A 57,139-nucleotide genomic window follows, 5' to 3' on the forward strand; every position below is an offset into this window, starting at 1 on the left:
GGTACATGAGAATGCCGCTGTTGCTGCCGCCTGAAAGTTGGGGAGAACACTGTTGATGCTGACTTTGCTGTGCCAGCAAAGGAGAACTGAGGGTGACTCGCTCTGATAGTGTGCAGGAGGCAGCAAGCTCTATAAATGTATTGCCACAAAGAGTTCTTCCAGTGAAGTCTGCAATGACAACCTGTCCGCAACTTTACTTACATGAGTCCACTAAGGTCTAAATGTTGCCCTTTATTTCAGCTGAGTCACCAGTAGACACACAAATATTTGGCAATAGTACATCCCTAATCTCCTAAAAATGTCCATGTCACCCATCTGGTCCTGTCCAAATGAGAAGACTCTATCATAGAGGTACACCTGGTACTGTCCCAACGATAAGAGTATGAGAGTATGAGAGAGGTCCACCTGGTATTGTCCAAAATAGAAAAAACTCTTTTAGAAGTACATCTGGTTCTGTCCATATGAGAAGACACTATGAGAGAGGTCCATCTGGTACTGTCCAAATGAGAAGACACTATGAGATAGGTCCATCTGGTACTGTCCATATGAGAAGACACTATGAGAGAGGTCCATCTGGTACTGTCCAAATGAGAAGACACTATGAGAGAGGTCCATCTGGTGCTGTCCAAATGAGAAGACACTATGAGAGAGGTCCATCTGGTGCTGTCCATATGAGAAGACTATGAGGGAGGTCCATCTGGTACTGTCCAAATGAGAAGACACTATGAGATAAGTCCATCTGGTACTGTCCATATGAGAAGACACTATGAGAGAGGTCCATCTGGTACTGTCCGAATGAGAAGACACTATGAGAGAGGTCCATCTGGTACTGTCCAAATGAGAAGACACTATGAGAGAGGTCCATCTGGTGCTGTCCAAATGAGAAGACACTATGAGAGAGGTCCATCTGGTGCTGTCCATATGAGAAGACTATGAGGGAGGTCCATCTGGTACTGTCCAAATGAGAAGACACTATGAGATAGGTCCATCTGGTACTGTCCATATGAGAAGACTATGAGAGAGGTCCATCTGGTTCTGTCTAAAGAAGAGGAATCTATGAGATAGGTCCATCTGGTACTGTCCATATGAGAAGACACTATGAGAGAGGTCCATCTGGTACTGTCCATATGAGAAGACCCTATATGATTAGTCCATCTAGCACAGTCCATATGAGATCCATCTGGTCCTGTCCAAGCTTTTTTATTTTATTTTTTCTATTTATGGTTACATTTCATTTTTTATTATATTTTTTATCTTTTTTATTGTTTTGTTTTTAATTTTTTTACAGTTATGGTTATTTTTTTTTTACTTTTTTATTTTATTTATTATTTTTGGTTATGGCTAATTTTTAAAATACATTTTAATTTTTTTTTTCTTTTTAACTTTTTGTCTTTTTATTATAATTTTTTTAATAAGTTTATTGCTATCACAAGGGGTTAACCCACTCCTATATGATATGCATTGGGCAGGTGACAGGTATTCTTTATGGAGACATGAATGTACGGTGCTGAATAACTGTGGTGGGAGGAAGGACGGTGTCTGAGAGGAGGTCAGTGTCTCGGGGTGTGCTCAGAATCGCCTCGGTGCAGCTCTTGTCTAGAGGTCCGTCCAGCACACAGCATGATATCGCCATCCTCCATCTATTCATGGAGGGTCTCCTCCATTGTTCTGGTAATCAATGTCTTCCATCCTCTCTGCACATCCCCCCTCCCCCTCTCTCTCCTGCATCCTGCATCCTATCACACTTCCTAATACTGCCTCATCCTATAGAATGAAGAGGACCAGTCCGAGGAATGATCTCAGCTACAGGACGAAGGTGAGATGTCCTCTGAGAACCATGGTGTTTTCTGGGAGATGACAGAGCAACGCCCTGACTACTGCACAGCAACACCGTCCAGAGGTAAGTCCTTCCCCATCTACTGACACTACCAGGGTCTGTACACCCCATCTGCTGACACTACCAGGGTCTGTACACCCCATCTACTGACACTACCAGGGTCTGTACACCCCATTTGCTGACACTACCAGGGTCTGTACACCCCATCTGCTGACACTACCAGGGTCTGTACACCCCATCTGCTGACACTACCAGGGTCTGTACACCCCATCTACTGACACTACCAGGGTCTGTACACCCCATCTACTGACACTACCAGGGTCTGTACACCCCATCTACTGACACTACCAGGGTCTGTACACCCCATCTACTGACACTACCAGGGTCTGTACACCCCATCTACTGACACTACCAGGGTCTGTACACCCCATCTACTGACACTACCAGGGTCTGTACAGTGTATCTGTATATATATATATCCTAATATACTGTATTTGGAAATTGTGTGGTGGTCAGCTAGAGATCAAGCTTGGGTGCTCTCCAGATCAAACCTTGCACCTTACCGAAATTTTCTCCATGATCCTTAATGGTAATGCTCTTTAGAATGTGGAGCTCATCTATCTATCTATCTATCTATCTATCTATCTATCTATCTATCTATCTATCTATCTATCTATCTATCTATCTATCTATCTATCTATCTATCTATCTATCTATCTATCTATCTATCTATCTATCTATCTATCTATCTATCTATCTATCTATCTATCTATCTATCTATCACAGGTATCATGGCTGGAGTTCCGGTAGTCCCCCCCGGTCTGGAATATCTGCTCCAGGTGAGATGCTTTAGGAATTTCTTAGGATGTATTGTTTGTCTCTGTCATAGTTATGTAGCGGGGTCTTCCATTATACAAGTTCTAAAAGACTGCTGCTTGACATTTGAGAGGAACTCGGCTCCATCTAGTGGCCAAAAGGACACATTGCAGCGGCTATGGAATGTCTTTTGATGTTATTTTCCTTTCAGGAAGTTGAGCAGTCTTCATCGCCCATAGTGCTTTGAGAATACCAGGGTGCACTGCTGCACCGCACAGCCTTCTGGGGGAAGCTTTATAAAGGAAGGGAGGAGCCAGGCTCACTCTCTTGGGAAAGACACAGTGAGACAAGCAGGATGCCAGTGCTGTGGGCTGATGCTGTATGCTAGGCCGAAACTCCTGGGCCTTAAGTGACTAAGTTGCAGTGTTTCATCTCCAGTAGAGGATCCCTCCTGGAGGTCCCATCGATGTTCTACAGAGACCAGACTCATCCACCCCAAATACCTAGCGCGGCTGGTGACAGAGGCCGGAGACTGAGACAGCAGCGGAGGCTTCCTGGGAGACAGTCCTGTTGGTGAGAGGGCACCTGCCCAAAAACTGACTATATCTATCAAAGAAGTAACTTTAGTCAGGATTAGCCTTAGAGTAGTAGAAGGCAATATACCAGGTGGCCCAGTACATCTCTCACAGAAGTTTTACCGGCAATCCTGCACAGACACCCCGCGGTGATTACTAACTGTTTGCTGCCATTCTCTCTATTGATCACCCATCCTCAATGTGGATTACAAATTGCGAGTGCACCAACGTTGCTAGCGAAGATATAGAGAAGAAACAGCGGACTCAGATAGGTCTGACATTCTGATACTGTGTCTAACTGAATGCTGAGCCTTATCTCCAAAAGTATAATAGTGATTAAGATGGCGGTCCTATAGGCTCTGAGACATTTCCTGAAACAATTAATGTGCCCTTGAGGAGTGATATCACAGTATTTATCTTATCTTTGATTAATTAATTAGTATATCCTTTTACAAAGTCATATTTTACTGTATCGAAACTGTTTATTTGATTCACAGTAAATAACTTTCCTGTTTAAAAGCAAGCTTGTGTGTGGTCACCTTGTATTACCCAGAAGGACTGCAGCTGGAGAGAGGTAACAGGTCATTATTATTTATTGAAGTGTTATATTCCAATCTGTGTAGCCATTTGGTATTCCAGTCCTATTCTGGGTCAGTTGTGCCTAGGGAGGGTTCGAGCCAATTCTGTGGGTTGTTAGGCAGGACGTAGACCCAATAATCTAATCAGCAGCTCCTGCGGGGGTGGTGCTACACGTGGGGGCTCGTCCGGGATGATCTACAGTCCTGCAACACAACCCTCTCAGCCACAGAATCCCCCTCAACGCAGAAATGGATCCTACCGCTGCAGCCGAGTGGTGCAGGGAAGAGAATGTCGTAGTGGAAAATGGCCTGGTGGTTGAAATCAAGGGAGAGGTCTGGACTGAGGAAAAACTCCTCCCAGTTTTAAGGGCACTGTCCACAGACAGGAAATTCTGGGTGACTGACATAAAGACAGACACCACCGTTCCACACACGTATGCATTGTGTGAGTGGAGGAAGGGGGTCCCTGATTACTTTAAGGGAACCAGTGTAAAGACTACTGACCAAACAGAACTTTTCTTAATACATCCAGAAGTCCTTACTGAAGGTCCCTCATCCACCACTCCTGGGGGATCCAGCAAAGAAAAAGGTGTCCAAGAAGGGAGTCCAGAGTCACCACCTTTGTCTACCTTTAGCTCAGAACTGTGTGCTGTTCTCGGGGAAATCGTAGCAAAATGTAGTAAGGACTCCCCAAACTATCTGATGACTGAATATAGGAAGCTCAGGACATTCTCTGGGAAACAGCCTGTGCCTTCGACAGAAGATGGGTTTGAAGAGTGGTTAGATACCGCCACTCAGGCTTTGGAAGAGTGGGAGGTACCAGAACAGCACAAGAAACAGAGAATCACAGAAAGTTTAAAGGGACCTGCACTAGAGGCCGTACGTAATCTCAAGCTAAGCAAAAAGAACTGTACTGCACAGGATTATCTAGACATTCTACAAGATGTATTTGGTCGGACGGAGAACGTGGCTGAACTTCTTTACCAGTTAGACCACTGTTACCAAGAAGAGGAAGAGAAGTTGTCCGAATTTATTAGACGCCTAGATAAGATCATCCACCAGATCTTGATAAAGAAAGGGATAGACCCCCGGAAGGTAGATGAGACTCGTGCACGGCAGGTGCTGAGAGGGGCTCAACCCTTAGATCCCATTGCCATACTGTTGCGAACTCGCCAAGATGGTGGCATTCTGGAATACCCTGACCTGATCCGAATGGTCAGAGAAGAAGAGGTCATGTTAGACAACAAAAGGAAGAGTCGGCAGTTTGACTCAACTGCTCGTGTCAGAGTGATAAGTGCAAAAGAAAGTGACTCGCAAGTTGAACTCCTAAAGACCCAGGTGTCCCAGTTGATAGAAATGGTGTCCATCCTGACTAGTCAGGCATCTACTCTACCTGATGGGAACGTGTCAGAGAAGCCGGATAAACCTTCTAACCTTAGAGTAGACCCGGAACCGAGACCTAGGAGATCGCTAACTTGTTTCAACTGTGGGGGAGTAGGACATGTTAGAGGAGTATGTCCCAGCCCAGGAAATGTCGCCTCAGAACCTCGCAAGCCAGCGGAGAAACTTCAGAGGGCACCCGTGAAGGAGTCGACCGGGTGCCCGCCAGTTTCAAGGGAATCCAAGAGACTCAATGATTCAGGGAATCTGAGTCAGGGAGTCAGATCCAGGTACAACGCCCCTAGTTCTATACTCCAGGCTACTGAGAGAAGGAAAATCAATGCACACCGGGCCCAGAGGGGACTGAAGTCCAGAAGAAAAAAAAAGAAAAGAGCCTGGGTGCAGAGAACTGAATCAGACAACAAGGCCACTTCAAGAGAATTCCCAACTAACTTGGTCGGGCCTTCCCCTGTAGTCTCTGTCCAGGTAGAAGGAATTTACACAAGAGCCCTCCTTGACACTGGGGCCCAAGTGACTCTTCTGTATAGAGACTTCTATGATAAACACCTTACCCATCTACCTCTGCAGAAGTTGGAAGATCTGGAGATATGGGGTATCGGGACTCAAAGTTTTCCCTATGACGGGTATCTGCCAATCAAGTTGACCTTTGACCCATCAGTGGCTGGTGAAGCTGAAACCTTCGACACCCTAGCGGTGGTCTGTCCTCGTCCGCCAGGGGCCAACAAAAGCTCTCTCATCGTAGGGACCAACACTGACCTAGTAAGGCGCCTCCTGACACAACTGGTCCAGGGACAGGATGCTCCAGCGCCAAGGATTCACCCCATGCTACGGCAGGCCTATCAACGATTAGTATTGGAGCAAGAGACTCCTGCAGAAGGAGTTGGAAGACTCTGGAAGTTGGACAGAACGGAAAAGGTCTTGCAGCCAGGAGAGGTGGCTTGTCTGAAAGCTTCCGTTAAACTCACATGGAAACAGCCGGGCCCTTTTATCATCTTTGAATCAGGTCCACAGGAAGAGGAGAGAGGGATAGAAGTAATCCCTGAAGTGATCCCTTTGAAGGTGTTACAGAAAAACCATGGAAGGGTTTTAGTGAGTGTCAGAAACACCTCTACTACACCGGTGAAGGTACCGGCCAGAGTGCTGTTGGGCCAAGTTAACCCGGCTACCCCAGTTGTCCCATCTGATCTTAAAGAGGAGGGAAGGGGTGAAGATGTTATAGAAGAGCTCTGCTCTGGAAACGCTGCCCTCCCACCAGAATGGGTGAAGAGGGCCAAGGCACAACTTGCTGGATGGCGAGGAATATTTTCTAGGAATGAGTTCGACGTGGGATGCGCCAGGAGTGCCACTCATAAGATCCGCCTGAGTGAGGACAAACCTTTCCGAGAAAGAGTCCGGCGAGTTCCCTTAGGTGACTTAGAAGATCTACGTCAGCAGCTGGCGGAACTCAAGAAGACTGGGGTTATTCGAGAATCCAGGAGCCCATATGCTTCTCCGATAGTGGTAGTCCGGAAGAAAAACGGATCTCTGAGGCTTTGTATCGACTACCGAACACTGAACAGAAGGACCATCCCAGACCAGTATACCACTCCTCGAATCGAAGACGCCCTACAGAGCCTGTCAGGGGCGAAGTGGTTCAGTGTGATGGACTTAAAGAGTGGGTATTATCAGATCCCCATGCACCCTGAAGATCGGGAGAAGACAGCCTTCATCACCCCTGTGGGGTTCTTTGAGTTCAATCGCATGCCTCAGGGATTGTCAGGGGCCCCTGCTACCTTCCAAAGGCTGATGGAAAGGACCGTTGGAGATATGAATTTGATAGAGGTACTGGTATACTTGGATGATGTTATCGTGTTTGGCAGAACTTTGGAAGAACACGAGGAGAGGTTGGAAAAGGTCCTGAAGAGGCTACATGAAGAAGGCCTGAAACTTTCTCCTGAGAAGTGCCAATTCTATCAGTCCTCGGTCCATTACCTGGGCCACATCGTGTCTGAAGAAGGGGTGGCCACCCGAAGAGGCCCATCTGAAGATCTGGAGGAGAAGTGGCAACTGTTCTTACCAGCTAAATACAGGGAGAGAGTTCTGGCTGCTCTTCATGATAATCATGGCCATCTGGGACCTGAAAGAACTTTTCAGCTTGTCAGAGACAGGTTCTACTGGCCCTGTATGAGGGCCGAAGTTGAAGGATACTGTCATTCTTGTGTCCGATGTATACAAAGGAAGACTCTGCCACGTCAAGCAGCCCCAATGGGCCATCTGCAAAGCCAGGGACCCATGGAACTGGTGTGCATTGATTTCCTTTGCCTAGAGCCTGATCTGAGTGGCCAAGGGAATGTCCTTGTGGTAACAGACCATTTTACCAGATACGCCCAAGCATTCCCAACAAGGGATCAGAAGGCCTCTACAGTAGCCAAAGTTCTTGTAGAAAAGTTCTTTGTACACTATGGGTTACCACAACGCCTCCATTCAGATCAGGGAAGAGACTTTGAAAGCAGACTGATCAAGAGACTGTTAGATCTGTTAGGCATCCAAAAGACTAGAACTACTCCCTACCATCCACAAGGGGATGCCCAGCCGGAACGATTTAACAGGACTCTTTTGGACATGTTGGGGACTTTAAGCTCAGAGAAGAAACAGCATTGGGGCAAACATGTAGCTGCCATTGTGCATGCCTACAACAGTACTGTCAGTGATGCTACTGGATATTCCCCTTATCGTCTAATGTTTGGACGAGAGGCTCGATTGCCAGTGGATTTGGCCTTTGGCATCTCGCCCGATCACACCTCTTCAGCATCGCACAAGGGATATGTGGACCGACTGCGGAAGAGTCTGAAATCGGCCTATGATAAAGCTCAGGCCACATCTGATCAACGTGGACTGAGGAATAAAAGGAATTTCGACTTAAAAGTTCGGATCCAAGACTTGCAACCAGGGGACAGGGTATTGTTGAGGAACTTGGGTGTCCCAGGAAAACACAAGTTGGCAGACCGCTGGAAGTCCCAACCTTATGTTATCTGCAAGCAACTACCAAACCTCCCTGTGTATCAAATTCGGCCTGAAGGAAGTGTGGGTCCATTGAAGACTTGGCATAGGAACCATTTACTGCCTCTCTCTGAAGCAGTTCGCATGCCTCCTGTCGTAGATTCGCCAGAGACCCCTTCGACCTCTCGCCTGTCCAGACCAGTCACCAGATCTCAGTCGACACTCCCAGATGTGAGGGAGGGAAATTCTCCATCTGAAGATCTGGAAGATGAAGAGGAGGTACCTGACTGGATGTGGTCGTCTCAGTTACCAGAACCCACACCTGCCTCCCTGTCTTCATCCGAATTGGCTGACAGAGGAACCCTTCGGGCGGAAGCCCCCGAATTCATACCTTTCCACATGCTTCCAGAAGAAGTAGTTGATGATGAAGATCCTGAGGAGGAGGTTGCACCTTCCTCTGAAGAAGAACTGACCGCTCTTGAAGCATCAGATTCCTGTGTGTTGGAACATGAGGAGGAGGACATTGAAGAATCCCCAGAAGTGGCTGGTCCTAGTACCTCTGAGATCGTGCATCCCAAAGAACAGAGGGAAAGAAGAGTCATTCACCCGCCCAAAAGACTGACCTATGACCAATTGGGTGAATGCTCAGAAGAGGCTATCTTTACTTCCAAACGAACTCTTGATCAGCCTAGTTCTTCCACCGCAGATTTGGTGGAGGACAACCCTAGCTCACCCCCAGGCACATCTGTACAAGCCACTCAAGTGTCAGGGGTCTGTGAACAGAATTACCTTCCCTCCCCTGACAATTGGTGGGAGGTTCCTATGTCGAACCTGTGTTGTAATATGCAGTTGTTAAGTTTGAACTCTGCTTCTGAAAAGGAAGATGATTCCCTGTTATGCATATGTTAATGTTTTTTTTGTGTACTGCCAACATATGCACTGGAGTACATGCTGTTGTCCTCTTTGGGGACCAAAGTTTCTCAAGTGGGGGGAGTGTGTAGCGGGGTCTTCCATTATACAAGTTCTAAAAGACTGCTGCTTGACATTTGAGAGGAACTCGGCTCCATCTAGTGGCCAAAAGGACACATTGCAGCGGCTATGGAATGTCTTTTGATGTTATTTTCCTTTCAGGAAGTTGAGCAGTCTTCATCGCCCATAGTGCTTTGAGAATACCAGGGTGCACTGCTGCACCGCACAGCCTTCTGGGGGAAGCTTTATAAAGGAAGGGAGGAGCCAGGCTCACTCTCTTGGGAAAGACACAGTGAGACAAGCAGGATGCCAGTGCTGTGGGCTGATGCTGTATGCTAGGCCGAAACTCCTGGGCCTTAAGTGACTAAGTTGCAGTGTTTCATCTCCAGTAGAGGATCCCTCCTGGAGGTCCCATCGATGTTCTACAGAGACCAGACTCATCCACCCCAAATACCTAGCGCGGCTGGTGACAGAGGCCGGAGACTGAGACAGCAGCGGAGGCTTCCTGGGAGACAGTCCTGTTGGTGAGAGGGCACCTGCCCAAAAACTGACTATATCTATCAAAGAAGTAACTTTAGTCAGGATTAGCCTTAGAGTAGTAGAAGGCAATATACCAGGTGGCCCAGTACATCTCTCACAGAAGTTTTACCGGCAATCCTGCACAGACACCCCGCGGTGATTACTAACTGTTTGCTGCCATTCTCTCTATTGATCACCCATCCTCAATGTGGATTACAAATTGCGAGTGCACCAACGTTGCTAGCGAAGATATAGAGAAGAAACAGCGGACTCAGATAGGTCTGACATTCTGATACTGTGTCTAACTGAATGCTGAGCCTTATCTCCAAAAGTATAATAGTGATTAAGATGGCGGTCCTATAGGCTCTGAGACATTTCCTGAAACAATTAATGTGCCCTTGAGGAGTGATATCACAGTATTTATCTTATCTTTGATTAATTAATTAGTATATCCTTTTACAAAGTCATATTTTACTGTATCGAAACTGTTTATTTGATTCACAGTAAATAACTTTCCTGTTTAAAAGCAAGCTTGTGTGTGGTCACCTTGTATTACCCAGAAGGACTGCAGCTGGAGAGAGGTAACAGGTCATTATTATTTATTGAAGTGTTATATTCCAATCTGTGTAGCCATTTGGTATTCCAGTCCTATTCTGGGTCAGTTGTGCCTAGGGAGGGTTCGAGCCAATTCTGTGGGTTGTTAGGCAGGACGTAGACCCAATAATCTAATCAGCAGCTCCTGCGGGGGTGGTGCTACAGTTATATATAACAAGTAATGGACCAAACCGGCTCTTAACTCATGGGGGGGGGGGGTACAAACTTATTCAACCATGAAAATTTGTATCCAACTTTTACTCTAAAAATCAACAACCTTCTTGTTAGCCATTCACTCTATGACCTTTCCACTGGCCATGCAAACCTCTGAGCTTCAGCACTTTCCAAACTAACTGCCAAACACTTTCCACACTCCCCACCCCACTTCCCGCACTTGCCACCCCACTTCCCGCACTTCCCATTCCACTTCCCGCACTTCCCAGCCTACTTCCTGCACTCCCCACCCTACTTCCGGCACTCTCCACCACACTTCCCACATTCCCCACCTCACTTCCCACATTCCCCACCTCACTTCCCACATTTACCACCTCACTTCCCACACTCCTCACCCAACTTCCCACACTCCCCACCCCACTTCCCACACTCCCCACCCTACTTCCGGCACTCTCCACCACACTTCCCACATTCCCCACCTCACTTCCCACATTTACCAGCTCACTTCCCACACTCCCCAACTTACTTCCCACACTGTTCACCTCACTTCTCACATTGGCCCACCCCACTTCTGACACTCCCCACCTCACTTCCCGTATTCCCCACCCCACTTCTGACACTCCCCACCTCACTTCCCGTATTCCCCACCCCACTTCTGACACTCCCCACCTCACTTTCAACACTCCCCACCCCACTTCCCACACTCCTCATACTACTTCCCGCACTTCCTGCACTCTCCACCCCACTTACTGCACTCCCCACCCCACCTACTGCACTCCCCACCCAACTTCCTGCACTCCCCGCCCCACTTCCACACTCCCTACACCACTTACCACACTCCCCACTTCCTGAACTCCCCACCCCATTTCAAACACTCTGCACCCCACTTCCGCACTCCCCCACCTCACTTTCCACACTCTTCACTGAGAGCCAAACTTGACTGATAAGTCCTCCACTGTAACTCCTCACTTCTGACACTCCCCACCCCACCTCCCACACTCCCCACCCTACTTCCGGCACTCTCCACCGCACTTCCCTTATTTCCCACCTCACTTCCCATATTTACCACCTCACTTCCCACACTCCGCACCTCACTCTCAACACTCCCCACCCCACTTCCCACACTCCCCAACTTACTTCCCACACTTCTCACCTCACTTCTCGCACTGCCCACCCCACTTCCCACACTCCCCACCTCACTTTCAACACTCCTCACCTCACCTCCCGTACTACCCACCCCACTTCTGACACTCCCCACCTCACTTCCCGTACTCCCCACCCCACTTCCGACACTCCTCACCTCACTTCCCGCACTCCCCACCTCACTTTCAACACTCCCCATCCCACTTCCTGCACTCCCCACCCCACTTTCCACACTCACCACCCCCTTTCCCACATTCCTCACACTACTTCCCGCACTTCCCACACAACTTCCTGCACTCTTCACCCGACTTCCTGCACTCCCCACCCCACTTACTGCACTCCCCACCAACTTCCTGCACTCCCCGCCCTACTTCTCACACTCCCTACACCACTTACCGCACTCCCCACCCTATTTCCTTCACTCCCCACCCCATTTCAAACACTCTGCACCCCACTTCCGCACTCACCCCAACTTTCCACACTCTTCACTGAGAGTCATACTTGACCAATAAGTCCTCCACTGTAACTCCTCACTTCCGACACTCCCCACCTCACTTTCCGCACTTTCCACCCAACTTCTGACACTCCCCACTTCACTTTCTCCAAGGACACAACTATATACATCCAGTATACAGTATATACACTTCTCCTCTTCTACTTCCAGCACAGACTTGCGTGTAGAACTACAACTTCCAGGACCAGTTAGCACTGATAGTTTGATCCAACACAAAATCAGTCAGATCCAGAGTAAATGCCCTTTGCAGGCAGGGACTGTGGGCTCTTTGGTAGTGTAGTAGAAAAAAAGGTCTTAGTGCTTAGCTGTCCTGTCCCCGTGGCTACTGCTTTCAGCACCACCTCTTCAGGCACTGCCAGCCTGCCTGGCTGCAGCTGCCCCTTTCACTAGCCCTCTTGGCTAACTTCTCCACTGTCCTCCCAGACTGACTCTGCATACATCCCAGACTGCTTGCACCCAGTCCCTTCAGTCATGCCTCTCAGTCCTCTGACTGCAACACTCACCAGCCCACATGGCTGTCTTCCTCCCTGGAGACTTGTTCTCCTGCTGTCCTCTCCTTGCTCCCATGCCTCCTTGAAGAGGGGTCCCTCCCACACCCAAGCCCAGGCCTGAGGTCACCCCCCCCCCCCCCAGACTAGGGGCTTAATCTTAAAGGCCTCTGACAGCCTAACTCTCCATCTCCATCTTCCACCCGAACTCCACTGCACCAGCTGGGCTGACCCTGAGTATTTGAGGGGGCCTGCCCCCTGCCAACCCATCTGTTAGGGATTGGTCAGGGCCCTCAGAATACTCCAGGCAGCTCCTCCTCATCTCCACTCCCATCCTTCTGGAATCTTCTGCAAGTTTCCAGAAGTAGGGGGAGGTCTTAGAGATGCTGCCTGTGAGTCATACCAGCCCTGCCTGAGTCACTCTCCCGACCCAGATTAACAACACAGGCATGGCTGCCAGCAAAGCCTGAAAATTTGCCTATACTAACAAAAAAATCCTAACACTAGCACTCTAGCAATGCTAGTATCACTTTAACCCCTTCAATACTGGGCAATTTCACTTCCTTCCTGCCTAGGCCATATTTCAGCTTTCAGCGCTGTCGTACTTCGAATGACAATTGCACAGTCATGCAACGTTGTACCCATAAGAATTTAAGAACTAAGAACCAGCTGAAGTGTGGGAAGTATAGGAAGTGTGGCCATGGCTTCTCTGTACAGTGCAGATAGATCTCTAGTCTGATAGGTGATGAATAGGGTAGTGGTGGTGACCATAAGAGGGGAAATCAGCCATAAGGGTAGAGTTGTCTTTGAGGATATCCAGTTGGCAGTAGTTTTGGAAGGATGAACACTGATACATTTCATTCTTTTTTGTTTTACAGGTCAGTGAGCTCTATGTGAAACAGACATGTAAGTCGTTTTTTGTTAAAACAATCCGTAAACCATAATTCTAGTATGTAGTCCCCTTCCAATCTCTTCCATCTTTGCTACCCCCAACAAACTCATGAATCCTCTAGTGTTTATATTCCATGATGTCCGTGTAGCACCCTCCTAGGTAGGTGATAGTGAAGACATGGCTCGGTTTGGCGGGGGGTGGATGTAGCATCCTCCTAGGTAGGTGCTAGAGAGGGAGTATAGTTTTGAGCTCTGTCTGCTTACCAGAGGGGCTGCAGGTAAATCTATATTGCTCTCTGCCTACCAGAGAGCAGGATCTGTTAATGAGGTCTGCTCATTGTGCTCAGTATGCGATTCATTCAGTCTGAAGAGTGTTTCACGCTAGTCCAATAGGGAGGCATATTGGACAGTGGGAGGAAACCAGACAAATGGGTGCATGGGCTTTTGATACAGTCCTGGTGATTGGCAGAGGGCAGGTCGCCTCAGTGCATTCTGGGATACTGTATAGAAGACAGCAGCACATGTGCTGCGGGTCTTTGGCTGGAGAGCGGAGTCCGGGAGGGAGGGGGCGGTTGCCTCCTCCTCTGTAGAGGTGCCATGTGGTCACGGGAAGTCGTCTCCTGAGGGCCAGAGGAGTGGTGGAGAGGAGCTGAACCCAGAGGTCCAGGAGAGCTGACTGAGAGGAGAGACACTGGAGACCCTGGGATTACAGTATTGTGAGTACAGGTACCCATGTCAAGGGGCCTGACCTGAGGGGGGCATCTCCGCTAGTAGGACAGTCAGTGGACAGGTGTCAGCCGAAGAATTGAGAGAGGGTACTAGGGAGAGTGTCCTGAAGATAATTAGTTATTCACCAAGTCATCTCAAGGATAAGAGGCTTAATCCACATTTATCCGAAATGGCAGAATGAATCAATAGCCTGGCTGTACCAAATCTATAGTAAAGCAGAGAAGATAGAGGTTCTCAATCAATGTGAATAGTTAAAGTCGGAGTATCCCACTATTTCCTTCTCCTATATACACATTTTACAATAAACCACAAAAACAACCAAATACCCCTGGACTGATTATTGGAGTGTGAGCCAAGGAGAATCAAGGACTTGTCCTTACATTATGGCGGGGTGCTCATAACCAGGGGGAACCAAAAGAGTTAATATCAAGCAGTCCCTACGGGGGGGCAATGCTACATCTGCACCAGTTAAAAGAAAGAGCTCCAGTCTAAACAAACACCAATCTCCACTTTTGTAATAGAGCTGTTAGGATCATGAACCCAGGACAAGTCCTATGCAGGTCATACAAACATTAATTTATTACGTGGCAGCCATCACTTGTTTTATTTAGCCTCTTCCACCAGCAGAAAGGACTGCCAGAGGGGGGTGGGTAGATGATCCATAGTTGATATTATATAGAAAGCTTCCCACTCTATGATATGTTGAAATGGTGTGAATTGACAGGTGAATGAAGATGGCTACATAATGACAAAATGTATATCTGAAGATTACTGAAGTCACCTGTCCTGCCTTATAACTCTTCTGTCTTTTCAGGGAACAACACTTTTCAGAGCTACTGTACCTATGACTTGTATGACCCTGACGGCTATCTTCTGTATGAGGCCATTGAGCAGCAGGAATGTTGTGGTCCTCGCTTGGATTTAATGGTTAACAACACTCAGGGATGTAATGTCCTAAATATCCTTGTGCCTTCCAATTTCTGCAGCTGGGACACCGAGGTAAGCAGAAACAGTTGGATAGCAATATGAACTTGTCTTATACCAGTCTTCATAGTCTGTTCTTGAAGACATGGACCTCTAAGCCTTCTAAAAAACAGGGCACAGGTCTTATGGACTGGGGAGATATAAGACATGGACCTATAGGATTTAGGAAACAAGACACATGGACTTTTAGTACTGGGTGGACACAATACATGAACCACTAAACCTGGGGGAAGATACAAGGCATACACCACTAGGACTGGAGAGAGACCAGGCTCAGACCTCTACAACTGGGGGAATGCAAGCCATTGACCTCTAGGACTGGGGGGATACAAGTCATAGACCTCTAGGACCAGGATGATACAAGTCATGGACCACTAGGACCAGGGAGATACAAGGAATGGACCTCCAAGACTGGGAAAATTTGATACATAAACCACTAGAACTGGGGGACGATACAATACATACTCCACTAGGACTGGAGAGATACAAGCTATGGGCTTCTACGTCTGAGGAGATACAAGGCATGGAACTCTAGGACTCAGGAGATACAAGGCATGGACCTTTAGGACTGGGGAGATACAAGGCATGGACATCTATGACTGGGGTAGATCCAGTACATAAACCACTAGAACTGGGAAAAGATACAAGGCATACTCCACTTGGACTAGGGAGGTACAAGCTATGGGCCTCTATGTCTGAGGAGATACAAGGCACGCAACTCTAGGACTGAGGAGATACAAGGCATGGACCTTTAGGACTAGGGTGATACAAGGCATGGACCTCTAGGACTAGGGAGATACAAAGCATAAACCACTAGAACTGTGAAAAGATACATAGCATACTCCACTAGGACTGGGGAGATACAAACTATGGGCTCTATAACTGAGTAGATACAAGGCATGCAACTCTAGGACTGAGGAGATACAAGGCATGGAACTCTAGTACTGAAGAGATACAAGGCATGGAAATCTAGGACTGGGGAGATAAAATACATAAACCACTAGAACTTGGGGAGGATACAAGGCCTGGAACTCTAGGACTGTGGAAATTCAAGTCATGGACCTTTAAGACTAAGGAGATACCAGGCATGGCCCTCTAGGACTAGGGAGATCCAATGCATAAATCACTAGAATGGGGAGAAGATACAAGATATTCTCCGCTAGGAATGGGAAGAAATGAGGAATGGGAGATACAGGGCATGGACCTTTGGGACTAGGGAGGTGCAGTAAATAAACCATTAGGACTGGCAACATACAAGGCATACACCCCCAGGATGGGGGGGGGGGGGGGGCGGAGGCATGGGCATTTAGAATTGGAGAGATACAATTGCACAAACTACTGGGTCATGTGGGATAAAAGGCATGGGCCTCTAGGACCAAAAGACAAGGTACAGACCACTGGGATCAAGGAGGGATAATAGAGAACTAGAAGGGAGGAGCGATACTACACTGACCACTAATACTGGGATGAATCTAGACACAAAGCACTAGGACTAGGTAGATAAAAGGTATTATCCATAGGGGAGATAAATGGTGCACTGGCCCATCTGATTGAAGAGAGATACGGTTCAGTTTACAGGGGAGATGTACAGGGCACAGGCTACTGAGGCTGTGGAATCACATATTGAAGTTTTCTAGGACTTGGGAGATGGAAAGCATAGTCTACTAATCCTAGATAGATGGTGCTATCAGAACTGGTAATATACAGAGCACAGACCACTAGTACTGGGTAGATGGTGGACAGGAGCTGCCAGAACTGATATAATACAGAGGACAGACCACTAGGACTAAGCTGCTACAGGGCACAGATCTCAAGGAATGGTGACTTACAATGCACCCCACTTTACTAACCTTGAAACCTAGACCAATGATGACTGGTAAAGGACCCACCACACAGTCCCAATTCACTCAATGGAGGTTTTGTTGAGCTAACTCAGTCAAACATTTACATCACAACAATTTATTATTCTAGTTGCAGGTCTCCAGTTCCACTGGTGAGCTTCTCGGCTTTATAGATAAAAAGTGGAAAAGTTTCTCTTCAACCTTCGACATCTCAGACCCATCAGGACTCATTTATCTTAAAGTCAAAGGTCCGGGATGGGGCGAAAGTTTCATGTCTGACACCCATTATCAGGTAAATTTACCAACCAAAATGCTTTTTCTTTGATCTAGGATACTGTAAGGTCACTGGGTGATACAGGATGCTTTAAGGGGGTCTGTGGGCAGAGGGATTATCAGAATCTGGAAGCCTCCCTTAACAAGGGGGCCCCCAGATCCCGGCCCCCCCTCTATGTGAATGGATATTGGGTACATAGTACCATTCACCAAAAAAGTGTACCAAAAAACAGGAGACAGGTTTTTTAAATCCTTTATTAAAACATTATAAACAAAAAACCCAGTGCCCCTTGATGTAAATCCATTGCCAATCATGATACTCATTCACATGGGGGGGCGGGACATGGGGGCCCCCTTGTTAAAGGGGGCTTCCAGATTCTGATAAGCCCACTGCCCACAGACCCCCACAACCACGGTTGTGGGGATGAGGTCCCTATCTCCATCAACATGGGGACAGGGTGCTTTGGGGTGGGGCTCACTCATCCCCCCCTTTTCCTGACCTGTCGGGGTGCATGCCCAGATAAGAGTCTGGTATGAATTCTGTGGAGGACCCCACACCGTTTTATTTGAAATGTTGCCGTTTTTTTCTTTTTTTTTTTTTTTCAATATCTGGGTGCATTTGCAACCATGAGTCATTTTAAATGTGATTTGACTCATTTTTTTTTCCTTTGGAAATGTCATTTTTGCTGCAGCAGGATCTATACACATTACAGATACGCCACTTTACAGAGAGACTAAGGGGAACCCCCAGGCACTATATTTAAAGGACTTCATTTTTATTGTTGCACTTTAGGCATAATTAAAACCACTGCTTCTGAAAACTTGATTGTTTTGAAAAAAAAAAAAATAGCATTGAAACAAACACCGAGCAACCTGAAGCTTCAAAATTTGAAGCAGCACCAATTGGGAGGGTCATCAACTGATTGGCAGTAGCACTGGCACTGGCACTGGCGCTGGCTCAGGGGGAGAAGATTTTGACATTTTACAAGTACAGATCTCCATTAATTACTGTTACTATGCTTGTTTTTTGGGGTTCTTTTTAACGTGGCCCCTCCCTCCCATCGTCTAGGTGATATCGGGTGATAAAATGACACAAATTGGTGTCATCACACGAGTGTGGAAAGGTTTCTTCAAGGAAATGTTCATCAACAAGGACACCTACATCATCAGCTTCCCACTGGACCTCCATGTCACTGTGAAAGCCATGTTGGTGGCATGCACCCTGTTCATTGTGAGTTTGAGTCTGGAGAGGACACAGCAGGGAGTATACAAAAAAGTATTTTAATGCATCCCAAAAGGTGGGAATTGAAACAGAACACAGAAGTTTTCCTACATATTATTAGAATGTCATTGTTTAATGAACCCGGGGGCCCATCTTACTTTGTGGCTCCAGGTCCACATACAGTTAATAGAAAGCGCAGGGGTGAGGAGGGGATGGACCAGAAAGTTGTGTTGTCATTGATTATGTCTATTAGAGCAATGGTGTTCTGAGGATTGGAGGCACTCAGTTTGCTGCTGGGAGCTCCTTACAAGCTAAGCTAGCCCATTCGTTTCCTCCACACTTGTCAGTCTCTGCCTATTTTCATTTACTTTATGTGGAAGCCATCACCTGTCCAGGGGCTCCAGGGGTCCTCCTTTATTAGGGCTCTATACAATGGAAGATCTCAGTCTGGCTCAATGCCAATGTTTTTGGGGGTTCATGGGGTCCCTCTTCATCAAGGTTCTATACATTGATACCACTCAGTCTGAACCCGAAACCAAAAAGATCCAGGAGCTTCAGGGGTTCCTCTCTATCAAGGTTCTATAACTGGAAAAACTCAGCCTGGCCTCAAAGCCAATGCAGTCTGCAAGCTCCATTAGGGCTTTATACACTAGAAGAAAACAGTCTGGGCTAGAGGCCAGTGAGGTCCAGGTGGCTTCAGAGTCCTCCTTCATCAAGGCTCTATACACTGGAAGAACTCAGCCTGAACTTGAAACCAATGCAATCTTGGGGCTCCTGGGGTCACCCTCTATCAGGGCTCTATACACTAAAATAAATCAGTTTGGACTAGAGGCCAACAAGGTCCAAGAGGCTTCAGGGATCCCCCTTCATAAGGGATCTTTACACTGGAGGAACTCAGTCTTAAGTTGAAGCCAACACAGTTTTGAGGCTACAGGGGTCCCCCATTATCAGGGCTCCATAAACTGAAACAAATAAGTCTGGACTTGAAGTCAATGCAGTCTGGGGACTCCAGGAGTCCCTCTTCATTAGGGCTTTATACACTGTAAGAACTTAGTATGAGCTCAATGCCAACAAGGTTTGGGGAGGCATGAGTCCCTCTTAATCGGGGCTCTATACATTAGAGAAATAATTAAGGGCTCAAAGCCAGTGTGATCCAGGGTGCTCCTGGGGTCCCCTCAGTCTGGACTCAAAGCCAATGCAGTCTGGAAGCTCCATTAGGGCTTTATACACTAGAAGAAAACAGTCTGGGCTAGAGGCCAGTGAGGTCCAGGTGGCTTCAGAGTCCTCCTTCATCAAGGCTCTATACACTGGAAGAACTCAGCCTGAACTTGAAACCAATGCAATCTTGGGGCTCCTGTGGTCACCCTCTATCAGGGCTCTATACACTAAAATAAATCAGTTTGGACTAGAGGCCAACAAGGTCCAAGGGGCTTCAGGGATCCCCCTTCATAAGGGATCCCCCTTCATAAGGGATCTTTACACTGGAGGAACTCAGTCTTAAGTTGAAGCCAACACAGTTTGAAGGCTACAGGGGTCCCCCATTATCAGGGCTCCATAAACTGAAACAAATAAGTCTAGACTTGAAGCCAATGCAGTCTGGGGACTCCAGGAGTCCCTCTTCATTAGGGCTTTATACACTGTAAGAACTTAGTCTGAGCTCAATGCAAACAAGGTTTGGAGAGGCATGAGTCCCTCTTCATTGGGGCTCTATACATTAAAGAAATAATTCAGGGCTCAAAGCCAGTGTGATCCAGGGTGCTCCTGGGGTCCCCCTTCATGAGGGCTTTTAACATTAGAATAATTCTGTGCCGGACCCCGGTACTCATGAGGAGTATGTCTATTGTATAAGCTTCCCTTGCTTAGTAACAGAACGATCCATGACCCCGTAGCTCACCCAGTCACTTGTCGGGACTTAGTATAGGGTGGCACAAAACATAAAACTGTTTATTGAAACACAGGCACAAAGAGATATACACTCCGGGGACAATCCCCTCCTTTTTGCATAATGACACAGGACGGGGTAAACTGCACATCCAGTAACATGAGACACAGGTACATTAAAAATTACCAAATAATTAAATCAGTAACTGGGCACATAGACAGCCTTATCAGCAAGAAGGACTGTTGTGGAAATCCCACCAGCAACTAATAGCTGACAGAGATTTCATTAACCCGCAAGCTAATCCACTTAAACCTATAACATCCCACAATAGTTTGCTATCAAGGTGGAGTGGACCTAATACTGAAGCAATAGGTGGCCCAAATAACAATGGAAGAAAGACACTTAACAATAAAAACCCATAACAAATGCCCCCCCCCCCCAAACTATGCGGCAACAGTCTATGAGACAAACTCCTACAATATTAGAGCAGTCTGAAAAGGTGGAATTACTTCATTTTCATAGATTTCTAGAGGAATATTGTTGATAAATAATTCTGTCCCATTTGAAGGAGCCTCTCCAACTTTTAACATGAACCACACATATAAGACCCAGGGTAATGGGTAAAACAAAATGCTGAGTCCGGGGATTATTACATCCAACAGGGGCAATGAGAGTTGGTAAGGAGGGTATGTGTGGTTGTACTGGTAGTCTGGTTAGGGCAAACCAGACCAAGCTTCTCAGTCACCCTGTGCTACAATAGACACAGGTTGACTTACACATAAGAGGGGCTCAGTAAGCTGAAAAAGGAGTTTCCACACAGCCCCCCCCCCCCGCCCAAAGTGACTCCTGTCACAAATTCCATTTGGGCTTGAAAGCAATGTGGTCTGTGGGTTCAAGGGATCCCTCTTTATCAGGGCTCTATACATTAGAAGACTTAAGTCTGATCTTTAAGACAACATGGTCTGGGGGCTCCAGGGGTCCCTCTTCATGAGGGAGTTGTACACTAAAATAATTCAGTCTGGCCCAGACAATAAGGTGGTCCTGGGGGCTTCAGGGGTCCCCCTTCATCAGGGACCTTTACATTTGAAGTACTCAGCCTCTAACACGGTCTAGGGGCTCCAGACGTGCCTTTTCATCAGGGCTCTAGTCACTGGAAGTCTCAGTCTCCAGACTCAAAGCCAATGTGGCCTGGGGGCTCTAGGAGTCCCTGTGACGGTACTCATCGTCAGACAGATACTTTTTGGACACTGAGAATATGGTTTGGATTGCTTCAAATGGGTTCTGTGTTTACACTTATGATAATGTGTATTGAGATGTGATGTGGATTTTGTTAAGCCTGTCTGTTCCATTGCTAATTGTTAATGTAATCAGGCAACACCTGACGCGATGGGGTAATCTGATCAGGAAACGTTTGAATGGTGTTTTTGGGGAGGCAACCGCACAAGGAATGGAATGGAATGAAACCGTGACCCACACTGTGTTTGTGGGCTTCCATCAGTATACGGCTTCCTTCAGTCTTGAACATAGATATTAAATATTCCAGCCGCCCCCATACAAAGCTAGCCCACAACTTAGCTTGTACTGGACCCTTCTCTTTTTTATTTAACAGTCACACAGTTTATATACAGCATGGACATTCCCCTCCTGATCAGATTACCCCATCAGGTCAGGGGTTGCCTGATTATATTATCATAGGCAGATGAAATTGTATACAGAAATAGAATTACCTGAACTAATTATCTAGCCATCTGGACAGAAACAATATGTGAGTTCATTAACAATTACAATGGGACAGACAGGCTTAACAGAATCCACATCACACCTCAATACACAATACAACAAAACTTATGCGCTAAAACGAGGTAATCAACACCCTCAATTACAAAGGAATTGACTATTTGAAGACAATAGTGGGACACCACAGAGAAAGCAGCTGATTTGGCAGTGTCACCACATATCCAAATAATATTCAGAAGCAAAAAATCAGCGCTCTCCTCTTAAGATGAACCACTCTAGCTTTTTCAATGCAATAAAAACAGTGGTTGAATCTGGAATCAATATTCCTTAAAGGTCAGCTCACAATTGGAGATAGTATAAATCAAGATGGTATAAATCAAATAATTCTTCCAATCTTCATAAAAAACCTCAAAAAACAATTCAAAGGACGTAAAAGTGTAGTGGGTGATAATGGAAGAAATAAATCAAAAATAAAAATAAAATTCTATTTAAAACCGATGTGGAAAATTGTGAATGAAATAAAGTGCATAAATGTTGGTTTCCAAATAAATATAAAAACGTGTTAAGATGATATTCAATAAAAATAAAGTAATCTGTGTCAGTGTAAAACATATGTTAATGTGCAAATCTGAAGACGATATTCAGTGATAAACAACAATTTATACTATCTCCAATTGTGAGCTGACCTTTAAGGAATATTGATTTCAGATTCAACCACTGTTTTTATTGCATTGAAAAAGCTAGAGTGGTTCATCTTAGGAGGAGAGCGCTGATTTTTTGCTTCTGAACACCTCAATACACGTTATCATAAGTGTAAACACAGCCCCATTTCAAGCAATCCAAATCATATTCTCAGTGTCCATTATGTATCTGTCTTTTACTCCCAGTGACAGTGAGTACTGTCACAGTCCCTAATCAATAGGGCTTTACAGAGTAGAAGAACCCAGTCTGATCTTAAAGTCAATATGGTCCAGGGGTTCTAGGGCTCCCCCTCCATCAAGGTTCTATATACTTGAAAAATTCAGTCTGGAGTCAAAGCTAGCATGGTCTGGAGGCTCCGGGGGACCCTCTTCCTCACAGCTCTTTACACTAAAAGAACTCAATCCTGACTCAAAGCCAACATGGTTTAGAGTCTCCAGGGTCCCTCTTCTTCAGGACTGTATATACAGAAAGAACGCAATCTGGTCTCAAAGCTAATGTGATCCAGGGAGCTCCTGGGGTCCCCCTTCACAAGGGCTCTATACACCAGAAGAGCTAACTTTGGACTTGGAAGGATAGTAAATGCAATAATTCAGCTAAAATATTTTCAGCAGCAACCTACATGCTTATATAAGAGTAGAGACATTATAGCCATGGCATGAAGAGACTAAAAGAATCAAAAAGCCCTTCAACAGAATCAGTACATTATGGGGTCCTACGCCCACTCCATAGAAGCCATGGATTCCTTACACTGTGCTGATGATGGCCAAAAAGCCTGCAAAAGCCGTAGGCAGTTTGGAATAAAAGGCTCTATGACATTCTGCTATATCTGTACTGTGCACCAGCGGTTTTGGATGGGCATCTGGCTGATGAGGTGTAAGGAAATGTTCTGCATGGCTCCACCCACTTTCCTTATTTTTGGGATAGAATGGATATGTTATTATCTTCAGTTCTAAGCAGGCTTTTCTGTATTAATTGAAAAAAATAAATGAAAAACTATAAATTAGTGATGAGTGGACCTCCTTTGTATTTCAGGACCTTCTGAATGAGGAGAGCAGACGGAACCAAAGCTCCCAGTGAGCCTCCAGCTGAGATCATCCACTGCCTGCAGAGCCTTCATGAGGTGTGTCAGGTGGATAATGAGGATGAAGACGACATACCAAAGCACAGAAAGAGTAGTATATATTATTTATGGGTGATATCCCAGCCATTTACATCAAGGATGGAGCTCCAGCCAAAAGTTGTGTTAGTTTTGGGTGGAGTAGGGAAGTTTTGAGTGGAGTAGGGAAGTCTTTTCTTGCTGTCTGATTTTGCCCCTCTTGCTGTCTTGTTTATACTATAGAAAGTGAGGAGATAACATCCAAAAGGGGACCCCATGGTAAGAACATGACAGTGGAACTAATCTGGTCACATACAGTATCTCACAAAAGTGAGTACACCCCTCCCTTTTTCGTAAATATTTTATTCAATCTTTTCATGTGACAACACTGAAGAAATGACACTTTGCTACAATGTAAAGTAGTGAGTGTACAGCTTGTATAACAGTGTAAATTTGCTGTCCCCTCAAAATAACTCAACACACAGCCACTAATGTCTAAACCGCTGGCAACAAAAGTAAGTACACCCCTAAGTCAAAATGTCCAAATTGGATACAAAGGGTCAATATTTTGTGTGGCCACCATTATTTTCCAGCACTGCCTTAACCCTCTTGGGCATGGAGTTCACCAGAGCTTCACAGGTTGCCACTAGAGCCCTCTTATACTCCTGCCTGACGACATATTGGAGCTGGTGGATGTTAGAGACCTTGCTCTCCTCCACCTTCCATTTGAGGATGCCCCACAGATGCTCAATAGGGTTTAGGTCTGGAGACATGCTTGGCCAGTCCATCACCTTTACCCTCAGCTTTTTTAGCAAGGCAGTGGTCACCTTGGTGGTGTATTTGAGGTCATTATCATGTTGGAATACTGCCCTGCAGCCTAGTCTCTGAAGGGAGGGGATCATGCTCTGCTTCAGTATGTCACAGTACATGTTGGCATTCCATGTCCTTAGTCTGTTTGTCTTCAGCAAACTGTTTGCAGGCTTTCTTGTGCATCATCTTTAAAAGAGGCTTCCCTCTGGGACGACAGCCATGCAGACCAATTTGATGCAGTGTGCGGCGTTTGGTCTGAGCACTGACAGGCTGACCCCCCACCCCTTCAACCTCTGCAGCAATGCTGGCAGCACTCATACATCTATTTCCCAAAGACAACCTCTGGATATGATGCTGAGTACAGACACACAACTTCTTTGGTTGACCATGGCGAGGCCTGTTCTGAGTGTAACCTGTTCTGGTAAACCGCTGTATGGTCTTGGCCACCGTGCTGCAGCTCAGTTTCAGGGTCTTGACAATCTTCTTATAGCCTAGGCCATCTTTATATAGAGCAACAATTCTTTTTTCAGATCCTCAGAGAGTTATTTGCCATGAGGTGCCATGTTGAACTTCCAGTGACCAGTATAATAGAGTGAGAGCGATAACACCAAATTTAACACACCTGCTCCCCATTCACACCTGAGACCTTGTAACACTAATGAGTCACATGACACCGGAGAGGGAAAATGGCTAATCTGGCCCAATTTGCACATTTTCACTTAGGGAGTACTCACTTTTGTTGCCAGCGGTTTAGACATTAATGGCTGTGTGTTGAGTTATTTTGAGGGGACAGCAAATTTACACTGTTATTCAAGCTGTACACTCACTACTTTACATTGTAGCAAAGTGTCATTTCTTCAGTGTTGTCACATGAAAAGATAGAATAAAATATTTACACAAATGTGAGGGGTGTACTTACTTTTGTGAGATACTGTACATGTTACAGTCGGATTGTAAAATCTGATTAGGATGTGATTACACAGGGCCACCCTAACAAATCAAGGGACCCCAAACAGCCTACTGACAGCCCCCCCCTCCAGCCCCAAACCATACTAAACTCCTTCCCATGCCTAGCAAAAAGCACAAATGGCTCAGCTTGTTGGAGTAAATGGTGGGGTCTTTGTGTTGTTGTTGGTGAGCACCCTGTCAACCAAGGCCAAGAGGCAGAGCACCATGTCCACCAAGGCTAGAAGGCAGAGCACCATTCCCACCAAAGCTAGGAGGCAGAACACCGTGTCCACCAAGGCTATGAGGCAGAGCATCGTGTCCACCAAGGCTAGGAGGCAGAGCACTGTGTCCACCAAGGCTCAGAGGCAGAGCACTATGTCCACCAAGGCTAGGAGGCAGAACATCATGTCCACCAAGGCTCAGAGGCAGAGCAATATGTTCACCAAGGCTAGGAGGCAGAGCACCATGTCCGCCGAGGCTAGGAGGCAGAGCACAATGTCTACCAAGGCTAGGAGGCAGAACACTATGTCCACCATGGCTAGAAGGCAGAGCACCATGTCCACCAAGGCTAGGAGGCCGAGCACCATGTCCACCAAGGCTAGGAGGCCGAGCACCATGTCCACCAAGGCTAGGAGGCAGAGCAACAGGTCCACCAAGGCTAGGAGGCAGAGCACCATGTCCACCAAGGCTAGGAGGCAGAGCACCATGTCCACCAAGGCTAGGAGGCAGAGCACCGTGTCCACCAAGGCTAGGAGGCAGAGCACTGTGTTCACCAGGGCTAGGAGGCAGAGCACTGTGTCCTCCAAAGGCTAAGAGGCAGAGCACCATGTCGACCACAGGCTAGGAGGCAGAGCACCATGTCCACCAAGGCTAGAAGGCAGAGCACAATGTCCACCAAGGCTAGGAGGTAGAGCACAGTGTTTACCAAGACTAGGTGGCAGACTTCATGTCCACCAAGGCTAGGAGGCAGAGCACCGTGTCCACCAAATGTTAGGAGGCAGAGAACCATGTCCACCAAGGATAGGAGGCAGAGCATCGTGTCCACCTAGGCAAGGAGGCAGAGCACCATGTCCCCCAAGGGTAGGAGGCAGAGCACCATGTCCATCAAGGCTAGGAGGCAGAACACCATGTCCACCAAAGTTAGGAGGCAGAGCACCATGTCCACCAAGGCTAAAAGGCAGAGCTTCATGTCCACCAAAGCTAGGAGGCAAAGCACCATGTCCACCAAGGCTAGAAGGTAGTGGGAGAGGGCCCCACTCAGGTCACTGAAATTGGAGGTGGCCATCTTCTTACTAAGGTCAATGTGTTCTCATGTGGGTTTTCCCCATATGCCATTAGTTGGAGAACACCTCCCAGCAGCAGCTGATTGGTGAAGGTGTGACACTAGCAAGCTCAACTGTCTGCCTAAGTGGGATCACCTAACTCCTCTTCATGCTTCCAAGAAGCACAAATGGCCCACCTTGTTGGAGTAAATGGCGTGGTCTTTGTGTTGTTGTTGTTGAGCAATTCATCACAGTCAAAGAGCACCCTGTCAACCAAGGCCAAGAAGCAGAGCACCATTTCCACCAAGGCTGGGAGGTAGAGCACCATGTCCACCAAAGCTAGGAAGCAGAACCCTATGTCTATCAAGGCTAGGAGGCAGAGCAATATGTACATCAAGGATAGGAGGCAGAGCTCAATATCCACCAAGGCTAGGAGGCAGAGCACCATGTCCATTAAGGCTCGGAGGCAGAACAATATGTTCACCAAGGCTAGGAGGCAGAGCTCCATGTCCACCAGGGCTAGGAGGCAGAGCACCATGTCAACCAAAGGCTAGGAGGCAGAGCACCATGTCCACTAAGGCTAGGAGGCAGAGCACCATGTCCACCAAGGCAAGGAGGCAGTCCACCATGTTCACCAAGGCTAGGAGGCAGAGCACCATGTCCACCAAGGCTATGAGGCAGAGCACCATCTCCACCAATGGCTAGGAGGCAGAGCACCGTGTCCAACAATGGCTAGGAGGCAGATCACTGTGTCCACCACGGCTAGGAGGCAGCACCATGTCCCCAAGGCTAGGAAACAGAGCACCATGTCCACCAAGGCTAGGAGGCAGAGCTCCATGCCCACCGAGGCTAGGAGGCAGAGCACTGTGTCCACCAAGGCTAGGAGGCAGAGCACCATGTCCACCATGGCTAGGAGGCAGAGCACTATGTCCACCAAGGATAGGAGGCAGAGCACCATGTCCACCAGGGCTAGGAGGCAGAGCACTATGTCCACCAAGGCTAATAGGCAGAGCACCATGTCCACCATGGCTAGGAGGCAGAGCAATATGTCCACCAAGGCTAGGAGGCAGAGCACCATGTCCACCAGGGCTAGGAGGCAGAGCACTATGTCCACCAAGGCTAGGAGGCAGAGCACCATGTCCACCATGAATAAGAGGCAGAGCACCATGTCTACCAAGAATAGGAGGCAGAGCACCATGTCCACCAAGGCTAGGAGGCAGAGCACCATGTCCATCATGACTAGGAGGCAGAGCACCATGTAAACCAAGGCTAGGAGGCAGAGCACTATGTCCGCCAAGACTAGAAGGTAGTGGGAGGGGGCCCCACTCAGGTCACTGAAATTGGAGGTGGCCATCTTCTTAACTAAGGACAATGTGTTCTCATGTGGGTTTTCCCCATATGCCATTGGCAGGAGAACACCTCACAGCAGTAGCTGATTGGTGGAGGCGTGACACTAGCAAGCTCAACTGTCTGCCTAAGTGGGATCACCTAACCAGGTAGGGATAACTACCCATAGGCAGCCTCTGCCCAGCCCATTCCTAATCCCCTCTGCTGACCTCATGGGTCCCAGATCTGGTATGGAAGTATTACCTGTACCCCCCAGTCAGCAGCTCTTGATTCACCTACAATTAAGTATTTCAAAGGCTTCAATTCCTTCACGTTCCATCAGTAGTTGTAAATCTATAGAAGACCGCAGAGGGGTTGTACAATCAGACTGTGATGTGGAGGGCAAATTAATCCCAACACATCATTTTATCCTAAACTTGAAAACATTTTTGAAAAGAGTTCCACTTTATAACTAAAATAAATTTATAATCAAGATTTACACAAATGTATTGGAATATCATTTGATAAGTATTTATATGTATTTATTATTCATTTCTTATTTAATATGATGGCAACACTGTTACTATGAATGTATTTGTATTTCTTCCAATAAATAGACCTTTTGATATGAAAGGCATCCTTGCACTTGTAGATATTTTTTTTTCGACATGATGCAACAATATAATCACAGTCACAAAAAAGATCTGCCCAGATATTTGTATCTTCTGTGATCTAGATAAGAGATGTTTGTCTTCATAGATAAAAAATATTGGCATAAAAATGGCCCAGAGGATTAGATGATCTCCCCAGACTCTCCTGTGCGTATTTCATCGATCTGGCTGAGGTCAGCCTCTCCTGTCCATGTGTCTCCGATTCTGAATCATCTACTGGGTGCAACTGTTCTGCTTTTCTAGAGACCTTTATGAGACCTGCAAATACCAAGACACATAGCTAGCACTCGGGCTAAAACAGTCACAGCTAAAATTACAATCTACAACATGAACACTAGATGGCGGCAGACAGATAAATGACAATCTACAACATGAACCCTAGATGGCGGCAGACAGATAAATGACAATCTACAACATGAACACTAGATGGCAGCAGACAGATAAATGACAATCTACAACATGAACACTAGATGGCGGCAGACAGATAAATGACAATCTACAACATGAACCCTAGATGGCGGCAGACAGATAAATGACAATCTACAACATGAACCCTAGATAGCGGTAGACAGATAAATGACAATATACAACATGAACACTAGATGGCGACAGACAGATAAATGACAATCTACAACATGAACACTAGATGGCAGCAGACAGATAAATGACAATCTACAACATGAACACTAGATGGCGGCAAATAGATAAATGTCAATTTACAACATGAACACTATATGGCGGTAGATAGATAAATTACAATCTACAACATGAACACTAGATGGCGGCAGACAGATAAATGACAATCTACAACATGAACCCTAGATGGCGGCAAATAGATAAATGTCAATCTACAACATGAACACTATATGGCGGTAGATAGATAAATTACAATCTACAACATGAACACTAGATGGCGGCAGACAGATAAATGTCAATCTACAACATGGACACTAGATGGCGGCAGACAGATAAATGACAATCTACAACATGGACACTAGATGGCAGTAGATAGATAAATTACAATATACAATATGAACACTAGATGGCGGCAGACACATAAATGACATGAACACTAGATGGCGGCAGACAGATAAATGACAATCTATGATATTAACACTTGATGACGGCAGACACATAAATGACAATATACAACATGAACACTAGATGGCGGCAGATAGAAAAATTACAATATACAACATGAACACTAGATGGCGGCAGACAGAAAAATGACAATATACAACATGAACACTAGATGGCAGCAGACAGATAAATTACAGTCTACAACATTAACAACTTTCACCCCCTTTCTGCCCAGGCCAATTCTCATCTTTCAGCACTCTCACACTTTGAATGACAATTGCGTGGTCATACAACACTGTAAACAGATTACATTTTTATCATTTTTTTTTCCAAATAGAGCTTCCTTTTGGTGATATTTAATCATTACTGGGGTTTTATTTTTTGCTGAACAAACAAAAAAAAGACCGAAAATTAAAAAAAAAATTAAAAAAAAATGTTTTTATAGTTTGTTATAAAATTTTGCAAACAGGTAATTTTTCTCCTTCATTGATGTGCGCTGATGAGGAGACACTGATGTGCCCTGATAAGCACTGATAGGCTGCACTGATGGGCACTGATATGCTGCACTGATAGGCACTGATAGGCGACACTGATGGGCACTGATATGCTGCACTGATAGGCACTGATAGGCGACACTGATGGGCACTGAAAAGGCGGCACTGATGGGCGCTGATAAGGTGGCACTGGTGGGCATTAATAGGTGACACTGATGGGTGACACCGATGGGTGGCACTGATGGGCACTGGTAGGTAGCACTGAAGGGCACTAATAGGTGGCACAGATAGGTGGCACCCATGGGCACTCATTGGCACTAATAGGTGGCACTGATGGGTGACACTGATGAGCACTGGTAGGTGGCACTCATGGGCACTAATAGGTGGCACTGATGGGTGCCACTGATGGGCAATGATAGGCACTGGTAGGTAACACTAATAGGTGGCACTGATTGACACTAATAGGTGGCACTGGTGGGCATTGATAGGCGGCACTGATGGGCACTGATAGATGCACTGGTGGGCACTGATAGGTGGCACTGACAGGCACTGTTGGGCACTGGTGGGCACTGGTAGGTGGCACTGGTGATCACAGATGCTCCTCTCCTCTTCGGGACCGATGTCCCTCTGACAGCAGAGGTGATCGGCTTTTTTTTCTCCTCACCCTGATAGCGTGATCATGTGGTAAGGGGCCATGACCTGCCCCTTACTCTGATCTGTGATTAGTCTCATGGACTCGCTGATCAAAGAGTGAGCCGCGCGGAGCGCACAGGCAGCACATGCATGGGAGGGCGTACATGGATGCCCTCCTGGCAATTAAGGTCTGTGCTGTAGCCCTCTTTTGGCTATAGCTCAGACGAGAAGAGGTTAACATTAGATGGCGGCAGACAGATAAATGACAATCTACGACATGAACACTAGATGGCAGCAGACAGATAAATGACAATCTACAACATGAACACTAGATGGCGGTAGATAGATAAATGACAATCTATGACATGAACACCAGATGGCGGTAGATAGATAAATGACAATCTACAACATGAACACTAGATGGCGGTAGATAGATAAATGACAATCTACAACATGAACACTAGATGGCGGTAGATAGATAAATGACAATCTACAACATGAACACTAGATGGCACTCCCACCTCCACTAGGCAGCAGGGATGCCGATCCACAGGACTGGCGGCCGTGATTGCGCCCCTTCGAGCTCACACGCAGAAGCGAATGAATACACAAGTCAGACCCACATATATAAACGGTGTTCAAACCACACATGTGAGGTATCGCCGCGATCGTTACAGCGAGAGCAATAATTCTAGCCCTAGACCTCCTCTGTAGCTCTAAACTGGTAACCTGTAGATATTTTTAAAGCTTCGCCTATGGAGATTTTTAAGTACCAAAAATTGTCGCCATTCCACGAGTGTGCGCAATTTTGAAGCATGACATGTGGGGTATCTGTTTACTCAGCGTAACATTATCTTTCACATTATAGAAAAAAATTGGGCTAACTTTACTGTTTTTTTTTTAATGCGGTGAAATTTATTTTTTCCAAATAAAATTGCGTTTGAAAGACCGCTGCGCAAATACCGCATTGTATTCTCCAGAGTTTTTGCTAAAAATATATATATATATATATATATATATATATATATATAATGTTTGGGGGTTCTTTTCTTGCAAAAAAAACTGAGTTTACCTTGTAAACAACAAATGTCAGAAATAGGCCTGGTCCTTAAATGGTTAAGTGACAATAAATAAATAATAAATTAATAAATAAATAATACATACATAAATAAATAACAAATAAGTAATAAATGAATAAATAAATAACAATCTACAACATGAACACTAGATGGCAGCAGACAGATACATGACATCCTTGAACAATTCTCCCCAACTTCACTCATCGTCCATCACCCAGCATTGTGACCTCCGCATGGACCCATTTTGTTGATTTAAATGCAAAATGTTCCTCCTTTGTTCTGCAGAAGAATCATAAATTTCTCTGTAAACATTGCTGAGATGTGACCTGAGATGGCTTTCCTTCATGAGAACAACGACTAATATAAAGTAAATATGAAAGCCGGAACCTGTTCTTCTGAGTGATAATAAAATGTGAGGACACATCCTGATTATTGAGAAATCATAGACGACACATTGTCAGCGAATATTTTATCAATGTATTATTATTGGGATTGAATAAAAGAATCGTAGCGCAGAGACAATATTCAAAAGGTCTCATGAAATATATTGCAAATCACCCAAATAAAGTGTAGTACTGAAAACAGTCCACAGAACATAAAGTGACTACTCCCGCAGAATATATCTCAAATGTGGTCTAGAAAACACCAGTTCCTTTGACCATCAGATCATTGGTATAAGTGAACTTAGTCCTTCCTTATATGATCCTGTAGACAACTTTCACTAGGAAATCAATGTTCCGTGTGGTCTTGTAGGTTCACCTCTAATCCACCACCAAGTGCAGGGGGAAGGTAAGAAATGGCCACTCACCGGATCACCATGCCCATTTACTCTCATAAATGAGCCCACCTCACAACTATATATCCACCCGTGGCAGCAGGATAAGACAGAAACAGTAGGGGATAATCCGTGGTCCACTCCAATTATAGTCACTCACTCTTCCTCACATGTATGTGGAAATAAAAAAATGCCTCCACTAGTGCAATATGTCTGGTATCACTTTTACTCAAATAAAGATAAAATACAATGCACTCACTTGTGGTAACATATAGGTAAACACATCACTCTAATACAGTCACAGCGGTCGGCTTTCCCAGCTACACAGACATGGCTCCACGCCAAGCCAGGTAGTACCGGAAATCCTCCACGGCCGTCAGTCTCGATTGGGTGCGTCGTCTGGCCACGCCCCGACGCGTTTCGTCACTTCCTGACTTCAACTGGGGGCGCGGCCAGGACGACGCACATAGCCCATTTATGCTGCGCACAACGGCGCCGCATCCAATCACACGGCAAATAGGTTATCTTTATTTGAGTAAAAGTGATACCAGACATATTGCACTAGTGGAGGCATTTTTTTATTTCCACATACATGTGAGGAAGAGTGAGTGACTATAATTGGAGTGGACCACGGATTATCCCCTACTGTTTCTGTCTTATCCTGCTGCCACGGGTGGATATATAGTTGTGAGGTGGGCTCATTTATGAGAGTAAATGGGCATGGTGATCCGGTGAGTGGCCATTTCTTACCTTCCCCCTGCACTTGGTGGTGGATTAGAGGTGAACCTACAAGACCACACGGAACATTGATTTCCTAGTGAAAGTTGTCTACAGGATCATATAAGGAAGGACTAAGTTCACTTATACCAATGATCTGATGGTCAAAGGAAAGCTGGTGTTTTCTAGACCACATTTGAGATATATTCTGCGGGAGTAGTCACTTTATGTTCTGTGGACTGTTTTCAGTACTACACTTTATTTGGGTGATTTGCAATATATTTCATGAGACCTTTTGAATATTGTCTCTGCGCTACAATTCTTTTATTCAATCCCAGTATCAAATATATTCGTTATTTGTTGAAGTAGCAGCAATATTGGTTTATACTATTATCAGCAGCTTGCTGGTGCTTCCTAAAGCGCGGAGATAGTTCTACAGTTTGGGCGTAAGGCTGAGGATTATTAGTTATTGTATTATTATTGTTATTAGTTATTGCAATAAAGTATTATTATCATTATTATAGCGGATTTGTATTATTATTATTTAATTGTATTTTTATCATTATTATTATTATTATTATGATTATTATGATTATTATTATTTCATTATACATATATATATATATATATTATTATTATTATTATTAATAATAATAATATTTGTAATCACCATATGAAAGTATTTTGTAAAGTAACTATTTTAGTTTTATTCATACTTGATGTTCTGGATTTTTAAAATTATGTTTCATATGAAGATAGACATCGAAGAACAGACACAAGAAGATAAAAGTTGGATATTGCAGCTCAATGGTCCTTAGATGTGGTGGTTGCATTAATTTGCTTTTGAAAAAGAAAGTAGTTACATAGTTAGTGAGGTTGAAAAAAGACATCCGTCCATCCAGTTCAACCTATGATGTGTGTGTGTGTGTTTGCTTTTAACCGTACATTGTATACCCCTATATGTTGTACATTGTATACCCCTGTATGTTGTACATTGTATACCCCTGTATGTTGTACATTGTATATCCCTGTATGTTGTACATTGTATACCCCTGTATGTTGTACATTGTATACCCCCTGTATGTTGTACATTGTATACCCCTGTATGCTGTACATTGTATACCCCTGTATGTTGTACATTGTATACCCCTGTATGTTGTACATTGTATACCCCTGTATGTTGTACATTGTATACCCCCTGTATGTTGTACATTGTATACCCCTGTATGCTGTACATTGTATACCCCTGTATGTTGTACATTGTATACCCCTGTATGTTGTACATTGTATACCCCCTGTATGTTGTACATTGTATACCCCTGTATGTTGTACATTGTATACCCCTGTATGTTGTACATTGTATACCCCTGTATGTTGTACATTGTATACCCCCTGTATGTTGTACATTGTATACCCCTGTATGTTGTACATTGTATACCCCTGTATGTTGTACATTGTATACCCCTGTATGTTGTACATTGTATACCCCTGTATGTTGTACATTGTATACCCCCTGTATGTTGTACATTGTATACCCCTGTATGTTGTACATTGTATATCCCCTGTATGTTGTGGTCTTTAAGGTACCCATCCAATAGTTTTTTGAAACCATCGATGCTCCCTGCTGATACGACTGCTTGTGGAAGAGAATTCCACATCCTTACCGCTCTTACAGTGAAGAACCCCTTACGCACTTTAAGGTTAAACCGCCTTTCCTCTAGTTTTAGTGAGTGGCCACGTGTCTTATTGTATTTCCTTACTCTGAATAGTTTGTTCCTTATGCCAGGGTCGCCAGTACAGTATTTGTACATTGATATCATATCCCCCCTCAATCGTCTCTTCTCCAGAGAGAATAAGTTCAGTGCTTGTAGTCTTTCCTCATAGCTGATGTCCTCCATTCCCCTAATTATTTTTGTTGCCCTTCTCTGGACTCTCTCCAGTTCCAGCACATCCTTCCTGAGGACCGGTGCCCAGAACTGGACAGCATACTCCAGATGTGGCCGGACCAGAGTCTTGTAGAGAGGGAGAATAATCTCTTTATTTCTGGAGTGAATCCCCTTTTTTATACATCCCAGTATTCTGTTGGCTTTGCTTGCAGCGGCTTGGCATTGCATGCCACTTCCAAGCCTGTTGTCTACCAGTACCCCCAGGCCCTTTTCCATCCTAGACTCACCCAGAGCCCCCCCCCCCCCCCCAGTCAGTAGCTTGCTTTCATGTTTCTGACGCCCAAGTGCATTACTTTACATTTTTCAACATTAAATCTCATCTGCCATGTAGTTGCCCACCCCATTATTTTGTTCAGGTCCGCTTGTAAGGTTTCCACATCTTGCATAGAAGATATTGGCATGCTTAGTTTAGTATCATCCGCAAATACTTAAATAGAGATTTGCAGGAGGGACTTGATTCCTTATGTAAGAATAAGGAACTAGTCATTAGACCTGCGGATAAGGGTGGAGCTATAGTCGTCCTGGATAGATGCGATTATTTGCAGGAGATGCATCGTATCCTAGACAATGGCTCCACCTATTCCGTCCTATCAAAGGATCCTAAGGGTCTCTATAAACGAGAATTGGCGAGTATTGTAGACAGGGGACCTCAACTCAACATTCTTAACAAGAAGGAGTCATCTTTTCTTGTGCCGAAATGTCCGCGTACCCCTGTCATATATTACTTGCCTAAGATCCATAAAAGTCTGACTTCCCCCCCGGGACGTCCCATCGTCAGTGGCATCGACTCTGTGACGTCCCGGGTGGGGAAATACATTGACTTTTATTTGCAACCTCTAGTACAAAGGATGCCTTCCTATATTCGGGACACCAGGCAGGTTATCAATACTCTTTCCAACTTTACTCCTACTAGAGGCATGTGGATGGTGACGGCAGATGTGTCGTCACTATATACAATTATTCCCCATGAGTTAGGTCTGGATGCAGTCAACATGTATCTGAATAGGGAATCGGGCCTACCCAATCCACAGATTTCATTTATTATGGAACTGTTAGTGTTTGCAACTAAGCATAATTATTTTTGGTTTGGTGGACTGTTCTACCGACAAGATACTGGGGTTGCAATGGGCGCTAAATATGCCCCGTCCTTGGCCAATTTGTATATGGCCCAATGGGAGGAGGATGTCATCTATGGCCACAGCAGACCACAGTTGGTGCTGTGGGCCAGATATATAGATGACATCCTCCTCCTGTGGGATGGTCAAGAGTCAGATTTGATTGATTTTCTTGAATCCTTAAATAATAACACCAGAGGCATTCATTTAAATTACGAGATAAGCCAGAACAATATCACCTTTTTGGACTTGTCAATCTCGATTCTTAATGGCAGGTTCATTACAAAGACGCATTTCAAAGCCACCGACAGGAACTCGTATATCCCGGTGGACAGTTGTCACCATGAGTCCTGGTTGAAGGCGGTCCCCAAGGGGCAATTTATGCGTCTACGACGTAATTGTTCGGAACATGGTGAGTTCCTGGCTCAGGCACAGGTCCTCACAGAGAGGTTCCTGGAGAAGGGCTATGACCACGGTACTCTAATTGAGTCCTTGGAGACAGTCAGCAGGATGGACAGATCAGACCTGTTGAGGCCTAGTGTTCGGGAGGGAGGTGTTGATGTTAATGCCTGTCCATCTTTCATCACAACCTTCTCCAACCAACACATGGGCATTAAAAAAATCATTCAGCGTCATTGGCACATCCTGCAGAATGATCCCGTTTTGAAAAATATTGTGGTTGAAAAACCACGTGTCATTTTCAAAGGGACACCCAACCTTCGTGATCTGGTTGCTCCTAACATTATTGAGCCTCCGGTTAAACAACCTACGTTTTTAGAACAACTGAAGGGGTTTTACAAATGTAATAGATGCCAGGTTTGTCGATTGAATTGCATCAGAAAAAAGAACACAAAAGAATTTGTTTCTACTAGCAATGGTAAAACCTTTAAAATAAGCCCTTTTGTTTCTTGCACGACCACTGGGGTGGTATATCTGCTCCAGTGTCCGTGCGGGTTACAATATATAGGGCGGACCAAGCGCCCTTTGAGTGTTCGGCTCAATGAGCATATTGCTAACATTCGTAAAGGTTTTGATAGGCACTCGGTTTCTAAACATTTCTTGACAACCCATAACAAAGATCCTAGGAATATATTATTTTTGGGGATTGATAAGTTTACCCCCAATTGGAGGGGTGAGCCCCTAATACAGAGTATTTCCAGGATGGAGATGTCCTGGATCCATAGGGTCAGAACATATAAGCCCTATGGGCTTAATGTTGATACTGATGTCAACGCCTTTATTGACACAGCTTAGTGACCAAGGGATTTGATATGATGGGCCTACCCCCTTTTGATTTTAAACACCAGTAGGGAGGGACATCTTTTTTAATTCTTTAACTCATTTGGATTTTTATTAAACTAGATGCTAGTACATTTTGCACCTAATTATGTTTTAACCATTTATTTGAAGAGGTCTACACCATATTGGTGGGAGTTGGTTCTGGGAACACCTGTATTTACCATTAGGTGGTTCTATTGGACCTCTGAGTGGGCGTTTAAATTTTTGCCCCTTCTTTAAATTTTTGCCCCTTATTTATATAATTATAAATTTTAATTTACTTTGGATCGTGTGATTATGAAATTTGGCTCCTGATAAATGCCTATGATGGTCTGTGGCAGTTCTGTACAGGTGCTTGGTTTCCACACAACTTAGAATATTGATTTTAAGACGTCGCCTGTGCTTGTCAGCAGATGGCGCTATTTTTTTAATTTGATTACAAAACTCCATTTAGCTCTTGCTTTTTGAGTTAATTTCTGATATTTATGTTTTCTTGTATTATTTAAATAATTTTTATATGATATGGTATGTACGGCAGCAGCCTCTTCAGTGATTGGCATGGCAGCTGTCTTTTCCCTGATCCAACATGGCGGTTCGAGCCGCTCAGGTGGATCACATGGGGGACTTGTCTTCTGTACATAAGCGGTGGCGTCAGCGCGCTGCCCGTACCTTGAAAACGTCACATTTGACGAAACGTGCGTCGGTCGCGGCGTGCTGACGTCACCTGCTTGTGGGAACGAGTGTTTTATTAGGACGGGCGGAGGAGCCGACCGGCCGGCGGCTCGCCTATATCCTCGCTGAAATTTATCTCATATTCTGTAAGTTGCTGTCTTTTCTTTATTAAAAGTGTCTTTGGTAATGCACTATGTAGTGCTTTTGTTTTTTACACCATATGATACATGACCGAGTCAGCCCTAGAATTTTCTCCTGGTGACACCTGTTCCAAGGATTGGCTTCTGGGGAGAGTGGCTTAACCCATTGTATTCTGGGAGAACTTGTCATTATTTGGAGGGACCATTAGAGCTATTGGCTCCGGAGACGGGACGACAGATTGTGTGGCTCTCACTTATTCAAAATCTGGTAAGAGGCAGTGGTGTCGGGAGAGGTCTCTGTGTGTCACTTCCATTTCTAATTATCACCTTTAATTACATATTATCTGGTAAGGACTTGGGACTTAAGGTTACTGGTGCTTTCTACTATCAGCCATCTGGTGACGGTGTGCACTCCTCTGGGTGATGAAATAGTATTCAACGGTATTACGCTATGGACTGTATATTTTTTCTTTGCATATGATCACCATCTGTGGATGTGAGGACTATCTGATCACATCGATCGAAGGCTGAGTGTTTAGATCTGACTTGAGTTTTTGGGCGAACTCCATTCTGCTTTCTGGTAAGGAGATTTGAATGTTGGTTTAATCATCTGCCACTGGAATCGTTTATTTTGGACTGTGCCTTTCATTTGGATACGGACTTGTCACCATTGTGGACTATCATTAGTGTGCTTCATCTTACATTTATTTGTGGATTTAGTACCCATTAGTGCAACTTAGCCCTTACAAATACTGAGATTGTACTAGATATCCCCTCCTCTAGATCATTTATGAATAAATTAAACAGGATTGGTCCCAGGACAGAACCCTGGGGGACCCCTCTTTCCACACCCACCCAATCCGAGTACTCCCCATTTATCACCACCCTCTGGACTCTTCCCTGGAGCCAGTTCTCTATCCAGGTACTCACCCTATGGTTCATACCTATGTACCTTAGTTTTTACAGTAAGCGTTTGTGGGGAACGGTGTCAAATTCCTTTGCAAAGTCCAGATACACCACATCCACAGGCTTTCCTTTATCTAGGTGGCAGCTCACTTCATCGTAGAAGGTTAATAGATTGGTTTGGCAAGAACGGTTCTTCATGAATCCATGCTGATTACTATTAATAAACCAGTTTTCATTACTACAGTCTTGTATGTGGTCCCTTATCATCCCCTTCAATGTCTTACAGACTATTGATGTTAGGCTAACCGGCCTATAGTTAGCCGGGATATATCTTTGCCCTTTTTTTAAATATTGGTACCACATTGGCTTTTTTCCAATCAACTGGCACCATACCCGTCAGTAGACTATCCATAAAAATTAGGAACAATGGTCTGCTATCACCTGTCTGAGTTCTTTAAGGACCCTTGGGTGTAAGCCATCTGGTCCCGGTGACTTATTTATGTTTTTTTTTTAAGTCTAGTTCTGAGTCTGTCTTCTGTTAACCATGAGGGTGCTTCCTGAGGTGTGTTATTTAGTTTAGCATTACAAGCTGGGTTCATGTAGTCCCCCAATCTTTTTGTGAAGACTGAGGATAAGAATTGATTTAGCACCTTCGCCTTCTCTCTGTCCTCTGTGGCCAGATACCCTTCGTCATCTTTTATGGGGCCAATGTGTTCTGGTCTTTTTTTTTTTTTACTCTCTTCCGCTATATGTCTCTCGTATTCTATTTTAGCTGCCTTGATTTCGCCTTTACATTTCTTATTACACTCTTTTGTAATGTTGGAATGCTTCCAATGACCCCTCAGTCTTGTATTTTTTGAAGGCCTTTTCTTTAGTATTAATATGCATTTTTATGGGGGGGGGGGGGGGGGCGTGGCTTGCGCGCACACTAGATGGCAGCTTGAGCCGCTCGCTCTCTGGGACAGGCCGGGATAAAGACTAACAGCGGGGACATTGCGATCAGCACACAGCGATTACCTACCTCCACCGTTAGCTAACAGCCCTGGGAAGACGTCGAACCGCAAGAGGAAAGAAAATCGTGGTCCCACGAAGCTTACGGCCTTCTTCTCCAGACCGGCCTCACAGACAAGGGGGATCCAAGATGGCGCCGCCGCGTCTGCAGGCCGCAACGATCCGGCGGCATACACCGATCTCCCAGATGCAGATCTCCCACCATCAGCGGATGGCCCACCACCTCCTTTCCCTCCAGACTCCGCCATCGCGACACCGATCTATGGGAGCACGGCAAAAACTCGGATGAGGATGGATGATCCTGGCCATGTAGGCCGCGCAGTGAGTAACAGCATGTACTCCATCCACTCCCTGACAGACATGCAGTCATCCATATCAGCTTTTCCTACCACGGGGCAGCCTGTCCTGGACACTACCCTAAAGAGTATGCTAATTACTTTTCAATCTTCCTTGATGACTAATCTATCCTCCATTATGGATAGGTTTGCATGTGAAATGAAGAATATGGGGAGCAGGGTGCACTATATGGAACAGAGGATGGAAGAATGCACTGATACGGTTAATGAATTGGTGGATGCTTATACTGAACATGCAGAGGATAATGCTTGGATTAAAAACAAATTGGCTGATCTAGAAGATCGCTCTCGCCGAAATAATGTTAAAATCCAGGGCGTCCCGGAAGATGTTCCTCCTGCAGAGCTGCAGCAGTATGCCACCACCCTGTTCTCCTCTTTAGTACCTGCATTAACCCCTATCGAGCTCACAATTGACAGAATTCATAGATTGCCTAAACCCAAATTTCTGGAAGCATCAGTGCCCAGAGATGTTCTCCTGCGAGTTCATTTTTACCCTGCAAAAGAAAAAATCCTGCAAGCATCTAGGGCACTGGGCACACTCCCAGCTCCCTACACACAGATTCAATTGTTTGCTGACTTATCCCAGCACACGCTGCAACAACGCAGGCAACTCAAAACACTCACCAAGGTATTAGCTAACCACAAGGTCACATATAAATGGCGCCACCCGGCAACCCTACTGGTCACCTATAATGGGATCCCTCATACTATTTCCACGATGGAAGGCGGGATGAAATTACTGCACTCCTGGGGTATTATCCCTGACCCGCCGAGGGGAGCTCCAGAAACTCGGCGCCAGACCACATAACCCTCTCAGGGTCATCACCAATGCCGATCCAGACAGAGGTTTACTCCATGACTATAATCTGTTCCCCTTACTGAGCTACGCACGGCCCGGCCGGCCCACGTTCAATTGATGTTAGTGCCCTTGCACCTTTGTTTCCACCTACGGTGGATTTACCCCCCACTTCTGTCTATAAACCTTGCACAATAAGTCACTAATTTTTTTTTTGTATTTCTTCACTTTTCACCTTATAGAGTATGGTGGTGTTTTTTCCTTGATAAAGGCTATAAATGCCGAAACGCGTCGGTACCCCAGTTCTACAACCGGGAATCACCACTTCAATTCAATAAGTAATATGGTTCATAGTTGATTGTTAAAACCTGCATATGACCTTGTATCATATCACCAGTACAATTATCTTCTTTTTTTTTTTTGTTGCCTTGCCTTATCTATGTGTAAAACCTTTTTAATAAAATTGATATATTTTACTATTGCCTACACAATCCCACTTTTCTTTCTTTTTTGGCCTTTTTCCAATTTATCATAGGGATGACGGCAACATAACCAACTTTATCCTTTATATCTCTAAAAACTACCCCTAGTCTGACCCAGGATAACTCTTGCTGAATTTCCCCAGTTATCAGCTTGTCATCTATCATCTCTCCATTATTTTGGTTGTTTTGTTGTTCTCTTTTGTATTTGATTTCAGAAAAGTGTCAGAAGTTCCTGTTGGTCATCTCACCGAAGATCTTCTCTCTCATCACCGGATACCTCAGGGATACCGCACCTCTTATGGAAGTCACTGTGCTGTTGATCTACTCCTTGTCCACAAGCGGATCGCTTCCGAATCATCGGCTAGTTCTGCATAGGCACTAGTGCCTTCGGTTATTGTCCTTACTGGGGAGATCACCCTCTCCACACGGCACGCTCACCGGTACTTTTCTCATACTAGCACACATTCGGAGCCTCCTCTTCTGCCATGGCCCTTAACATAGTATCATTGAATGTGCGAGGACTAAACCACCCTGCAAAACGATTGTCATTGTGGTCTACGGCCACGTCTCTGAAAGGGGACTTACTTTGTATTCAGGAAACCCACTTCGCCCTTGATGCTACACCGCAGTGTACTCATAAAAATTACCCCTTCATGTACCTTGCATCTTGCAAGAAAAAACGGAAAGGTGTTCTAATTGCCATCAAAGACAATATAGACTTTCAACATCATGCTGATATCCTTGACCCCAAAGGCAGATTTATCATTTTACAGTGCACAATACTCGGCAAACGTTTCACCATCGTGAATCTGTACGCCCCGAATCAACACCAACTATCCTTCATTAAGTCAGTAGTGGCCAAAGCGAAAGCCCTAGCCTTTGGGAATCTCCTCCTGTGTGGGGATTTCAATCTAACACCCGACAGCACCATGGACTCGACAGTTAAACCTAAGCACCATAATACATCTCTGTCGAAATATCTTTGGTCTCAGGAATTGTATGATGTGTGGAGGTGCTGTCACGCGTCGGAGAGGGACTTTTCGTTTCTCTCCCCGCGTCACGGCACATACTCACGTATAGATTTATGTATATCAGACAAAAAAGTGTTGGAATGTGTATCTTCTGTGGAGCTTCACACTGCAACCTGGTCCGATCATTCCCCACTGACTATCACACTGACCCTCGGTCATCCCGCCCACTCTCCATTTATTTGGAGACTACATAACCATCTTTTGAAGAACCCGACATACTCGTCGGAAGTGCAACAACACCTACAGAACTATATGTTGGACAATATGTTAGAGGGATCGGACCCGGTGGTAGTGTGGACTGCCCACAAAGCAGTTCTGAGGGGGGTTTTAATGCAAATAGGAGCTAGGGAAAGGAGACGGAGGTCGCAGCGCCTGAACGATCTTACTGTGCAGCTTTCTGCCCTTGACTCCCAAAATCAGCAAAACCCCTCGGGGGATCTCACCAACCGAATTTTCTTACTTAGGCAGGAAATAAGAGCTATGCTTCTAGAAAAATTTAGCGACACTCTTAAGAAATGGAAAACGAATTCGTACTCTACTGGGCAAAAGGCCTCTAAAGCCATGGCCCTTCGTATCAAAGGACAGAGGATCAAAACTAGAATTCCATTCATTCTCCATCCCCACTCCAAAGAAAAACTACTCAAGCCTAATCTAGTAGCTAACGCATTTAGTGAGTACTATGAAACCCTCTACAATATCCAAGCTGATCCAGATAGCCATCAACCTTGCCCCGTGGATATTGCCACTTTTCTCAGCCATATAGATTTGCCCAATGTGTCTCCTGATACTTTAACAGTCCTCAACCAACCATTCAATGAATTGGAAATTGGTACCGCAATTTCATCCCTTCCTAACCTAAAATCCCCAGGTCCTGATGGATACACGGCGGAATATTATAAACGATTCTCCCACTTACTCACACCTTTATTAGTTAAAGTGTTCAACTCTGCTGCTACCTCCTCCTCCTTCCCAAAGGAAATGCTTAGTGCTATGATAGTGATGTTGCCTAAACCTGGGAAGGAGCCCAACCAGCCACAAAATTTAAGCCAATCTCACTCCTAAACATGGGCGCGAAATTGTACGCTAAAATAATTGCTACCCGGTTACTTAATATTTTACCAGAGATCATTCATAAAGACCAGTCAGGCTTTACTAAGGGTCGCCAAGCCTCTGATGCAACTAGGAGGGTTATTAATGCCATTCACCACGCTCGGACCACCGGAACGCCTTCTCTGCTCCTGTCCTTGGATGCAGAGAAGGCGTTCAATAGAGTCCACTGGGGCTTTTTATCTGCAGTCCTACACAAATTTGGATTTCATGGTTTCCTATATAGCGCCATAATGGCCCTGTACTCTAATCCTTCAGCAATGGTACGCACACCGGAGGCGATCTCCACCCCTTTTACGATCACCAACGGTACTAGGCAAGGGTGCCCGCTATCTCCCCTCATATTGAATATGGTTATGGAACCCTTAGCTGAACATATTCGATCCAACTCCGGTATCTCGGGAATAGAAATAGCGGGTACCCAACATAAAATAAGTCTGTTTGCAGACGATGTGATTCTCATGATCGCTAATCCAACTAGCTCTATACCAGAAATCCTGAAGATTCTTAAATGGTTTGGGGAAGTGTCCATGTACAAGGTCAATGAAACCAAGTCGCATATTCTTAATATTGGGGTGGATGCTTCCACCAGTGCTCTGTTACAACATCAGTTCCCTTACACTTGGGCAGAACACAGTCTCTCATACCTATGTATTAAGCTGACGGCAAACCCAAAAACACTCTTCCTACATAACTACATTCCAGCGTGCGACCGACTCCAAGCTGACCTTAAACATTTACAATCTCATAGCTTCTCATGGCTAGGGTGGCTATCAGCGTTTAAGATGATGCACCTCTCACAGTTACTTATATATTTATATAACAATCCCAGTCCCTAAGAAGTTTTTTTGCTCATTACAATCCCTTATCTCCTCCTATATCTGGCAGGGTAGAAAACCCAGATGTGCTCTTAGGAGACTCATTAAACCTCGATCTTAGGGTGGGGCTGGATTCGTAGATATCTATGACTACTATTTAGCCTCTATCCTTACCCAGCTCCGTGAATGGTTTGATCCCACCTCTCCTAATATATGGAGGAATATAGAGGCCTCCTACTGCATTAGATCAGATCTTCCTGCATGGCTCTTGGCAACGTCCCTGGGGGCAAAAATTCCGTCCCACTTTCTGCCTTCTATGGTGGCATCAGCTACCGCATGGAAATTGTTAATCACCCAAGAAGACAAGGGCCCAGATACTGTAGAACTCCAGATCCCTTTGACGGCCCTCCACTCATTGATGGCGGATTCACTTTATGGCAAAAACGGTGCATAACCAGTATTAATGATCTTTATGAAACTTCCAAAATGATTCCTTTCCCTACCTTACAGAATAAATTTCACCTACCCACCACTGACCTCTTCCTACACTTCAGAACGCGTCATTTCCTTTCTTCACTTCTGAGATGGCCATTAAATGTCCAGGCGCAGGCTTGGAATTATCTCAATTCTAGCTCAACCCCTAAGGTCAAGGGCATCACTACTTTCTACAATCTTCTCCAACAAAAATCGGTGTTCTCCAAGTCACTCCCCCACGTTCAGTGGGAGAGGGACTTGGGGAGGGAGTACACGGACAAACAATGGACAGATGCACTGAGATTAATATACTCATCGACTTGTAACTCCAACCTTTGGGAACTGACTCTGAAACTCTCGCTTTGTTGGTACCTCACCCCTGACAGGCTCTGTAAATTTGACATGAACAATGACAGTCAATGCTGGAGAGCATGTGGAGGAGTAGGTACTCTCTTCCACATCTTCTGGCAATGTCCCTGTATCCAACGTTTTTGGCAGGCATTATTCTCATTACTATCTGACGTAGCTCACACTCGTATCAACCCAGAACCGGGACTGGCCCTCCTCTCTATAGGAGGTGAGCACTTACACTATGATATCAGACACACAGTGACCCACTGCTTACTAGCAGCAAGACTACTCATAGATAGATCTTGGAAACAGGAAGCGACACCAATACTCAAAGGAGTGATTGATATGGTTTCCACCAATTTCTCCTATGAGAGGTCCTTATCCCTGAGAAACTACTCCACTGCCCACATGACTAAGCTTTGGCAACCTTGGATTTCTTGGCATAAGGGATAATCTGTTCACCCCAAATCTAATGATGTATTGCGAGTTTACTTGGCTGGGCCCTGGCGTCCCAGGCTTGGACACAGTGTGGATCCCATTGGCGGTGTCCTTTCCTGGGTCGTCCGGGTTTCGGAAGTCTATGATTTTCTAAAGGGGTATCTTATTGATATGTTATGCTTTTGGCGACATCTAGTGGCAGCTGGGATGTTTACACTTTGCATGGTATCTGGCTCCAAGTATATGAATGTATATGACCACAGGCATAATGCGTATGCTTACGCTTTTACTTATTGATATACATTTGACTACTGTTATGTTACTATTGTTGAAGGATAATTGTTTACTGCGATTGATGTTCACTTTTGGGAATTGTATTCCCCTGTTGTCTGTATTTTTGTGCTGAAACTTTAATAAAAAGATTTATACAAACAAAATATGCATTTTTATGTTGGAGTTTAGCCACCCCGGGTTTATTTTAGCTCTTTTAAACGTATTCCCCATTAGAATGCACTGGCCAATCCCTTTGTTTAATATGTATAGATAGCTTACACACAACCCGGAACCAACACTAGTTTGCAAGCAACCAAGCGCTTAGAGAGGATAACTACCTCTAATATAGTGTGATAACAGAAGCTGCTACTTAATAAAATAACATGAAATAGGAGAATATATGTAAATACAAGCAATATGTAGATACAAACAAATTCTAGTAGCGCAAACAAGAATGATAAGCTCACTCCCCAATCACATTCACTGAAAATTTGTAAAGACTGTAGAAATAAATATAAAATTATATACAAAAATATATAAAAATATATAAAAATAGTCCCAACATGGATCAGTCCACCAAAGCAGCGTTGGAAAACGTATGACAAATAACGATATTCACACTGATGTATCCCTTGAAAAATCCTAATCGGTGCAGGAATAAAGGATCACCTTGACCACCACCACTGTGCTCTGAAGGGGGGAAGGTAATGCACACTCACCGACTTCACTGGCCCAGTGATTCTCACCACTGAGCAAACAAGCCACAATATAGCCACTACCGCTCGGGACTCCGGATTGGGACCAATCAGACCAGTGACAGGCTCTGCTGCATCCACTTGGGGTTCCGGGATGGGGCCGATAATGGGCTCAATCAAGTACATTGAGTCCATTGTACTTGATTGAGCCCATTATCGGCCCCATCCCGGAACCCCAAGTGGATGCAGCAGAGCCTGTCACTGGTCTGATTGGTCCCAATCCGGAGTCCCGAGCGGTAGTGGCTATATTGTGGCTTGTTTGCTCAGTGGTGAGAATCACTGGGCCAGTGAAGTCGGTGAGTGTGCATTACCTTCCCCCCTTCAGAGCACAGTGGTGGTGGTCAAGGTGATCCTTTATTCCTGCACCGATTAGGATTTTTCAAGGGATACATCAGTGTGAATATCGTTATTTGTCATACGTTTTCCAACGCTGCTTTGGTGGACTGATCCATGTTGGGACTATTTTTATATATTTTTATATATAATTTTATATTTATTTCTACAGTCTTTACAAGTTTTCAGTGAATGTGATTGGGGAGTGAGCTTATCATTCTTGTTTGCGCTACTAGAATTTGTTTGTATCTACATATTGCTTGTATTTACATATATTCTTTGTTTAGTATGTTCTTGAAGCACTTCCATTTCTCCTCCGTGTTCTTTGTTCCCAGGGTTCTATCCCATTTTATATTGTCTAGCAAAGAGCGCAGTTTAGGGAAGTTGGCTCTTTCAATTCAGTGTCCTTATATTACCCTTGTGTTTCCTATTACTATGATTTGTACTGAAAAGTTTCCTAAGTTGTCCCGTATTTCTATATCCGTGAGCAGGTCTGTATTGTTGGTAATCAGTAGGTCAAGTACCGCATTGTTTCTTGTCGGTGCGTTCACCATCTGACCCATGAAATTGTCCTGCAAAACATTTAGGAACTGCCGAGCCTTGGCTGAATGCGCGGTTCCTTCTGCCCAGTCTATATCTGGATAATTAAAGCCCCCCATTATAATGACATTCCCATCCTTGCTGCCATTCCAAGCTGTGATAGGAGGCCCGACTCCCCCTCCTCCCTCTGGTTGGGGGCCTATAGCATACGCCCAATATTACTTTCCACATAGTGCCTTCCCTTTGAAGCTCTACCCATAGGGATTCTACCTCCTCCATAGCTCCATTTGTGATATCATCACTCATATTTACCTGTACACTGTTCTTAATATACAGACATACCCCTCCCCCTTTTTTACCTTCTCTATCTCTGCGATAAAGGGAATACCCCTGAATGGTCTCCAGCCAATCATGAGAGCTGTCAAACCAAGTCTCTGAAATCCCCACAAAATCTAAGTCCTCCTCGTACATCAGCAGCTCCAGCTCTCCCATCTTGTTGGCCAGGCTTCTAGCATTGGTATACAAACCTCGTAATTTTGTCTGGTTGCATACTATATCCTCGTTTGATGTTATCCTGCCAGTAACACACTTCCTGTCCCTGGGTGACAACGGTCACTCACCGTGCTGTATGGAGGAGCAGCGTTGTCACCCTGGGCTTCCCTCTTGATTTGAACTACAAATACCTCCCCCTCTCCTTGTATCCAGCACAAGGATGGGTTGTGCAGTTCACAGAAGAAAGCTGATAAAATAATTTGAAATTTCAATTCAGCCCAGTGGCAGTCATGGACACAGGATTTCTGGCAGGATCAACAGGTATATTAGAGAGGCAAATGGCAGGAGATGGCACTCGGTGGAGGACAACTCTGAGGCTGAAGTGTTGAAGTGTATGGTATGGACTCCATCCCCCCTGTACCCCAGTAATCTTGTCCTGTATACACGAGGCAGTGTTACTGAGCTGGTTGCTAGGATGCTGGTGGATGGGTTGCACGGTATCATTGGTCGCCTGAACTAAAAAAAAAAACAATGACACTGTGCAGGCCTGCCACCTGCACCACAACAACCAGTGATTCTGTGCAGCCCAGACGTGTACACCAGAACAGCTAATGTCACTATGCAGCCCAGACGGCTCCAGCATACCAACCAACCAATGACATTGTGCAGCCCAGCCGCCTGCACCGTAGCAACCAATGACATTGTGCAGCCCAGCCGCCTGCACCGTAGCAACCAATGACATTGTGCAGCCCAGCCGCCTGCACCGTAGCAACCACTGACACTGTGCAGTCCTGCCATCTCCATCATAGCAACCACTGATACTGTGCAGCCAAGCCACCTGCACATTAACAACCTTTCATATCATGCAGCCCTGCCACCTGCACCTTAACAGCCACTGACACTGTACAGGCCAACCTTAACAACTATTGATACCCTGCAGACCAGCCGCTTTCACCTTAACAACCAATAACACTGTTCAGCCCATCCACCTGCACTATAACAACAGATGACCTTGTGCAACTCAGCTGCCTGCACCAGAACAACCAATGACACTGTTCAGCCCAGCCACCTGCACCATAACAACCAGTGAGACTGTGCAGCTCAGCCGCCTGCACCATAGCACCCACTGACATTGTGCAGACCAGCCTCCTGCACCATAGCAACCACTGGCACTATTAAGCCCAGCCACCTGCACCATAGCAACCACTGACACTGTTCAGCCCAGCCACCTCCACCATAGCAACCACTGACATTGTGCAGCCCTGTCACCTCCACCTCAACAACCACTGACACTGTACAGCCCAGCCACCTGCACCACAACTACCAATGAAACTGTGCAGACCAGCCGCTTGCACCTAACAACCAATGACACTGTGCACTGCAGCCCAGCCACCTGCACCAACACAATCAATGACACTGTGTATCTTAGCCACCTGCACTATAACAACCAATGACACTGTGCAGTCCTCTAGGTGCCCGGTACATAGTGTATAAGTGTGTTGGTATCCATGTCTGCAGTATTGTGCTGTGCAGCGCACCTCATTACAACTCAGAGTGATTGTGTGTTATGTGCACCATAATGTGTGCCTATCACTGTGATGGGGTCCATAATGAGAAAAATAAGTCATTTGTTCAGCACACATTTTATAAAAGGCACTATAATATATAAAAGAGCACACAATTTGCGTATGCTATAATTTATTAGCAAGGTGGGATATGCATTACTTTATTGAACCTGTAGATGGCAGCAAAATGTTGCTATTCTTCAATGGCAGAAGAAGCATGTGACTCAAAAGGAGAACATTGGATACTTTGTAGAATGAAGTCGTTATATCTTTTATGATATTAGTTATTTATATTAGCCAGGCACTTCTCGTCCGTAGGACAATCTGGACTTGAAGTGGAGATATCGGGATGGTGTCTGCAGCCAGTGCTGGGACAAGGTCATCCAGCTTCCAGGGCAAAGATTCCAAACTGTGCCCCCCCCCTTCCCTTAGGGTTAGGGTCAGGGCACCCCCATCCCTGCAATAAACCACTTTCTGCCTGCGCTATAGCAGAAAGATGGCTACATCACTTCCAGTGCCAGGAGGGCGTCAGTAGACATCTTCCCATGATCGCGCTGCTCGGTCACCCCCTACGGTGCGCGGACGGAGCGCTCTGCGATAATCGAGTCCTTCGGACTCAGCTAATCACAGAACCGGGTAAAGGGCCAATCACACTGGCCCATTACCATGTGATCAGCTGTCAGCCAATAAGAAGTACAACAGAAAACAGAAGTAAATAGAAGCTAGTTACCGGCTTTTTTGTTCTGCTCACAATCATCATGATGAGAATAAAAGAAAGCCGGTAATCAGTTTCTGTTACAAGCACATTGGTCCCAAACTGTGCCAACCAGTGCCATCTACCAGTGCCCAACATTGCCACCTGCCCAACAGTGCTGTCAATTAGTGCCCACCAGTGCCATCTATCAGTGCCCACCAGTTCCACCTATCAGTGCCCAACAGTGCTGCCAATCAGTATCCACCAGTGCCATCTATCAGTGCCAATCAGTGTTACCAATCAGTGTCCATCAGTGCTGCCTATCAGTGTCACCTACCTGTGCCTATCAGTGTCCATCGATGCTGCCTATCAGTGCCCATCAGTGCCACTTCTCAGTGGCCTTCAGTGCCACCTATCAGAGCCTATCGGTGCCACCTATCAGTGCCCACCAGTGCCATCTATCAGTGCCCAACATTGCCACCTGCCCAACAGTGATGTCAATCAGGGCCCACCAGTGCCATCTATCAGTGCCCACCATCTTCTAGAGCCCAAGGCAGCATGCCAAATTGCAAGCCCCGCAGCCCAAAACGTATGATTATGTGTCAGCCCCTCTCAAAAATAAAATTGAGCACTAATCTGAATGCTTACCCCCTAAGCATAAATCTCCCCTCCACCCAGTACAAATCCAACCCCCCCCTCCTAAATCTCCCCTCCTGGCACGAATCTTTGCCCCCCAGGTCAGATCCTCTCTCTCCCCATATGCCCCTGGCACAAATCCCACCCCCTCCTAAAAAAAACTTCTCCTTCCTAGCACAAATCCTCTACCCCTCAAATTTCCCCTCCGAGCACAACCCCCCCCACTCCAAATCCCCCCTCCTAGCACAAATATGCCCAGTCATTCCTATTACCACAAATCCCCCCCCCCCACCCCCCACCATATTACCTTTTCTCGCACAAACCCCTCAAATCCCCCCTTCTAGCACAAATCGTCTTCACCCGTCCTCCTGCCAACACAAATCCCCACCAAATCACAACCCCCTAATTTCCTCTTCTAGAACAATTCTTACCCCCTGACACCCTCCCCCAAATTCACCCTCCCAACAGAAATTCCCCCCCCCCATCTCCTCATGGTGCCTCCCGACCTCACATGAGACCACAGTGCCCAGGGCAGCTCTCCCTTCTGCCCACCCCTTGTCCCGGCCCTGCCTATAAGGGACAGTCAAAGAGATCATTGATGTCATGGCATTGGCTCTGCCAAGGGACATGGGCCCCATAAAGTATGCAGGCACCATCAAATGGGGGGGGGGGGTAAATCAGCCAAAGCTCAAGGAACCCCCATCAACCTTTGAAGAAACCCAGTTGGGAATGTCTGAATCAGGTAAAACAATTTGTATCTACCTCAATTAATAAAGATTCTTTAGCAGTCAAGTAAACATTGGGACCTCCAGTCTTATAAGTCCTTTTGTGGCCATACTTCTGGGGTGAAAGTCCAATATTACGTTTCTCTTTGGCCCAGTTCTGATAAAAAAAATTTCTCCATAAAATTATCAGGAATAGTCTTGAAACCACATAAAGTAGGACCTGCTGTTCTTTTAATATGATAAATTAAGAAATGGCGAGGATTGGGGGGGGGGGGGGTAGCTATTGTCTTCATTACCCCGGATCTGTGCTCACCGAATACAGAGCTCATAGACCATACCGTTCCACCTACATACAATCCACATGGATACTATATACCATAAATGACTAAGTTGGTGGAACAGTTCATATGTTGGTGGATTTGACGGTAATTTCCTGTAGATCCTGCAAGATTTTTTGGTCATAGGTGATGCATAGATGAATATAAATTTGGACCAAACACTCGCTGTTAATAAGTTCGTTCAAACAGGAAACCGCTTCCTGCTGTCAATGGTTGCTAAGTACTTGTACCCACTCCTTCCCTGCCAACCACTGATGTCACCCGGCCTATTCCCTTACATAGCTAGGAGTCACCAAAACATAAGAAAAGAGGTGAAGACAGGGGGTGGCACCATTGCCTATATATGGATGCATTTTGGCAATACCAATGATGGGCAATGATGTCACCACTATCCCCGCCCCTCCCCTTATACTGTTGATGACAGTTTGGGGGGCTGTCATTCACGATTGCAGTTGTCATGTTTAGTCTTTGGGTTTATTTGTGCATTGGCAGACTCCAGGCATTGTGACTGATGTGAGTTTACATCAAAAATGTTTTTGTAGCAAAGGGACTGTAGAAGGGCATACAGGTAGTGAGCAAAGCCAACAAAAAAAGAATAAATACCATAACACTTCAACTTTATTATATTATATAAAATGTAAAATTGTACAATTTCTGCCCTCCCTGTTCTGGCCACCTAGGCTGAACCCCACACCTTTTTTTTTCAATTTCTTTTGCTTAAATCTGTACAAAAATTATTTGACCCTGAGAAATGCAGTGGATCCATAGTTGAAATCATCAATTATCATATGGCCAATGATGCCGCCCAGGCATATGCTATAATTCCCAGAATCAGATAATGTATTAAAATGAGGCATTGGGCACCCCTTAATATTCAAACCAGACCCTTACCTAAGCATGAATGTATTTGATCTACAGTATATCAATCATGGTGTCCAATGATGTAATCCATAGCAATCATGTCATCCATTGATGTAATCTATAGCATTCTCGATGTCCAGTGATGTAATCCATATCAATTATGGTGTCCAGTGATGTAATCCATATGAATTATGGTGTCCAGTAAAGTAATCTATATCAATCAAGGTGCCCAGTGATGTAATCCATATCAATCCTGGTGTTGGCGTCCAGTGATGTAATCCATATCAAGCATGGTGCCCAGTGATGTATTCCATATCAAGCATGGTGCCCAGTGATGTATTCCATATCAAGCATGGTGCCCAGTGATGTAATCCATATCAATCATGGTGCCCAGTGATGTAATCCATATCAAGCATGGTGCCCAGTGATGTAATCCATATCAACCATGGTGCCCAGTGATGTCATCTATATCAACCATGGTGCCCAGTGATGTCATCCATATCAATCATGGTGTCCAGTGATGTAATCCGTATCAAGCATGGTGCCCAGTGATGTAATCCATATCAACCATGGTGCCCAGTGATGTAATCCATATCAAACATTGTATCCAGTGATGTAATCCATATTAATCTTGATGCCCAGTGATGTAATCCATATCAATCATGGCGTCCAGTCATGTAATCCATATCAAGCATGGTGTCCAGTGATGTAATCCATATCAAGCATGGTGCCCTGTAATGTAATCCATATCAATCATGGCATCCTGTCATGTAATCCATATCAAGCATGGTGTCCAGTGATGTAATCCATATCAATCATGGCGTCCAGTCATGTAATCCATATCAAGCATGGTGTCCAGTGATGTAATTCATATCAATCATGGTGCCCAGTGATGTAATCCATATCAATCATGGTGTCCAATGATGTAACCAAAATCAGTCATGGTGTCCAGTGTTGTAATCCATATCAGTCATGGTATCCAGTGATGTAATCCATATCAATCATGGTACCCAGTGATGTAACCAAAATCAGTCATGGTTTCCAGTGTTGTAATCCATATCAGTCATGGTATCCAGTGATGTAGTGCACGTCAATTCTGCTGCCCAGTGATACAATTCCAGTCAATCATAACATCCAGCAATGTAATCCATATTAATAATGGTGTCCATCAATTCAGTCCACATCAATCATAACGTCCATGCCAATCATGGTGCCCACCAATGTTATCCACATCAGTAATGGTGTCCAGCAATGTAATCCATGTCAATCATGGCGAATTAAGTGCATCCAAATGTTTCAGATTTTCAGTTCTATTTTTTAGTAATGTTCAGGTTGAAGTTACGATTTTCCTGAATTTGCAGCAGTCTTGTTAGATAGCAGTGAAGAATGCTAAATGCAGAGAACAGATTCCACCTCCCACACTGCTCACCCCTCCCTTTCCTTAGATGAATAGTCCTGATAGCCAGCAGTCATATCTCACCTGTCCTACCTGCAGCTGCCTTCCTACAACCTTCCTCAGACTGCACTGACCTGTTCCTGGAGCGCAGTCCCACAAGATTTTCCTGGATGTAGGTCATGATACTACGGGACCAAGAGGAGGTCATGTAACCTTGGGGGAACTGAGAGAAAAGCAGAAATCATTCCGTCATCTTTCAGTCTAGTCCTTCTGAAAGGTAAATTGGCATTTACAGTTCTAAAATATTTCTCTTTCTGCAGTCTGTACCTCCTTTTTACATCACCGGCAAGACTAAACTTTGGGGTACCCCACTAATAACATGGAACCTTGGGGTACACCACGAATAACACTGAACCTTGGAGTACACCACTAATAACACTGAACCTTGGAGTACACCACTAATAACAGTGAACCTTGGGGTACACCACTAATAACGCTGAACCTTGGGGTAGCCCACTTATAACACTGAACCTTGGGGTACACCACTAATTACATTGAACATTGGGGTAGCCCACTAATAACATTGAACCTTGGGGTACAGCACTAATAACACTGAACCGTGGGGTAGCCCACTAATAACACTGAACCTTGGGGTACCCCACTAATAACACTGAACCTTGGGGTAGCCCACTAATAACACTGAACCTTGGGGTACCCCACTAATAACACTGAACCTTGGGGTAGCCCACTAATAACATTGAACCTTGGGGTACACCACTAATAACACTGAACCTTGGGGTACATCACTAATAACACTGAACCTTGGGGTAGCCCACTAATAACACTGAACCTTGGGGTACCCCACTAATAACACTGAACCTTGGGGTAGCCCACTAATAACACTGAACCTTGGGGTACACCATTAATAACACTGAACCTTGGGGTACACCACTAATAACACTGAACCTTGGGGTACCCAACTAATAACACTGAACCTTGGGGTATATCACTAATAACACTGAACCTTGGGGTACATCACTAATAACACTGAACCTTGGGGTACACCATTAATAACACTGAACCTTGGGGTATATCACTAATAACACTGAACTTTGGGGTACACCACTATAACACTGAACCTTGGGGTAGCCCACTAATAACATTGAACCTTGGGGTACACCACTAATAACACTGAACCTTGGGGTACACCACTAATAACACTGAACCTTGGGGTACACTACTAATAACACTGAACCTTGGGGTACACCACTAATAACACTGAACCTTGGGGTACAGCACTAATAACACTGAACCTTGGAGTACACCACTAATAACACTGATCCTTGGAGTACACCACTAATAACACTGAACTGTGGGGTACACCACTAATAGCACTGAACCGTAGGGTACACTAGTAATAACACTGAACCTTGGGGTAGCCCACTAAAAACACTGAACTGTGGGGTACACTTGTAATAACACTGAACTTTTGGGTACACCAGTAATAACACTGGACCAGTCCAGCTAAGGGCCACAGTCTTCCTCTTATCTACGTTCCGGTACCCTTTCTGGTCTATATATATTGTTATAAAAGAGCTCCAGGCACACCGGGCCCCTAGGCTGGGGTGGAGGTGAGTGTAGTGACATGTATTAGTATGCTGCAAAGTTTGGGTCTCGGCTTACCGCCATACTCTGTGCACTTATTCCCCATTCCTAGAGTACTCCATCCAATCTGCTTTCTTAGTGTTGGATGGTGTAGGGAGGGGTTAGAACTGCTGTCTGGTCTTTATTAATAATTAGTCTCCATGTTGTGTTCTGGTGACAACCTGTGTGTTACTGGCAGGGCTGGCCTGATCGGAGGCAGGAGAGCA

General features: G+C 45.4%; 1 protein-coding gene across 1 annotated transcript; it reads left to right on the forward strand.

Moving 5' to 3' along the window:
• The first annotated feature begins 1,495 nt into the window (after positions 1-1,495).
• Positions 1,496-24,072, forward strand: LOC309555073 (phospholipid scramblase 3-like). The gene is made up of 8 exons (XM_082256899.1): positions 1,496-1,563; positions 1,771-1,900; positions 2,624-2,676; positions 13,466-13,493; positions 15,022-15,206; positions 17,163-17,324; positions 18,375-18,536; positions 23,881-24,072. Exons 2-8 carry the CDS (start codon positions 1,822-1,824, stop codon positions 23,923-23,925), a joined length of 714 nt encoding a protein of 237 aa, XP_082113025.1. The 5' UTR covers positions 1,496-1,563; positions 1,771-1,821; the 3' UTR covers positions 23,926-24,072.
• Positions 24,073-57,139: the final 33,067 nt, after the last annotated feature.

The sequence above is a fragment of the Pelophylax lessonae genome (assembly GCF_965119305.1).
Source record: "Pelophylax lessonae genome assembly, chromosome: 4".
Classification (NCBI taxonomy): Eukaryota; Metazoa; Chordata; class Amphibia; order Anura; family Ranidae; genus Pelophylax; species Pelophylax lessonae.

Bases quoted from the DNA above. Each gene is read 5' to 3' on its own strand.
- LOC309555073 (XM_082256899.1), top strand. From the start codon at position 1,822: ATGTCCTCTGAGAACCATGGTGTTTTCTGGGAGATGACAGAGCAACGC. The intron at 1,901-2,623 runs GTAAGTCCTTCC...TATCTATCACAG, and splicing joins CACAGCAACACCGTCCAGAG to GTATCATGGCTGGAGTTCCG. The intron at 18,537-23,880 runs GTGAGTTTGAGT...TTTGTATTTCAG, and splicing joins TGGCATGCACCCTGTTCATT to GACCTTCTGAATGAGGAGAG.